General features: G+C 39.7%; 4 protein-coding genes and 1 pseudogene across 4 annotated transcripts; 3 read left to right on the top strand and 2 right to left on the bottom strand.

Annotated features, from left to right (window-relative positions):
• Positions 1–4,855: 4,855 nt before the first annotated feature.
• On the top strand, positions 4,856–5,893 carry Olfr108 (olfactory receptor 108). Its single transcript, NM_146465.2, has one exon. It carries the CDS (start codon positions 4,899–4,901, stop codon positions 5,859–5,861), a length of 963 nt encoding a protein of 320 aa, NP_666676.1. The 5' UTR covers positions 4,856–4,898; the 3' UTR covers positions 5,862–5,893.
• Olfr760-ps1 (olfactory receptor 760, pseudogene 1) lies at positions 10,737–11,374 on the bottom strand (annotated as a pseudogene).
• On the top strand, positions 25,584–26,528 carry Olfr109 (olfactory receptor 109). The gene has a single exon (NM_146835.1). It carries the CDS (start codon positions 25,584–25,586, stop codon positions 26,526–26,528), a length of 945 nt encoding a protein of 314 aa, NP_667046.1.
• A 13,698-nt stretch (positions 26,529–40,226) lies between these two features.
• On the bottom strand, positions 40,227–42,930 carry H2-M2 (histocompatibility 2, M region locus 2). Its single transcript, NM_001347387.1, has 5 exons — positions 42,821–42,930; positions 42,353–42,622; positions 41,859–42,134; positions 40,848–41,123; positions 40,227–40,726 (listed from the first exon to the last, which is right to left on the bottom strand). The coding sequence occupies exons 1-5, from the start codon at positions 42,903–42,905 to the stop codon at positions 40,602–40,604; spliced, it is 1,032 nt and encodes a 343-aa protein (NP_001334316.1). The 5' UTR covers positions 42,906–42,930; the 3' UTR covers positions 40,227–40,601.
• Positions 42,931–51,843: 8,913 nt separating this feature from the next.
• Olfr110 (olfactory receptor 110) lies at positions 51,844–59,050 on the top strand. The gene is made up of 2 exons (NM_146328.2): positions 51,844–51,873; positions 57,975–59,050. The coding sequence occupies exon 2, from the start codon at positions 58,029–58,031 to the stop codon at positions 58,980–58,982; it is 954 nt and encodes a 317-aa protein (NP_666440.2). The 5' UTR covers positions 51,844–51,873; positions 57,975–58,028; the 3' UTR covers positions 58,983–59,050.
• Positions 59,051–72,089: the final 13,039 nt, after the last annotated feature.

Consider the following 72,089-nt stretch of genomic DNA (forward strand, 5'->3'; position numbering starts at 1 on the left):
GTTGGCAGATCTGGCAATCAGCAGCAGCTGTAGCCAGGTCAGCCTTGGTGAGTGGAAGCCCATGTTGCTGAGCCCAAGCAAACAAACTGTAATACCATGTGTACTGCCCGAAGTTCTGCCCACTGTGAAGATTTCCCTTCACCTGTGTCTTTCAAGGTTGTCCCAGAAAGGGGTTGTAATGCTGCAGCTGTCCACTTCTGGGTGGTACCTGCATAACGTGCAGAGCCATCAGTAAACCAGGCTCTAGTCTTCTCCTCTTCGGTCAGTTGATCATAGGGAACACCCCATGAGGCTATAGGTGCATGCTTGGCAGCAGATGGCATTGTAACAGGAGTAGAAACCATAGGCATTTGAGCAACTTCTTCATGTAACTTGCTTGTGCCTTCAGGACCTGCTCTGGCCCGATCACGTATATACCACTTCCATTTGATAATAGACTGCTGCTGTGCGCGTCCCACTTTATGACTTGCAGGGTCTGATAGTACCCAGCTCATGATGGGTAGTTCAGGTCACATAGTAACTTGGTGTCCTATTGTCAAACGTTCAGTTTCCACTAAGGCCCAATAGCAGGCCAAGAGCTGTTTTTCAAAGGGAGAATAGTTGTCTGCAGATGATGGTAGAGCTTTGCTCCAAAATCCCAAAGGTCTTTTCTGTGATTCACCTACAGGGGCCTGCCAGAGGCTCCAAACAGCATCTCTATCAGCCACAGATACCTCAAGTACCATCGGGTCTGCTGGGTCATATGGTCCAAGTGGTAGAGCAGCCTGCACAGCAGCCTGGACCTGTTGAAGGGCCTTCTCCTGTTCCAGGCCCCACACAAAGCTAGCAGCTTTCCGAGTCACTTGGTAAATAGGCCTAAGTAACACACCCAAGTGAGGGATGTGTTGTCTCCAGAATCCAAATAGGCCCACTAAACGTTGTGCTTCTTTCTTGGTTGTAGGAGGGGCCAGGTGCAATAACTTATCTTTCACCTTAGAAGGAATATCTCTGCACGCCCCACACCACTGGACTCCTAAGAATTTCACTGAGGTAGATGGTCCTTGAATTTTGGTTGGATTTATTTCCCATCCTCTGATACGCATATGTGTTACCAATGAGTCCAAAGTGGTTGCTACTTCCTGCTCACTTGGTCCAATCAGCATAATGTCATCAATATAGTGCACCAATGTGATATTTTGTGGAAGATCCAAACGATCAAGATCCCTTCTAACTAAATTATGACACAGGGCAGGAGAGTTAATATATCCTTGAGGCAAAACTGTGAAGGTATACTGTTGGCCTTGCCAACTGAAAGCAAATTGCTTCTGGTGGTCCTTATGGACAGGTACTGAGAAGAAGGCATTTGCCAGATCAATAGCCGCATACCAGGTGCCAGGAGATGTGTTAATTTGCTCAAGTAAGGAAACTACATCTGGTACAGCAGCTGCAATTGGAGTTACTACCTGATTTAGTTTTCGGTAATCAACTGTCATTCTCCATGATCCATCTGTTTTCTGCACTGGCCAGATAGGAGAGTTAAATGGAGATGTGGTGGGAACCACCACCCCTGCATCTTTCAAGTCCTTGATAGTGGCAGTAATTTCTGCAATTCCTCCAGGAATACGATACTGTTTTTGATTCACTATTTTCTTTGGCAGAGGCAACTCTAAAGGCTTCCATTTGGCCTTTCCAACCATAATAGCCCTCACTCTACAGTTCAGGGAACCAATATGAGAATTCTGCCAATTTCTGAGTATATCTATCCCAATTATACATTCTGGAACTGGGGAAATCACCACAGGATGTGTCCGGGGACCTACTGGACCTACTGTGAGTCGGACATCAGTCAAAACTCCATTAATCACCTGCCCTCCATAAGCCCCTACTTTAACTGGAGGGCCACAATGTTTCTTGGGATCCCCTGGGATCAGTGTCAACTCAGAACCAGTATCCAGCAGACCCCGAAAAGTCTGATTATTTCCTTTTCCCCAGTGTACAGTTACCCTTGTAAAAGGCCGTAGGTCCCTCTGGGGAAGAACTGGAGAAAGGGTAACAGCAAAACCTTTGAGTGTCTTATCAAGATCCTTCCTCAGCGGAACCTGGCCACCCCTTCATTCAAGGGGTTCTGGATCTGCAAACTGTCTCAAGTCTGGAAATTGATTCACTGGCCGAGATTGCTGTTTACCACGATCTAATGTAGCCTTTCTTTCATTTGGCTGTTTACCACGATCTAATGTAGCCTTTCTTTCATTTGTTTGAGAATTTTTCTGCTTATACAGATCAAACAAATATGCAGTAGGCTTCCTATGTATTTCATTCCTGGAAACACCATGATTGGTTAGCCAGTACCAAAGGTCCAACCGAGTCATGCCATTATAAATTTCACCTCTCCTGTGCTGACCATTACTGGGTATGTTATTATAAACATTCTTTTGTCTACGCTGTCCATTATAATAACTAGAATCACCTTGTCTCGGGCGATTCAATGCTGCCACCTGGCCCTTGTTACCTCGGAATCCAACTAAACCCAGTGAATTTAATTCATCTAATTGAGCAGAAGCATCTCCAATGCTAAGATCTGGCACAAGGAAAAGGGAAAGAACAAAACCCTTCAAATGTGCTGGTGCCCCTCTCACCAATTTGCGTCTTATAGAGCTGGTGAAAGGCATATCTTCTGGACCTTCCCATTGTGGACAATTATGCTTTATACAATATATCCACTCTAGCATTGCAATTTCCCTAAGTCTTAAAATCCCTTCATCAACACTAAGCCATGGAATATCAGGCATCTCCAAGTCATTTCCAGTAGGCCATCTTTTGATAAACACCTCAGCCAACCATTCAAACAAACTTTTGACACCTTTTTTAACTATGCGAGCTTCCGTATTAAACCTAGAATCTCTACTCAGAGGACCCATGTCAATAAACTCAGCCTGCTCTAGTTTTATGTTCCTTCCACCCTTATCCCACACCCTTAAAATCCATTCCCACACATATTCACCAGGTTTCTGCTTGAATGAATTAGCAAACTCATTAAGCTCCTTAGTAGTGTAGCGAATTTCCTCATGGACTACACTTTCTACCTCCCCTCTAGGAGCCTGTTTTGCTTTGAGTCTGGTTACAGGTCTAGAAGAAACTATTGGTGGGCCTTGAGAAACATCAGTAGTGAAAGTCATTGCTGGTTTATCAGACTCTGCAAAATTAATTTCCTCATGTGGAAAAGGCATTATTTCAAGAGGTGGGGCTGAGGGTACTACTTCCTCAGGTGGGGCAAACCCTTGAGAATCTGAAGATTCAAAATTCTCAGCTTCAACATGGTCTTCCCACACATCCCCGTCCCATGTTGTAGGATCCCATTCTTTGCCAATTAGAGCCCTTACTTTAACTGTCGACACACTCTGAGGCTGAGACTTGAATTTTCGCTGTAGTTCAGCCAACCTTACAATGAGAGTTTCTGTTTGATTTTCTGCAACTTGAGCTCTATTGCTACAAGAGAGAAGATTCTCCTCAAGGACACACTTAGCAACTTTTAGATCGTTTACTTGTGTCTGGAGCCTTTCGATTTTATCACACAACTCCTTCCTTTCATTCATCATTTTTTCCACAGATACTAAGAGCAGCCAGCCAGTAAAATCATTTTTCGATTTTTTCCCCATCTTGTAGAAAGCTTTGTGCACTGAATCACCTAATTCATTAAGAAAATCAAGGGCATTAGCTTCTTTAAGTTCGGAATATAGTTTCAACCATGGGTCTTCAAAATTCTCTGAGCTCCCAGGAGGGAGAGAATCTGGAGAGGTTTCAATAGTTGAAAGTGCTGGTGGATCAACAAGCCAATTCCAGAATTTTAAAAGATTCATCCTTGTACTTCTGTTACTCTAGAACCACTCCTGGTACCAACTTCTGTATTAGTCAGGGTTCTCTAGAGTCACAGAACTTATGGATAGTCTCTAGATAATAAAGGAATTTATTGATGACTTACAGTCGGCAGCTCAATTCCCAACAATCGTTCAGTCACAGCTGTGAATGGAAGTCCAAGGATCTAGCAGTTACTCAGTCTCACGCAGCAAGCAGGCGAAGGAGCAGGAGCAAGAGCTAGACTCCCTTCTTCCAATGTCCTTATATTGTCTCCAGCAAAAGGTGTAGCCCAGATTAAAGGTGTGTTCCACCACACCTTTAAATCCCAGATGAAAGGCATAGCCCAGATTAAAGGTGTGTTCCTTAACTCGGAGATTCAATCTTCTGGAATCCATAGCCACTATGGCTCAAGATCTTCAAACCAAGATCCAGATAAGGATCTCCAAGCCTCCAGATAAGGGTCACTGGTGAGCCTTCCAATTCCGGATTGTAGTTCATTCCAAATATTGTCAAGTTGACAACCAGGAATAGCCACTACACCAGGTAACTTCTTTTAAACAAATAAGTAACATGATTTTATTTTTTTGAAGGAACTTCCTTGGCAGCATTGTGAACAATGAATCATTTGAGGCTAAGTGGTCACAGTAAGTCACTCAGGAAAATAGCAGTATTGTACTTTGATGAAGCTGCAACTAGAGTGGTGACACTATGGATGGACAGGAACATTGATTGAAAACCCACTGTCAGCAAAGCACTAAGCTATGTACTAAAATACAGCCTCTGCCTTTGAAGGGATCACAGTCAAACAGATACACAGGAAAAGTGGTTATTCAATCAAGTAAAACAATGGGTAAATAGCATAGCTTTCACCTAGAGAATTCCTGGAAGCCACTCAACAAATTGTCTTTATGTCTCCCTAGGGAGACATTTTTAATGAACTCCAAGTCTTGTTCCTCCCTTTGCGTTCTAGTTTCTATTACTCAACAGAGGCTTTGAGGTCCCATTGACAAGGGACCAGGTCTGGGTTGGTGCCAATTCTTGCCTGCAGTGAGAGAATTGTCTTTATGCAAATTTCATCTTCAATAATAAGCCCAAGGATGAACTGCAGTCAGGCTCCTGGCTTTATCCTCTTGGGACTACCCAGAGAACCAGAGAAGTGGCAGCACTTCTTTATCATCTTCCTAGGTCTTTACTTGCTGGGACTTTTAGGGAACCTGCTACTTCTGTTAGCTATTGGTTCTGATGTCCACCTCCACACCCCCATGTATTTCTTCCTCAGTCAGCTCTCACTTGTGGATCTTTGCTTCATCACCACCACAGCTCCTAAAACACTGGAGACTTGGTGGACTGGAGATGGATCAATCTCATTCTCTGGATGCCTGACTCAATTGTATTTCTTTGGTGTTTTTGCAGATATGGATAACCTGCTTCTGGCAGTCATGGCTATTGACCGCTATGCTGCTATCTGCCACCCACTCCTCTACCCACTTCTCATGACTCCTTGTAGATGTGAGGTTCTAGTCAGTGGGTCATGGGGAATAGCTCATTGTGTGTCTCTGATGTATACGTTATTGCTCTCTCAGTTATATTTTCATACCAATCAAGAGATTCCTCATTTTTTCTGTGATTGTAGGCCTCTCTTACTGCTTTCCTGTTCTGACACTCACCTCAATGAGGTCCTGATGATGGCTTTGGCTGGAGTTTTGGGAGTCAGTGCAGTTCTTTGCATTGTAAGTTCTTATGGTTGTATTTTTTATGCTGTGGCTAGAGTTCCATCAGCACAGGGGAAAAGAAAAGCCCTGACCACATGCAGTTCCCACCTCTCTGTAGTCCTCCTTTTCTACAGCACAGTCTTTGCTACCTACCTGAAGCCCCCATCTACTTCTCACTCCTCTGGGGAGGTGGTAGCTGCTGTTATGTATACCTTGGTCACTCCCACTCTAAACCCCTTCATTTATAGTCTGAGGAATAAGGATGTTAAGAGTTCATTGAGAAGAGTTCTGAACATTGAAAAGTCTCAGGACTAAGGATCATCATTCAGGAAGGATCACAACCCACATCACTACCACACATGCAAACTGTGTCAGTTAACACTGTTGCTCAGGGGAAAATTACATTATAGCTATGGTTAACCTTCATGGTTTTTTTTCTTTTTTTTATTAGATATTTTCTTCATTTACATTTCAAATGCTAACCCCAAAGACCCCTATACACTCCCCTCACCCTGCTCCCTAACCTACACAGTCCTGCTTCCTGGTCTTGGCATTCCCCTCTACGAGGGCATATTATCTTCGCAATACCAAGGGCCTCTCCTCCCATTGATGGCCTACTAGGCCACCCTCTGCTACATATGCAACTAGAGACACAGCTCTGGGGGGTACTGGTTAGTTCATATCGTTGTTTCTCCTATAGGGTTGTATACCCATTCAGCTCCTTGGGTACTTTCTCTAGCTCCTTCATTAGGGGCCCTGTGTTTCCATCCAAGAGATGACTGTGAGTATCCACTTCTGTATTTGCCAAGCATTGGCATAGACTCATAAGACAGAGCTATGCCAGGGTGCTGTCAGCAAAATCTTTTTGGTATATGCAATAGTGTCTGGGTTTTGTGGTTGTATATGGGAAGGATCCCAGGTGGGGCAGTTGCTGGATGGTCTTTCCTTCTGTCTTAGCTCCGAACTTTGTCTCTGTCACTCCTTCCATGGGCATTTTGTTCCCCATTCTAAGAAGGAGTGAAGTATCCACACTTTGTTCTTCCTTCTTCTTAACTTTCATGTGTTTGGCAAATTGTATCTCAGATATTCTAAGTTTCTAGGCTAATATCAACTTATCAGTGAGTGCATATCAAGTGACTTCTTTTGTGACAGGGTTACCTCACTCAGGATGATATCCTCCAGATGCATCCATTTGCCTAAGAATTTCATGCATTCATTGTTTTTAATTGCTGAGTAGTACTCCATTGTGTAAATGTAAAACATTTTCTGTGTCCATTCCTTTGTTGAGGGACATCTGGGTTCTTTCCAGCCTCTGGCTATTAAAAATGAGGCTGCTATGAACATAGTGGAGCATATGCCCATATTACAAGGTGGAATATCTTCTCGGTATATGCACAGGGGAGGAATTGCTGTATCTTCCAATAATACTATGTCCAATTTTCGGAGTAACCACCTGACTGATTTCCAGAGTGGTTGTACCAGCTTGCAATCTCACCAAAAGTGGAGGAGTGTTCCTCTTTCTCTACATCCTCACCAGTATCTGCTGTCACCTGATTTTTTTTTCAATTTTTATTAAATATCTTCTTCATTTACATTTTAAATGCTATCTCGAAAGTCCCCTATGCCACCCCACACCCCCTCCCCTACCCACCCACTCCCACTTCTTGGCTCTGGCATTCCCCTGTACTGGGACATATAAGATTGCAAGACCAAAGAGCCCCTATTACCAATGATGGCTGATAGGACATCTTCTGCTACATATGTAGCTAGAGACAGGAGTTCTGGGGGTACTGGTTAGTTCATATTGTTGTTCCACCTATAGGGTTGCAGACCCCTTCAGCTCCTTGGGTACTTTCTCTTGCTCTACCATTGGGGCCCTTGTTCCATCCAAAAGATTACTGTGAACATCCACTTTTGTATTTGCCAGGCACTGGCATAGCCTCACATGAGTTATCAGACAGCTATATCAGGGTCCTTTCAGCAAAATCTTGCTGGCGTATGCAATAGGGTCTGCATTTTGTAGCTGATTATAGGATGGATCGCTGGGTGGTGTAGTCTCTGGATGGTCCATCCTTTTGTCTTAGCTCCAAACTTTGTCTCTGTAACTCCTTCTATGGGTATTTTGTTCCCTATTCTAAGAAGGAATAAAGTATCCACACTTTGATCTTCATTCTTCTTGATTTTCTTGTGTTTTGCAAATTGTATCTTGTGTATTCTAAGTTTCTAGGCTAATATCCACTTATCAGTGAGTGCATATGAAGTGACTTCTTTTGTGACCGGGTTATCTCACTCAGGATAATATCTTCCAGATACATCCATTTGCTCAAGAATTTAATAAATTTATTGTTTTTAATAACTGAGTAGTACTCCATTGTGTAAATTTACAATTTCTTTATCCATTCCTATGTTGAGGGACATCTGGGTTCTTCCCAACTTCTGGCTATTATAAATAAGGCTGCTATGAGCATAGTGGAGCATGTGTCCTTATTACTAGTTACAACATCTTCTGGGTATATGCCCAGGAGAGGTATTGCTAGATCTTCTAGTAGTACTATGTCCAATTTTCTAAGGAGCTGCCAGACTGATTTCCATAGTGGTTGTACAAGCTTGCAATCCCACCAGCAATGGAGGAATGTTCATCTTTCTTCACATCCTTGCCAGCATCTGCTGTTACCTGAATTTTTGATCTTAGCCATTCTGACTGGTGTGAGGTAGAATCTCAGGACTGTTTTGATTTGCATTTCTCTGATGATTTAAGGATGTTGAACATTTTCTCAGGTGCTTCTCAGCCCTTCGGTATCCCTCAGTTGAGAATTCTTTGTTTAGCTCTATACCCCATGTTTTAATGGGGTTATTTGAATTTCTGGAATCTAGCTTCTTGAGCTCTTTGTATATATTAGATATTAGTCACCTATCAGATTTAGGATTGCTAAAAATACTTTCCTAATCTGTTGGTGGCATTTTTGTCTTATTGACAGTATCTTTTGCCTTACAGAAGATTTGCAATTTTATGAGGTCCTGTTTGTTGATTCTTGATCTTACAGCACAAGCCATTCCTGTTCTCTTCAGGAATTTTTCCCCTGTGCCCATATCTTTGAGGCTTTCCCCCACTTTCTCCTCTATAAATTTCAGTGACTCTGGTTTTATGTGGAGTTCTTTGATCCACTTAGACTTGAGCTTGCACAAGGAGATAAGAGTGGATCAATTCGCATTCTTCTACATGCTATCAGTTGTGCCAGCACCATTTGTTGAAAATGCTGTCTTTTTTCCACTGGATGGTTTTAGCTCCCTTGTCAAAGATCAAGTGACCATAGGTGTGTGGGTTCATTTCTGTGTCTTCAATTCTATTCCATTGATCCACCTGTCTGTGACTGTACCATTACCATCCAGCTTTTTTCACAATTGCTCTGTAGTATAGCTTGAGGTCAGGCATGGTGATTCCACCAGAGATTATTATATTGGTGAGAATAGGTTTTGCTATCCTATGTTTTTCCTTATTCTAGATGAATTTGCAAATTGTCCTTTATAACTCAGTGAAAAATTGAGTTGAAATTTTGATGAGGATTTCATTGAATCTGTAGATTGCTTTTGGCAAGATAGCCATTTTTACTATATTGACCCTGCCTATCCATGAGCATGGGGGTCTTTCCATCTTCTGAGATCTTTGATTTCTTTCTTCAGAGACTTGAAGTTCTTATCATAGAGATCTTTCACTTCCTTAGTTAGAGTCACACCAAGGTATTTTATATTATTTGCTGTTAATGTGAAGGGTGTTGTTTCCTTAATTTCTTTCTCAGCCTGTTTATCCTTTGTGTAGAGAAAGGCCATGGATATGTTTGTGTTAATTTTATATCCAGCTATGGCACTGAAACTGTTTATCACGTTTAGGAGTTCTGTGGTTGAATTTCTAGTTTTTACCTGACTAGTTTTGAAATTTCCCTGAACACAATATTTTGGGCTTTTCTATGAAGGTATCTCTGGAGAGATTTCACCAAGAAGGCAAGATCCATTTGAATATGCATGGCACCGTTTGTTCCATAGAATTATCCTAGGCTGACAAATGGAAAAATTATTCATCTGTTTTTGATTGTTGACCACTGGTGCAATGTAGCCCTCCACAGCACCCTCCTGCCTTGCTTTTCTCATCCTGATATATGGTATTCTTCAAACTATTAATAAAAATGAATCTTTCATTCTTAAATTGCTTGTCAGGTGTTTTGTCACAACAAGACAAGTAAGAAGTAAAATAATGTATTAAAAAGAATAGTATGTTGAGTTTGATATTCTTTAATTTGCCTTCTTATACTCATATTCCTGATGCATGAATATTCACTTCAATCACTACAATCATTGGGTGATTTTAAAGTATTTTTTCCAGTGGTTTTATAACAACAGCCCCCTGATATCCTTATAGGTTTTACTGAATCTCCTGTTCTGGAGAGCTAGTGAATTAAAGTATTTTTGTCTTTTTCTTATATCTTTCCTCCAGCTGAATATGGGTACCATTTACAAATCATGTTAAAGGTAGCTTTAGTGTTCACAGAACTTAAATGACAAGTAAGAAGTCAGGAAGCTGGTGAGTCTGACAATAACTCATATCAATAGGAGCAGGGTTAGAAAGAATATAATTTTATTTTATCTTTTAATGGAGAGTATATTACAACATTCTTTTAAAAATGATTTATTATTGCTGTTATTGTATGTGTATTTATACAATTACTTATGACATATCCTTATGTGGGAAATTAAATTGTAAGTTCCACCATTAAATTTTCATGCTCAAACCAAATAAACAGGATAGCAAAGAACTGTTCAAATGTCATACGGCAATAACATACATGACCATTGTTCTATATTTCCTTGTGCTGGTGTCTTGTTTCTATAATTTTATTTTCATTAACCATTTACAGCAGTGCTACATACAGCAATGTGCTACAGAGTGGCAAACCAGTACATGTCTTCACTGTGTGTTGATCAACAGGCTACAGAATGATAACCTATTACATATATTCACTATGTGATGATCAAACCAGAGCATTGTTTATGCTGTATGCAGTAAACAACTTGCCATAATTTACATAATCTTTTAAACTAACATCTAAAAATAGTTTAACTGTCATCTTCCACTGGGCATAGCTCTTAAGACCTAAAGAGGTCTTTTGAGAAAGAACATAATTACTCCATCTCCAACCTATAGATGGAGACTTTTCAATCAAGACACTGACAGTTAAATAGAAAATCTTTACTGCCCTCCATCTTAGGTCACATTTCAGTTGGTTTGCAATATAGATGCCTTCTTAGTGCCTATGGCACCTCCTGGTTCCTCAAGGTATAGATGACATGATTGAAGATAGGGATGACTACTTTGTAGAGCAGTGCAATGACCTTGGAGAGGAGCAAAGGGCACAGTGTACAAGACCATGAGTGATCTATAGAATGTGGAAACCACAGCCAGGTGAGAGGAGCATGTGGAGAAGTCCTTGGTTCTTCTGTCCCCAGAGAGAACTCTCAGCACAGTCACCACAATCTGAATGTAGGAGATCAGAACCAGCCCAAAGGGGACAGTCAGGAAGACAACAGAGAGAACAAATGTAATCACCTGGAAAACTTGGGTATCTGACTAAGCCAGGTCCATGATGGGTGAGAAATTGTATTAAAAGTAATCAATTAGGTTGGGGCCACAGAACCACATCTGGGCTACCAGAATAACAACTAGTCCATCCACCGTGATGCCAAACAGCTGGAGGGTGAGCACAAACCCCAGGCACCACTGATGCCCCATGAGAAGTGGGTAATGTAGGGGGTGACAGATTTAAAGGTAGTGATCAACTTGATAACCATTGTTTCTTTGAACATTATAATTGCATATATATATATGTGTGTGTGTGTGTGTGTGTGTGTGTGTGTGTGTGTGTGTAGGTATATATGTTTATAAATACACATATATAAAATCTACTGAGTCCATTTTTGTTGTTTATGCTTTAGGGCTGACTACCCTGCATTGGAAAACCAATGAGTGGATTTATTTCTGGGGGAGTCTAATTCTTCTTCCTCCAGAAGTTATCGGCTGCCCATAGTTCTTTGTCTAGGGATAGCACCCTACACAAATTTCTCCCTTGCATGTTAATATTGCTGCTGTTCCTATCTTTTTTATGAAGTCATTTCTAGCAGAAACCTTTTCATAATACACCACTTGGTATTCTGGCTCTTACAATCTTTTCACCTTCTTCTGAGATGTTTGCTGAACCATAGAGACAGAGACAGGAGCTGTGATGTAGATGTATCCATTGGAGCTTGAATCCTTGTGATTGGTTGATTTCTGTTCTATGTTTAGTTGTCATTTTCTGTGATGAACTCTGTGGTAGTATGAATATGCTTGGCTCAGAGAGTGGCCCTATTAGGACATGTGGTCTTGTTAGAGTGGGTGTGGCATTGTTGGAGTAGGTGAGGCCTTGCTGGAGGACCTGTATCACTGTGGGGCTGAGCTTTGAGATTCTTCTATCTTCCCATGTGTCAGCTCCAATTTGCCTTCAGAACAAGATGTAGAACTCTCAGCACTATATCTCTCTGTATGCTCTTATGCTTCCTACAATGACAAAGGACTGAATCTCTGAAACTGTAAGACAAACTCAGGTAAATGTTGTGCTTTATAAAATTCACCTTGGCCATGGTGTCTCTTAACAGCAATGGAAACACTCTTTTCCTGTTAAAAAATGCTTCTTTGATGAAGGCTTGTAGTCACACTTATCTGTGGATATAGGATAAGATTTAGAAAGTAGTAAGGAATTATGTTGGTTTACCAAAGGGCCACAGCAGATACTTTACTAAGGTCTATGACCTCTCTAGCCCTGGGAAGCTGGCTAGGTTTCCTGTTAAAGGTATGACTTTTCTGCTGATGAGTGGACTTTAAGTCCAATTAGACAGCAGTTGGTTGTCACCAACATGTGAGTACCACTTACTGCATTTTTGTATATATCTTTCCCTGTTGGCCATTTCAGTGCAACAATAAAAAGAGCTGGAGGCTGGAGCTGTGTGAACAGGAAGGCAGATTGAGAACTAAATATTTGGGAAAAGGAGGCAAGGGAGTAGGGTTGAGTTGGGATGAGGAGTCTGTCCCCAGATAAAGACTAACCCCTTATACTATGCATATGTCTCCATGTCTTTATTATTAAAAGAGCAGCACCCATATTCCCAAGTCCCCCACATTATTTCTCTTGTTCTTGTTCTACCTCTTCTTGTTCTTGTTCTTGTTCCTCTTCCTCTTCCTCTCCCTCTCCCCCTCCCTCTCCTCCTTCTCCTTCTCCTTCTCCTTCTCCTTCTCCTTCTCCTTCTCCTTCTCCTTCTCCTTCTCCTTCTCCTTCTCCTTCTCCTTCTCCTCTTCCTCCTCCTTCTCCTCCTCTTCTTGTTCTTCTTCTTCTTCCCTTTTCTCTGCCTCCTCCTTCTACTCCTCTTCCTGCTTCTGCTCCTTCTTCTTCTGCTGAAGACAGGGTTTCTCTGTGTAGCCCAGGCTATCATGGAACTTGCCCTGTAGATGAAGCTGACCTTGAAATTGGAGATCCTACCACCTCTGCTTCCCAAGTGTTGGGATTAAAGGTATGCAATGTGAACTCATGGCCAACTATGGGACTTCACTGAACTTCTGTGAAACTACTGAATCCATCTGACCTCCTCCTATGAATCCAGTGAACCAACCTGAGAGCTGCTCCCAGTAATCCTGCCTTTATACTTTAATTTGGCTCAATTCAATTTATTTAGGTGATGAAACCTATCAAGTTTTAACATCTAGGGATGAATATTCAAATAGTTCACCATTTGTGACCATTCTTATTCAAAACACCACATTCCATTCCATGGAGCCTGTAGCCTTGTAGCCATACATATAGTGTCAGGAGCCATGGCCTCAGCCATGGCCTTATGAAAAATTTCTGGCTTACATAAACAATCCTAAGAGAACATTTGTAGTCATAACAGTAAGAATGTTTGTGTATAAAGAGGACACTGTGACCATTGGTTCCAGTAGCTGAAGATTGCCAACTGACCTTCAGAGAGCCCCCAGACTCTTCCCACCTCCCTTGAAGCCTCTTATGCTTATATTGCTACTCCTGAATAAAGTTTTTCAGTGCTTGATCAGTATAATTGACTTGCTCTCATTCTTCGTGTCTCTTTTCCCTCCCACTCTCTCACTCCCTTGCCCTGGGTCCCCACTGATTATCCCTGAAAGTCGGGGTAATATAGCAAAATGCATTTAGTCTAATTTCAAGCCTCCTTAGTATATCAGTCTTCACACAGTTTAAAATTCCCACGCCCAAAATCTGTTCTGAGACTTGAAGCAATTGCTTATTAGTGACCCCCTATAAAATCAGAGGCACAAAGCAAATTACACACTTCCAATACACAGTAGCACAGAATTTATGTTACCATTCTAACAGAGGAAAAGGGACATAGTGCAATCCTGAAGCATTAAAATTGCTAAAGTAAAAAATCCATACAAAACAGAGTATAACCCATGACTGTATTTAGATAACTGCCAAAATAAATTATTAAAGCCCTAGGTCTCAGTTTTTGATTCCTTTTCATCTTAGTCATTCCCTAGGTAGTTTCATTAACATTCAGGACATTACATATAACTCACATGGCATCACATTCCAAATCTTTTTCATTCTACTGTAGATGCAATGTAGATGAGATGACTACATCCAAGCCCATAAAAGATGCATCACTGACAAATTCCAGCCACAATCTGCTCTCTAGCCTTCTCCTGACACACCCACAGTAGACTCAGTTCATTACTGAGGTTTATGGTGTTTGTGTTAGTTTTCATGTTTTATTTCCTTTGAAATTTACAAATCTTCCTCTTTAAATAATACAAACCAAATCTTATATTCAGAAGGTATTTTTTTAAAAAAAAGCTATAACTACACCCTTATTTTCAATAGAGAAGTAAAAAGCTGCTCGTAGCATTCTAAAGTTTCACAAGGGATGAAGTCCCAGATCCCCCTATGATACAGGGAAGAAGGGAAGATACACAGGTATGGGGAACAGACTCAGTCCTCAGGGTTGGCCTGGGATGCTCACTTCATCACATTGTACTGACAGGGGACAGTATGAGCTGCCAACTGCAGAAACTGGGGGACTTGAATTAATAGTAGAGAAGGATAGATCTAAACACATCCTGTAAAACTCAGGCCCAAACAAAGCAGTGCTTTCATACTAGGGAAGAAAATAAAAGAAATTCAGACTATTCTCTTGGAGTGGTGATACTCTAAAGAGCTCAACTCAAAATGTCCCAATGCATAGAGTCCCCATAACCCAGGAGTCAATCCTTTGTCCCACCACATGCCACACCCTGCAAGGTCTTATCTTTCTAGATGGTAAGAGAAGCATCAGCACCTTAATTAGTGTTCCTGCCTGTGGTAGGTCAAATAAGACTTGATCAGAGCCCCACATGAGGGGATAAAGTAGCCATTATGTGCTGACTGTATCACTCATGGGTTTCTGTCTACTCTATCCCTTACCAGGTACCATATCCCACCACAGTTACTGGCACTCTGAGAAAAACTGCTGATATTTTCCCCCTGTGGAAAGAATACAGTGGGTACAAGGCCATGAAGGCGAATGGCCATGATGGTCTAGTGAAATGCATTAATCCTAGCCTAAGTTAAGTGACTAGAACTAGGGCTTCAGGCACAAGGAAATATTTGAAAATCTGTTGAGATATGAAGGAAGTATAATAAAGCCTTCTGAAGTATCTGTTCTCAACAGGGAACTTCTACTCCTACTTTTGACTCTGGATAAAGAATTTGATCTTTATTTCCCATGTTCCCATTTATGTTGTCAGGGAAGAGACTCAGGCAAGGTAAGCATTTGTTTGAGATACTGCTTCCTAATTTGTGTTGCTCATGATGGTAGATCAGTGTGACTTTCATTATTGTTTCTGAGCGCTTGTGCATGCAAATGTGTATGCTATTTCCTATTTTATGGAATAAAGTGGGCTCTCTGATACTTTTATGTACCTTAATAAACATCTCTTTAAAATGTAAGTAAATGTCTTTACATGAATTAAAAAAAATGTTTTCCCAGAATAGGAATTTTGAAATTTTGATTTTTTTTTTTTTTTTTTTTTTTTGGTTTTTCGAGACAGGGTTTCTCTGTATAGCCCTGGCTGTCCTGGAACTCACTTTGTAGACCAGGCTGGCCTCGAACTCAGAAATCCACCTGCCTCTGCCTCCCAAGTGCTGGGATTAAAGGCGTGCGCCACCACGCCCGGCGAAATTTTGATTTTTTTAAATTTAATTATTTGGGATTCAGATGCAAAGTGTTTAAATTATGTGTTTTTAAAGGAAAGGCAACTGATATATTTGAGTTAACTTTATATCCATCCACTTTGCTGAAGTTGTTTATCAGCCGGAGAAGTTCTCTTGTAGAATTTTTGGGTTCTCTTATGTGTACTATCATATCATCTGCAAATAGTTGGAGAAGATGTAGAGAAAGAGGAACACTCCTTCATTGCTGGTGGGATTGCAAACTTGTGCAAACACTCTGGAAACTAACCTGAAGGCTCCTCAGAAAATTGGAAATAGATCTCTCTGAAGACCCAGCTATACCACTTTTGGGAATATACCCAAAAGGTTCCCCACCATGCCACATGGGCATGTGTTCCACTATGTTCATAGTGGCCTTATTTGTGATAGCCAGAAGCTGGAAACAACCCAGATGTCCCAAGCCTAAAGAATGGATACAGAAGATGTGGGTCATTTACACAATGGGATACTACACAGCTATTAAGAACAAGGACCTCCTGAATTTTGCAGGCAAATGGATGGAACTAGAAAATATAATCTTGAAGGAGGTAGCTAAGACCCAAAAGGACCTGCATGGTGTGTACTCACTAATAAGTTGATGTTAGCCAAAAAAATAATGTATAGAATACCCAAGATACAGTCTACAGAACTCTAAAAGGTCAACAACCTGAAGTGCCCAAGTGAAGACCCCTCAGTATCACTTGGGAGGGAGAAGAAAGCAGTCACAAATGGGGAGGGAGGGACATGGGAGGGAAAGTGGACAGGGGAGGGGGAGAGAGTAGGGGAGGAGAGCGGAACCTGATCTGATATTGGGTGAGGGAAAAGGACTGAAGCCCTGAGGGCCATCAGAAAGAATGGAAACAGCAACCCAGGGAAATAGGAGGTTGAGGGGACCCTCCAGAATGCACCAGAGACCTGGGAGGTAGGAGACTCTCAGAACTCGAAGGGAGGGACATTAGATGAAATGCCCTACAGTGGTGAGAGGGAACTTCTAGAGCTGACCACCAGCATAAAGACAGGGCATCAAGTGAGGGAGAGGGGGCCCATCCCACAGTTACAACTTTGACCCATAATTGTTCTTGTCTGAAAGAATTACAGGAATGGAAAAGAAGAAGAGTCTGAGGAAAAGAAGAACCAGGGACAGGTCCAAAGTTGGATCCATCTCAAGGAGTGGTCCCAAGGCCTGACACTATTACTGAGGTTATGGAGTGCTCATAAAAAGGGACCTAGCATGACCACACTATGGAAGACCCAACAAGCAGCTGAAAGAGTCAGATGCAGATATTTGCACCCAACCAATGGACAGAAGCAGCTGAGCCCTGTTATTGAAGGGAAGGCTGAAAGAAGCTGAGGAGAAGGGTACCACTGTCAAGAGTCTGTAAGCCCTAAAGTCCTCCCATCTGAGTGGGGATCCAAGCAAGAGTTCTTGGAGTCAGTGTAGGCACAGGAAACTGACTGAGATGAAGATTCATTAACACAGGTGGCAATTTGGCTGCACTGTAGGGAAAACAGTTCTGGAAGGTAGAACAAAAAGATAGCACGAAAACAAAAATATTGAGATAAAGTCTAATAAACCTAAAGTTAATATTGGTGATTTGGTGAATTGACATAAACAATATTGTTACTCAACTCCCACTCAGAAATATTAATAAATTAAAATGAATAACATATAAATATTATATGAACAATATATTATATTGTGTTACATGAATAGTATACATTTTATAAATATTATGTATTATATGCCAATAAATATTATATCTTACATAAATAATATATACAATTATATAATATATTTTAATTATACATATTATTAATGATATAAATATTATAGAAATATTGTTAAAATAAAATTAAGTAATAATAATTGTACTGTTTCAATAGGCTCACATTCCACTAATGTCAAATGTCTATATAAACACTAGTTCCCACAGGTATGTTAGTCAAATACTCACCCCCATTGCTCAGTCTCCATGTTGTTTTGTCTTGTTTTGTTTTTTGATACAGGGTTTCTCAACCTTAGGTGTCCTGGACTCAATTTGTAGATGGGGGTGGCCTTGAACTCACAGAGATACTCCTGCCTCTGCCTCCTGAGTGCTGGGATCAAAGGTGTTTGACACCATGCCTGGCTCTGTCTAGGAATTTGATCACAAATGATCCACAGCATCTGTAGAATTCAGCTTAAAGCTCATCATTTTATTTTGCAGTATATTACTCTAAGTTTCATGGATCTCTGCATTCACTATATGTTGGATTTCTCAAGAACTGCTGTGGCGCTGCCCCATCTTTGATATTATTGCCACCCTTTCCTCTTTTGTAACTGGCAAAAGGTTTTACCAAAATTTTATTATTTTTAACATCAAGGAAATTACTAGAACAAAAAGAAAATAAATGACTTGATACTTATGGGAAAAGAAATTTGGACAGAATGATTCCTTGGAGAGAAAACCCCAAGATGTTAATGCCCAGGATGCTGCTGGGAAAGTATGAGAGGGTTCATTCTGGTCTTCTGTCTGTCAGAACACAAAGGGAGATCTGCTGAGATTAAGTATTGTAAGTATAAGTAAGTTCATATATATGCATTCTAGAGTATTACAGCAGCTTAGAGTAATGGGCGAATGTAATATTAGCAAACATTTCTTTCATTTCCCCGTATTTCTATCTCTCTCTCTTTCCTTCCTTTCCTCTCTTCTCCCATCCTTCACTCCCTTCCTTCCTTAGACACGGTGTCTTATAGCCCAAACTAGTGTAAAATATCGATGTAACTCAGGGGAACTAACTTTTTAAACTCTTTATTTAAAAAGAAAACATTAATTCAGTTATTTGTTTACTTTACATCAATTCTTATCACAGTTTCCCTTCCCTCCTTCCCTCCCAGTCCCTCCCTCACCCTGCCCTTTCTTTTCTCTTCAAAGAAGGGGAGGTCTCTAATGGGTATCAACCTGCCTAGGTATTTCAAGTTGCAGTGAAGACTAAGCACATCTACTGAAGCTAGACAAGGCAGACCAGTAAGGTGAAAAGGAACCAAAGGCTGTCATCAGAGTCAGAGAGGGCCCCTGCTTCTACTGTTAGGGGTCCCACAGGAAGACCAAGCTGAGCGACTGTTACATATGTGCAGAGAGCCTAGTGATCCACCACCTCCTGAGAGCTTGGCATATGTGGAATGTGCCTTCACACGGACTTTAAGGATCTTTTCCTCCTCTCTGATAAAAGGAAGTTCAGACCAGAGCCACGGATGAGTGAGGGTAAGTGGGGGCCCTCTGTGACTGCAGTTTGTGAAAATAGACAGAGTAGCTTCACTGTACAAGACACCATCTGGAAATCTTATATTTTCCTAAGTTGTTTGTAGATAGTTTTTTTTTTTTTTGCATTCACTCTTGGTGTGTTTGGGATTTTCAGATCTCTGGATAGGCTGTGTATTCAAGCATATAATATGTTGTAAATATATGGCAGGGTGTATGTGCATGAGTTTGTTGAATCTGGTGGTGGAGTTGGGTGCTTATATTCATGTAAGAATGAGAGGAGATAATAAGAAGAGAAAGAGCAAAGAATTATAGGATTCACTCTTTTTTTTTTAAATTAGATTTACTCTTAGTATCTGTTTAAAGTCAATGATCATTGGAGAAGCAGGTTTTGTTCCAGTGCTAGTAACAAGTTAGGTTGTATTTGGCATTAAAGAAACACATGACTCTGTAGGAGTGTTTTTAGCAGAAGAGGGAGGATTCTATTATCAGAAAAATAAAACTAATTTGTGAACTATGGTATAATATGCTTCTTGCATCACTTCTTTTATATGACCCCAAATCCTTGACAATGTGTGTCAGTTAGTATGATTCATGATTCTTGGAATGCTCCACTGTCAACAGTTAAGAACATTTCCCTCATACATGTGTTCATGGCAGGCATCTTTTTGCTGTCTATGATGACTCCATGATAATGTAATGAAATTTCCATAGTGCTTCTGATGCTAACTAATCTGAATATGTCATGTAGGACAGCAAAATGCCAAAGCAACTGTCTCTCTATTGCTAAAGTCATTTACTTAGTCCAGGACATAGATTACTTGTGTTCTGGTGTGTTGTTTCTATGTACTCAGATAATCAAGTTTAGCATCACAGTCAGGGGAATTTTGTGGATAAAGTATAGATGCAAACTGTAATAATAGGTAAATGTGATCTCATGAGGTTTCTTATCAAATACTGAATAGGTAATATTAGGTTCTTAGTGAGCCCAATAAATGCACAGAGGGCAGTATTAGAAAAAAAACCTAGAAAGTATTTTTCTTCTTCCTAGAACTTGCATTCATGTGCAATAAAATCTAATACACCAAATTAAGATACAGTCTATTGATAACAACAGATCAGGGAAGGGCAACAATTGTGTGTATGTGTGTGTGTGTTCACAATGAGACAGTGTGAAAAGCACTGAGTCTAGGATAAAAACAAGGGAATAACCCATTAGATTTATCAAGTGAGTAATATTCACCCCAGTCAAAACAAGAACTGGTCCTGACTTGGTGTTCAGTGTGGTTAAGACAGGAAGTTGAACAGCAGAGATGTATGCACAAGTAAAGAGGGGGATGGTGGTACACGATTTTCTAGTTCACCACAGTGTGCTAGACCTTCAAATAATATGGGAGGCCCTGGAGAGCTCAGAGCATTAGACATAGGTAACAGTGATCTAAGATGTGTTTTCAAAGAGGAATGACTTGGAAATAAATGGAAATAATTATCATTCTAAGACTCCAGATGCATTTAGGAATACATTAGTATTATTAGTAAATGCATTAGGAATACTATTCATTCTACCAGTCACTTATGATAGCAGTGAGTGGCTAAAAATATTCACCATTTTAATTCCACCCAACTTTTTTTCTTTTTTTTTATTATTATGTATTTTCCTCAATTACATTTCCAATGCTATCCCAAAAGTCCCTCACACCCTTCCCCCCTACTCCCCTACCCACCCATTCCCATTTTTTTGGCCCTGGCGTTCCCCTGTACTGGGGCATATAAAGTTTGTGTGTCCAATGGGCCTCTCTTTCCAGTGATGGGCGACTAGGCCATCTTTTGATACATATGCAGCTAGAGTCAAGAGCTCTGGGGTACTGGTTAGTTCATAATGTTGTTCAACCTATAGGGTTGCAGATCTCTTTAGCTCCTTGGATACTTTCTCTAGCTCCTCCATTGGGAGCCCTGTGATCCATCCAATAGTTGACTGTGAGCATCCACTTCTGTGTTTGCTAGGCCCCGGCCTAGTCTCACAAGAGACTCCACCCAACTTTTGTATATTGTAGGAATTGCAAAGATTTGAAAGAATATACTGTAATTAAGAAAAATCTCCAATGATTGTATGCTGTGGCAAAGAAGACAAATGTGAATCTATACCTGGAATAACTGACTGTAGAATTGGTGAAATTTCTACTTTGTGCCTTTTCCTTTATTGTTTTTGAGTGAAAAGGGTGTGCAGAAATAATTTCTCTTTCCTAGACTGTATAGACCACAAGTCACTCCAAATCTCAATGATCTTGAATGTGACAAGTGAACTAAAGATTGTGTATGCCCAGCCCACTTCTCTATTTTAACACTCTAGTCTTGTACAATTCCCTTTTCCTATTTATAAACAAATGATTATATATACATATATATGTATATGTATAATATGTTATATGTTAATATTTTGTAAAATTTAAAATGTAAAAGGTGTGCATTCCTTAGTCCATCTGCCATTGCGGCCCTTTTCTCAGAGATCCCGACCATTAGTGGTTTCTTCTGGTGTGTTCAGAGAGTTTTTCTACCCACAAAAGAAGTTTGGTGAGAAATCTCAGCACACTGATCACCTTATACTGAGTCTTGATTTTGTCATTCAATAAATCATCCTGGAATTCTGAATGTATGCCCTACTTGTGCATCTATTTTATACATACCTAAAGTATGTATGATTGTTTGCATTTTTTTCTGAGTTTATCTGGTAGTTTTATTTTGAGTGTGTTTATATACATAAATACTTAAGTTCTGCATATATTTTCTTTTATAAATGTAATAATTTAGTCATAGTTTTGGGAGTTTTGATTATTTCTGTTCACTTGCATTTAAAATGATCAATGAACATAATGGTATGTAATATGTAATTTTCAACATGTTGAGGAACTTGGACAGGTAAGTTGTAATTATAATACACATGGCTAAAAACTTACAAAGCTGATAGAATTGAACATTTATCTTTGTATAAATAGTACAAAATCCTGTCCTGAAAAATTCCTCTTTTAATATCCTCACATCAATACAGGTTGTTTGTAAACATTTTGTTGTTGTCAAACACATGAACTACAATCCTAAGTATAGTCTTTGTAACACACAGTATGACCCTAAACAATGCAGACATGCTGTGTTCCTGTAGTCTGTTCTTCCAAAAGTAGCAAATTATAACAGAGAGAACAGGGAGGTTAATAAGCTGCTTCAATTCCTCACTCTAATGATTACCCAGCTTCCCTTGCACTCATCTGTTCTGTGTTTGTATTTATGTCTTTATAATTTCATCATGTGTCCTTACAGCCATCACTCCACTGAAATTGCAAAATAGTGTGTTCACAGGGATCAATCATTATTCTTTTTTGTCCATACATCTGCCTCTTCTTACCTCATTCCATGATGTTGGGAACTACTTATCTTTTCTCAGTTTCTGAATATTACCCACTTAAAAACATGCTACATAAGCACAAAACCTGAGCGTAAATCCTCTTGGGAGAAACTAAAATTAAACAGATTACAGAGGTATTTCACTGAATTGTCCATTCCTTCCTTGTAATGGTTTTTGCCTTTAAAGGACAGTTTCACAATATAGCTCATACTGGCCTGGAAGTCATAGCAACTTCCCATCTCTCCCTCAGCCTCTCAAATGCTGGGATTGCAAATGTGCAGCACCACATCCAGTTTGTTTGTTCCATATTGCAGAATTGTTTTCCCTGGCATATAATACAATTTGCTTTGCTATTTATTCATTGAAGGACTCCTGCTTTACTTTGAGTTTTTGGTTTTTATAAATGAGTATTCTATAAACATTAATGTGTAATATTTTGTGAATATATTATACATACATACATATATATAATGTGAATATATTATACATTTTCAGTTTATTCAGGAAAAGAATGAAGTTTTGAAAGAACTCAGTGCAACTGCAGCTGTAAATTCTAATTAACAAGCTCATGATAATGTGTTTGTTAATATCTGGTTGATTTTTTTTCTATATTTTTAACATTGATCATATATACAAAGAGACTGTCTTTTCGAATTGGTAGCATGCATCTGGTGTAGTTTACCATTTTTTAAAAATATTTTTTATTAGGTATTTTCCTCATTTACATTTCCAATGCTATCCTAAAAGTCCCCCATACCCTCCCCCCACACTCCCCTACCCACCCACTCCCACTTTTTGGCCCTGTCGTTTCCCTGTACTGGGGCATATAAAGTTTGCGTGTCCAATGGGCCTCTCTTTCCAGTGATGGCCGACTAGGCCATCTTTTGATACATATGCAGCTAGAGTCAAGAGCTCCGGGGTACTGGTTAGTTCATAGTAGTTTACCATCTTTATAATCTTTTTTAAATAACAGCTTTATCTTTGTTGAATTTTCTCTACTGTACATTTGTTTTTATTGTAAAATTCCTGTTATTTTTTTTTATTATTTTCATCTTATTTCTTCAGGCACTTGTTTCTAGGGTCCATTCACTTATTTACTTAGCTTGAGGCAGTGAAAATTTAGATATTTCCATTTATTTATTTCACTTTTTATTAACACATAATTGTACATATTAATGAATGTGATATGAGTTTTCTTTTTTTAGCTAGAGCCTTACTGTGCTGCTCTAGATGGTCTGGAACTTGCAATGTAAAGGAAGCTGGGCTTCACAGTAACCCACCTGCATCTACCTCCTAAATGCTGGACTTAAAGTCATACATACATCACTATTGTCTAGCCCCAATGTGAGATTTTGATATGCATGCTAATTTATAATGATCAAGACATGTTAGTTTGCATGCCTATTACTACAAAGGCTTATTATTTCTATGTGATTTTTCAATGTTTATCCTTTATTTACATATGAATTTAAGGCCAATGGTGTTTCTACTTATTGTTTTCACTACATAACAAAACTTTGATATGTCTTGTTTTCTTAGTTTCTATTTGGGTTTTCCTTTTTATCTATTTAAGTGATGTTTTTTAGTTTGAAGCGCTAAGATTTTTAGATCCCTTTCTTATAATTTTCTGACTCTGATGGAGCTTATCTTAGTTGAATTTTCTCTATTGTGTATTTATTTGTATTTTAAAATTCCTGTTGTTTTTAGCTTTTCCATCTTATTTTCTTCAGATTCATTTTTCAAAGAACAGTTTAAATCGTTCTATTTTCTAAAATAAAACCAACCAACCAACAAACCAAAACATAACAAAAAGACTCCTAGCTTTTTAAAAAAGACTCAGTCTTTGCTTGACTTAGGAAATGTTCAGTGTGCCCCAACAATATCATGAATTCTTTTATCTTTGTGTTCAGTGATTTACATATGTTAGCTAAACTGTGAAGTTATGCTGTTCAGGTTTTCATATTCTTACATACTCTTTGGCTCCTTACTTAATCAGTTGTATTGAGAGGTATATACAAATATGTCTTAATTGTAGATTTGACTACATAGTCTTCATTCTCTTAACTCTTAAGGCTGATTACTGGGAGTTTGTATTGGATCCTGATACTGTGGGTGGTAGGGGAAAATAGCCCATATCTTTTCCCAATGCCTCAACATAGTCAGAGGGCTCCTCCTTCTGTTGAGCTTGTGTGGCTGCTTTCTTTTTCAAATGGCAGTTTTCTTGGTTAATTTACTGTGTCCTTCTTCTCTTCACCCTCAGTGTTTGTTATGCTTTGTCTTCTTCCTACTAGCTCTTCTCCTTTCAAAGTAATATCACTGTGGGATAGTTTTTGGGGGGCTGAAAATGGGGTGTTGCCATAATTCTACAACCTCTCAGTATTTTAAGATTTTCAGAGCCACACTCATAGCCCCACAGCTGTGCTGTAATCCTGTCGTGCAAATTACCCTACATTTCCTTTACTTATATAAATTTTGAAGTTTGTGGGTTCTCCCTTCCACTCCCCCATCTCTCCCTACAATTTCTGTCACCTTGTCTTTTTCTATTTTTTCCCCTCTCTCCCTGTATTGAAACCAGGTCTTCCTAGGCTTGCCTTGAACTCATAATCTTTTTATTTCTTGAAAGATTTAGATCATCAAGGAGGATGTAGAGGTTCATCATTGACTGCTTGGACTCAGGAGAAGTGTAGAAATTTTTACTAGGCCAATCTGTATGATTCTCAGGAACTAAAACAGAAGGTAAATCATTATTCCCTTAGTCTGCGTACTTTCAACAGGTTCCCCCCTTGATTTGAATGCTTTGTGTGAGGTTATGGTAAGGTCCTGTCAAAAGTGCCCCTATGTATTTGGCTTAGTCCTAACATGCTTCACTTATTAGTCAAACACCATTTTACAGGTTCAGAATTTATCACAGGTATACTGATCTCTAACTCTGTTGTAAGTAAATGAGTCCATGACTTCTAAGTGTTATTTACATAGAAGCTCACCCTAAGTTCCTCCATAGAGTCATGTGTTTCACTTAATCCCTTCAGAGTAATGTTTTAAATTAAAAAAAAAAAAAAGAACACATTGTTTTTCTTATGTTTTCCCCTACCTAGTGATGGAGAACTCCACTTCAGTGGATGAGTTTCTCTTGCTTGGCCTGACCAGTGTTCAAAAGCTGCAGCCCATCATTTTTGTGATGTTTTTAACCATTTACTTACTGAATTTGGTTGGAAATGGAGTTATATTAATGATCGTCACTCTGGAAAGAAGACTCCACTCCCCTATGTACTTCTTCCTAGGAAACCTTTCTTGCCTGGATATTTGTTACTCATCGGTGACTCTTCCCAAGGTTCTCATCAACCTTCTCTCGAGGCGTAGGGCCATATCATTCCTAGGCTGCATCACTCAGCTCTACTTCTTTCACTTTCTGGGAAGTACGGAGGCCATCTTGCTGGCTGTGATGGCCTTTGACCGATTTGTGGCCATCTGCAGCCCACTTCGCTACACTGCTATCATGAATCCTCAGTTGTGCATCCTGTTGGCTGCTACGGCCTGGTTCACAAGCTTCTTCTATGCTCTGCTGCATTCTGTCATGACTGCTCACTTGAACTTTTGCCACTCTCACAAACTCAGTCATTTCTTCTGTGATGTCAAGCCCCTCTTAGAAGTGGCCTGTGGCAATACAGTTCTCAACCAATGGCTTCTTTCTGTTGTCACAGGCAGTATATCCATGGGGGCCTTCCTCCTCATACTCCTCTCCTATTTCTACATCATTGCCTTTCTTCTGTTCAAGAACAGGTCCTGCAGAATGCTTAAGAAGGCTCTGTCTACCTGCACCTCTCACTTTATGGTGGTTTGTCTTTTCTATGGTCCTGTTGGTTTCACATACATCCGCCCTGCCACAGCATCAGCCTCCTCCATGAGTGAGGATCGGGTGGTGGCCATCATCTACAGTGCAGTCACCCCAGTGCTGAACCCACTGATATATACTCTAAGGAACAAAGAGGTGATGTTGGCTCTGAAAAAGAACTTTGGGAAGAAGTTGTTTAAAGGCAACTAGCTACATGGAGGAGACCAATGACACTCATGTCTTAAGTACATGAAGGTACTTCATTCTAATAAATGATTAGTTACCTTGATTTTCCCCTCTTTCAGGATTTATGAATATTTCAGGCAAGACAGAAAGTTCAAGTTTCATGGGAATAGACAAACCAATTCTACAGTATTTTAAAATATAATTTTTAATGTGTCAAGGGTTTTCAAAATATCCACAGTAATATACCAAGATAATTAAATGCTATACAAATTTAAAAGAAGACAGGAAGGACAGAGAAATGGGACCAAGTTCTTGAAATATATATATATATATATATATATATATATATATATATATATACATTAGACAACTTGTTTGGCCTTTGCCCTTGATTCCTGTAATAGACCTTTGAAAATGTTAGGTAGCCTTAGTAACGCATGGGCCATTTGACTCACACCTGAGTCTATATTAACAACCGGTTTTATGGTAGGCTCCAAGCAAATCTCAGATGGAAGATTGGTTATGACAGAAAACTTTTATGATTAGATATTGAGACTTGGGACTTGCTGACACTAACTTGATTCTTTAGTGAGGAAGAATAGAGATTAAGTTCAGCTACAAGACCAAAACCCCAAAGTAATGAAATTATGTAAGGAAGTCTCAGTAGAAACTCAGCACTCAATATGAGGATCACATGTTTGAACATCTGTGTTTGGAAAGGTTGCACACCTTAAGGACCTCATAGAACTTTTTCTGTGTCCTTTCCACCACCAGCTCTAATATGTATTCTTGTCTATGATAAACTGCAATCATGAGTGCAGCATTTTTCTGAGTTCTGTGAGGCTTTCCTGAAACAAAGAAAAACTATTCAATTGTAAGAATGAATCTATAATTATATATGAATCTATAATCTATCATTATAACAACATAGAGATGGAGATTAATGTTAAATGACATATGGCAGGCATACAAAGACAGCAGGGTGGTACTGTAAAATTGTAATCTACTTGTGGGTAAAGACATGCCCTACTTTCCTCTCTTAAGGGTTAGTCTAGTAGACCTGGTTAAGAACCTGACTAGGGACTAACCCCAAGAAGGTGTTTTTTCTTAAGATAATATGCATTTCTTCCCCAGAATTCTTGCTCACTAGTGTAGTTCCTGAAGCCATGCCTAGCCCTCCATGATACTGGGTTGGGTTGGCCACCTTTGTGACTCTGGATTCAGAAAGGTGTAACTGTTAAATTTTCTTCTCCTTAGTCTTTTTCTTTTGGATGCTGGCCAGAGCCTCAGTATACTTTTAAACTCAGTAAGTAATTATGACATTTGAATTGCTTATCTCAAGCAGCATGGCTTTTGTTTATTCACATCTCCATTTCCTTCCTTCATTCCTTCCTCCCTCCCTTCCTTCCTTCCTTCCTTCCTTCCTTCCTTCCTTCCTTCCTTCCTTCCTTCCTTCTTCTTTCTTCTTTCTTCTTTCTTTCTTCCTTCCTTCTTCCTTCCTTCCTTCCTTCCTTCCTTCCTTCCTTCCTTCCTTCCTTCCTTTGTTCATTCCTTCTTGGCAGATGTGAACTTTGCAACTTGCTTGCCCTGGGATTTCCTTTTAAGCACTGACAAATTTTCTTCTAGCTTCCATTTGAGTTGTTTTTTTCCCTTCCAGCTTCAGTTTGTATCTGTTTTTAAATTTGCTTAGTAATGGGATTAAAAACCCCAAAGAGGGAACTCTGACTTTCCAGAATTTACATGATGGTTCTTCTGGGACTACCCAAGTTTTATGGTAACACTTTTGTCATGCCTTTTAGTTCTTCAATTGGAAGAGAAAATGAAACCATTCCTGTTCTTCTACATAGCAATAATACTTGGATATGGAACCTAAACGTTGAGCTATTAGAAGTGATAACTAAAATAGTGGATATCAAAGGCTGGAGAAAAGAACTGGTCAAAGTGGGATGGAAATAGGTTGACCAGTAGGCACTACGTAATCAGGAAGTTTTGGTGTGCTTTGTCTAGTTGGGTAATTGTAGAAAACAACTGTGTGCTGTACAGTTCATAAAACTAAGATGAAGGAATTCCTAGGATTGGCAAGAGCAAGAAGATGGACAAACACTGAAGATAGACACAAGAGCTCTTGGATCTCAGGCTCTTCTTGGGGTCACCCTTCTATACTCAGAAGAGGTAGGCAGAGAGCCATGAATGCAGGAGTTAGAGCATGAAGGAATATCCAAGCCTGGTAAAAAGCACTTGAGGATCTAAAGGCCTTCTCCCCACATGTTTTACCTACAGATAAAACTAACATCAGCTACCCAGTGGACACCTGGTACCATAGGCACTCTCTGTACTTAAGAATTGAGGCAAAGAGAAGGCAAAAATCTTTAGGCATCTGCCTCCAGATATTTTTTGTTATTGGTGTTATTATTATTATTATTTTTTTTTGTATGAGGTACTAGAGATGGGAAACAGGGTCATGCAAAACAAATGCCATCAAATCACAAGTCACAAGTAATTCAAGAGTTGTCTCTCAAGGCAGCATGTGAGTCTGTGCACTAGATCAAGAGGACTTGTCCTTCCCCAAGGATACATAAACTGGTACTGGTTGTTCAGGTAGAAGGAAATGCTTCAATGATGTAGCCACCCACACATTATTCACACTCTTGTAGGCAGTCTTCACACATGATCCTATAAGCAACACTAAGTTTCTTGGCTTACCAAGTTCAATTCTGGGGTAACAACTTTTTGGCCTGTTATTAGTATCCTATATGAAGAGAACAAATGTTTGTTTTTCCTCCTCTTCCCAGAAAGTTCATGCAGCATGCAAAGATGAGTTTAAGAAGAGCTTCTGTAATAGGATCGAGTAGTTTAAAGTATCTTACTATAATTTAATTAACATAAAAATTTATATATGTTTATTATGTATAGCATGGTGTTTTGTGTAAGTGCACAATAGAATGAATGAATAAAGCTAATTAACATGTACATGACTTTATGCATTAGCCATACCACCAAGTTACAAATAATTTTTGAGGAGTACATTTAATATCTATTCTTTTAGCAACTTTCAAGTATAAAATTAATTGTTGTAAAATTCGTTACTCTGTTGTACAAAATATTTCCAAGTCTCTCACCTAATAAAAACTCTTCTTACCAACATCTCTCCAATGTATTCCCCCTTCTCTGCCTAGGCCTCTGCCTATGTCCTGGGTTCTACTCACTGCATAATTTGGTCATGGTGGAAAAAGCTGTTAATCCCTTATTTAGCAAATGCTCTTATTGCAGATCCTACCCATATGAAGTGAAGGTAACTCCTTTTGTAATCATATTGTCATAATTTCAGTGCCTTTGAAAAAAGCTCTTCTACCTTCTGGATTTGGTCAAGTAATAGGTGGTATAAAATTCGTCTTCAAAATGTATAGAGCATGCATACAATCATTTTCATTATCTCAGGATCTCAACTTTTCATATGTAGCTCCAGGAATCAACATCACCAATTGTTATCTGAAAGACTGAGTAATATCCTATGCTGTTCCCAACATCTCCCCAGTCTTTCTGGTTTTTGTTTGTTTGGGTTTTTTTGTTTGTTTGTTTTGGTTTTAATGATTAATTTATTTTTATTTATGTGCATTGGTGTTTTGCTTGCATGCATGTCTGTGTAAAGGTGTTGGATCCCCTGGAACTGTTATTATAGATAATTGTGAGCTGTCATGTGGATGCTAGGAATTGAACCCGGGTTTTTTGTTTTTTTTGTTTTTTTGGAAGAGCAACTGGTGGTCTTAACCAATAAGCCAACTCTCCAAATCCCTTTTCTTTCTATTTTAGTCCTATTCTTATCTGTGAAGCTGAGTAATCCTTGAGAAATAGCCACATAGAATCTGTTTTCAATGATGAATTCTTAATATGGATCTGTGAGTGAAATAAACCATTTCTTCCTCAAGTTGTTTTTGGTCATAGTGTTTTATCATAGCAATAGAGACCATAATTAAAACAGAGGCTGTAAAAGAACATATGGAACAGTAGTGCTCCCTACTGCTAGGCTCATTATGCCGACTTGTGGCCTATACCTGAGTCCACACAGAATGGACTTCTACATATGAAGAAGCATGGTGCATCAGACTGGCAAATACAAAAGAGAATTCTTAGCTCAGGGTTTGTTAATCATGTAAGCACTTGAAACTAAGCAGTAAGCACCCATTGAAGTAAATGTCAACATATTCTTCAAGGATATCCAAATCAAGGAAGGAAAAGCTGTTTTTGTTGTTGTTGTTTATTTGCCCCATGGTCATTGAGGCTAATTCTCTGAGGATCAAAGGAAATTGAAGAGAGCTGTGTGAGGTGTTTCAGACATTGGCAAGAGTAGTGGGAAAATGTACTCCTCATATTTGTTGTTTTTAAAGCATTTTTATTAAATTATTTTATTTAGTTACATTCCAAAGGTTGCCCCATTTCTCAGTCCCCCTCCAAGAGTTCTTCACTCCATCCCTGTTACCACTGTCCAGCCTAGCAAGGCTGGCTGTGGCTTGAGTGGAGCCACCTGCTGTGCTGCTCTTTTGATGTGCCACTATCTGCCTGAGGCCTAACCTGCCAGAGGCCTAACCGGTTCTCTTCCAAGAATCTTCCGGAGTTAACACCTAACTGCGATCTTCTGTAAGTTCCCACTAAAAGGCTGAACCTATCTACTTCTAAGGAACTTGCTTGGCCAGGGACGGGCTTCCCCTTTTCTTTATAAAGCATGTTTGCTGACATTAAAATTGAACCTTGAACAGAAAGCTTGTCTTGGTTCCTTCCTTATCTCGCACAGCCCAGCCCAGCCCTTCTTCTCTTCCAGGTTTCCAAAATGCCTTTCCAGACTAGAACCCAGGTCTGTGATCTGCTGGCCGGACACAACACATCCCCCCTCCACTTTGTCTATGCAACGGTGCTCCTTCATCCACCCATTCACCCTCCCTCACCCAGCCACTGCCACCTCACACTGCCCCCTGTGCACTCCCCTTTCTTGGGGCATCATGTCTCTATAGGATTAGGTGCAACAAGTCCCTTCCAGTCCATGCCAGCACCGAGGCACCTTGGGCACGGAGTCTGCGGACACCCTCAAGGCCCCCACAGGACTCTCCACTGGATATTAGGACCTCTGGTGAGTGGATCACAACTTCTGCCAGGAAGCAGGTTCAAACACCTGATATCTGGGCACCTTCCCTGCAAGAGGAGAGCTGGCCTGCAGAGAGTACTCTGAACACTGAAACTCAGGAGAAAGCTAGTCTCCCAGGTCTGATGATAGAGGATAACATAATCACCTGAGGAACAAGCTCTAACCAGAGACAACTACAACAACTAACTCCAGAGATTACCAGATGGCGAAAGGCAAATGTAAGAATCTTACTAACAGAAACCAAGACCACTCACCATCATAAGAACGCAGCACTCCCACCCCACTGAGTCCTGGGCACCCCAACACACCCGAAAAGATAGTCCCAGATTTAAAAGCATAGCTCATGACGATGGTAGAGGATATCAAGAAGGACTTTAATAACTCATTAAGAGACAGCCGGCCACCTTCCTGGTGAGAGCACGGGGGTCTGCCAGGCCTGAGAGGTTTGTGGCACAGGCGCCGGCGGGAGCCTTCTTGGCTCCGGGACTCCGCGGAGGGCAGGCTGCACGGGTGACCGTGTGGAATACAGAGTGCCAGCCGTTTCTGGGACGGGCGAGAGTTGCAGAGCTTCTGGGCGGCGCCATCTTCAGCTCCAGACAACCAGCCACCTTCCCTGCAAGAGCCACAGAGCTTCTGAGGCAGCGCCATCCTCAGCTCCAGACGGCCGGCCTCCTTCCGGACAAGAGCCACAGAGCTTCTCAGGCGGCGACATCTTCAACTCCAGACAACTGGCCACCTTCCTGGCCAAAGCAACACAGCTTCTGGGAAAGATCCTGTTTTGGGCCTTCACCTTCAGCCAGGAGGAGGTCCAAACACCAGATAACTGTACACCTTCCCTGAAAGAGGAGAGCTTGCCTACAGAGACTGCTCTGACCACTGAAACTCAGAGAAGAGAGCTTGTCTCCCACGCCTGCTGATAGAGGGTAACAAAATCAACAGAGGAACAATCTCTTAACAAAGACAACTATAACAACTAACTCCAGAGATTGCCAGATGGCGAAAGGTAAACGTAAGAATCCTACTAACAGAAGCCAGGACCACTCACCATCATCAGAACCCAGAACGCCCACTTCGCCCAATCCAGGACACCCTAACACACCTGAAAAGGTAGACCTGGATTTAAAAGCATATCTCATGATGATGGTAGAGGACATAAAGAAGGAATTCAATAACTCACTTAAAGAAATACAGGAGAACACTGCTAAAGAGTTACAAGTCCTTAAAGAAAAACAGGAAAACACTGCTAAAGAGTTACAAGTCCTTAAAGAAAAACAGGAAAACACAACCAAACAGGTAGAAGTCCTTATAGAAAAACAGGAAAACACATCCAAACAGGTGATGGAAATGAACAAAACCATACTAGACCTAAAAAGGGAAGTAGACACAATAAAGAAAACCCAAAGTGAGGCGACGCTGGAGATAGAAACCCTAGGAAAGAAATCTGGAACCATAGATGCCAGCATCAGCAACAGGATACAAGAGATGGAAGAGAGAATCTCAGGTGCAGAAGACTCCATAGAGAACATCGGCACAACAATCAAAGAAAATGGAAAATGCAAAAAGATCCTAACTCAAAACATCCAGGAAATCCAGGACACAATGAGAAGACCAAACCTACGGATAATAGGAGTGGATGAGAATGAAGATTTTCAACTCAAAGGACCAGCAAACATCTTCAACAAAATTATTGAAGAAAACTTCCCAAATCTAAAGAAAGAGATGCCCATGAACATACAAGAAGCCTACAGAACTCCAAATAGACTGGACCAGAAAAGAAATTCCTCCCAACACATAATAATCAGAACACCAAATGCACTAAATAAAGATAGAATACTAAAAGCAGTAAGGGAAAAAGGTCAAGTAACATATAAAGGCAAGCCTATCAGAATTACACCAGATTTTTCACCAGAGACTATGAAAGCCAGAAGAGCCTGGACAGATGTTATACACACACTAAGAGAACACAAATGCCAGCCCAGGCTACTATACCCAGCCAAACTCTCAATTACCATAGATGGAAAAACCAAAGTATTCCACGACAAAACTAAATTCACCCATTATCTCTCCACGAATCCAGCCCTTCAAAGGATAATAACAGAAAAAAACCAATACAAGGACGGGAACCACGCCCTAGAAAAAACAAGAAGATAATCCCTCAACAAACCTAAAAGAAGACAGCCACAAGAACAGAATGCCAACTTTAACAACAAAAATAACAGGAAGCAACAATTACCTTTCCTTAATATCTCTTAATATCAATGGACTCAATTCCCCAATAAAAAGACAAAGACTAACAGACTGGCTACACAAACAGGACCCAACATTCTGCTGCTTACAGGAAACCCATCTCAGGGAAAAAGACAGACACTACCTCAGAGTGAAAGGCTGGAAAACAATTTTCCAAGCAAATGGTCTGAAGAAACAGGCTGGAGTAGCCATTCTAATATCGTATAAAATCGACTTCCAACCCAAAGTTATCAAAAAAGACAAGGAGGGACACTTCATACTCATCAAAGGTAAAATCCTCCAAGAGGAACTCTCAATTCTGAATATCTACGCTCCAAATGCAAGGGCAGCCACATTCATTAAAGACACTTTAGTAAAGCTCAAAGCACACATTGCACCTCACACAATAATAGTGGGAGACCTCAACACACCACTTTCATCAATGGACAGATCGTGGAAACAGAAACTAAACAGGGACACAGTGAAACTAACAGAAGTTATGAAACAAATGGACCTGACAGATATCTACAGAATATTTAATCCTAAAACAAAAGGATATACCTTCTTCTCAGCACCTCACGGGACCTTCTCCAAAATTGACCATATAATTGGTCACAAAATAGGCCTCAACAGATACAAAAATATTGAAATTGTCCCATGTATCCTATCAGACCACCATGGCCTAAGACTGATCCTCAATAACAACATTAAGAATGGAAAGCCAACATTCACGTGGAAACTGAACAACACTCTTCTCAATGATACCTTGGTCAAGGAAGGAATAAAGAAAGAAATTAAAGACTTTTTAGAGTTTAATGAAAATGAAGCCACAACGTACCCAAACCTTTGGGACACAATGAAAGCATTTCTAAGAGGGAAACTCATAGCTCTGAGTACCTCCAAGAAGAAACGGGAGAGAGCACATACTAGCAGCTTGACAACACATCTAAAAGCTCTAGAAAAAAAGGAAGCAAATTCACCCAAGAGGAGTAGACGGCAGGAAATAATCAAACTCAGGGGTGAAATTAACCAAGTGGAAACAAGAAGAACTATTCAAAGAATTAACCAAACGAGGAGTTGGTTCTTTGAGAAAATCAACAAGATAGATAAGCCCTTAGCTAGACTCACTAGAGGGCAAAGGGACAAAATCCTAATCAACAAAATCAGAAATGAAAAGGGAGACATAACAACAGATCCTGAAGAAATCCAAAACACCATCAGATCCTTCTACAAAAGCTTATACTCAACAAAACTGGAAAACCTGGACGAAATGGACAAATTTCAGGACAGATACCAGGTACCAAAGTTGAATCAGGATCAAGTTGACCTTCTAAACAGTCCCATATCCCCTAAAGAAATAGAAGCAGTTATTAATAGTCTCCCAGCCAAAAAAAGCCCAGGACCAGATGGGTTTAGTGCAGAGTTCTATCAGACCTTCAAAGAAGATCTAATTCCAGTTCTGCACAAACTATTTCACAAGATAGAAGTAGAAGGTACTCTACCCAACTCATTTTATGAAGCCACTATTACTCTGATACCTAAACCACAGAAAGATCCAACAAAGATAGAGAACTTCAGACCAATTTCTCTTATGAATATCAATGCAAAAATCCTCAATAAAATTCTCGCTAACCGAATCCAAAAACACATTAAAGCAATCATCCATTATGACCAAGTAGGTTTTATTCCAGGGATGCAGGGATGGTTTAATATACGAAAATCCATCAATGTAATCCATTATATAAACAAACTCAAAGACAAAAACCACATGATCATCTCGTTAGATGCAGGAAAAGCATTTGACAAGATCCAACACCCATTCATGATAAAAGTTTTGGAAAGATCAGGAATTCAAGGCCCATACCTAAACATAATAAAAGCAATCTACAGCAAACCAGTAGCCAACATCAAAGTAAATGGAGAGAAGCTGGAAGCAATCCCACTAAAATCAGGGACTAGACAAGGTTGCCCACTTTCTCCCTACCTTTTCAACATAGTACTTGAAGTATTAGCCAGAGCAATTCGACAACAAAAGGAGATCAAGGGGATACAAATTGGAAAAGAGGAAGTCAAAATATCACTTTTTGCAGATGATATGATAGTATATATAAGTGACCCTAAAAATTCCACCAGAGAACTCCTAAACCTGATAAACAGCTTTGGTGAAGTAGCTGGATATAAAATTAACTCAAACAAGTCAATGGCCTTTCTCTACACAAAGAATAAACAGGCTGAGAAAGAAATTAGGGAAACAACACCCTTCTCAATAGTCACAAATAATATAAAATATCTCGGCGTGACTCTAACTAAGGAAGTAAAAGATCTGTATGATAAAAACTTCAAGTCTCTGAAGAAAGAAATTAAAGAAGATCTCAGAAGATGGAAAGATCTCCCATGCTCATGGATTGGCAGGATCAACATTGTAAAAATGGCTATCTTGCCAAAAGCAATCTACAGATTCAATGCAATCCCCATCAAAATTCCAACTCAATTCTTCAACGAATTAGAAGGAGCAATTTGCAAATTCATCTGGAATAACAAAAAACCTAGGATAGCAAAAACTCTTCTCAAGGATAAAAGAACCTCTGGTGGAATCACCATGCCTGACCTAAAGCTTTACTACAGAGCAATTGTGGTAAAAACTGCATGGTACTGGTATAGAGACAGACAAGTAGACCAATGGAATAGAATTGAAGACCCAGAAATGAACCCACACACCTATGGTCACTTGATCTTCGACAAGGGAGCTAAAACCATCCAGTGGAAGAAAGACAGCATTTTCAACAATTGGTGCTGGCACAACTGGTTGTTATCATGTAGAAGAATGCGAATCGATCCATACTTATCTCCTTGTACTAAGGTCAAATCTAAGTGGATCAAGGAACTTCACATAAAACCAGAGACACTGAAACTTATAGAGGAGAAAGTGGGGAAAAGCCTTGAAGATATGGGTACAGGGGAAAAATTCCTGAACAGAACAGCAATGGCTTGCTCTGTAAGATCGAGAATTGACAAATGGGACCTAATGAAACTCCAAAGTTTCTGCAAGGCAAAAGACACCGTCAATAAGACAAAAAGACCACCAACAGATTGGGAAAGGATCTTTACCTATCCTAAATCAGATAGGGGACTAATATCCAACATATATAAAGAACTCAAGAAGGTGGACTTCAGAAAATCAAATAACCCCATTAAAAAATGGGGCTCAGAACTGAACAAAGAATTCTCACCTGAAGAATATCGAATGGCAGAGAAGCACCTGAAAAAATGCTCAACATCCTTAATCATCAGGGAAATGCAAATCAAAACAACCCTGAGATTCCACCTCACACCAGTCAGAATGGCTAAGATCAAAAATTCAGGTGACAGCAGATGCTGGCGTGGATGTGGAGAAAGAGGAACACTCCTCCATTGTTGGTGGGATTGCAGGCTTGTACAACCACTCTGGAAATCAGTCTGGCGGTTCCTCAGAAAACTGGATATAGTACTACCGGAGGATCCAGCAATACCTCTCCTGGTCATATATCCAGAAGATGCCCCAACTGGTAAGAAGGACACATGCTCCACTATGTTCATAGCAGCCTTATTTATAATAGCCAGAAGCTGGAAGGAACCCAGATGCCCCTCAACAGAGGAATGGATACAGAAAATGTGGTACATCTACACAATGGAGTACTACTCAGCTATTAAAAAGAATGAATTTATGAAATTCCTAGCCAAATGGATGGACCTGGAGGGCATCATCCTGAGTGAGGTAACACATTCACAAAGGAACTCACACAATATGTACTCACTGATAAGTGGATATTAGCCCAAAACCTAAGATACCCAAGATATAAGATACAATTTCCTAAACACATGAAACTCAAGAAAAATGAAGACTGAAGTGTGAACACTATGCCCCTCCTTAGAAGTGGGAACAAAACACCCTTGGAAGGAGTTACAGAGACAAAGTTTGGAGCTGAGATAAAAGGATGGACCATGTAGACACTAGCATATCCGGGGATCCATCCCATAATCAGCTTCCAAATGCTGACACCATTGCATACACTAGCAAGATTATGCTGAAAGGACCCTGATATAGCTGTCTCTTGTCAGAGTATGCCTGGGCCTAGCAAACATAGAAGTGGATGCTCACAGTCGGCTATTGGATGGATCACATGGCCCCCAATGAAGGAGCTAGAGAAAGTACCAAAGAAGCTAAAGGGATCTGCAACCCTATAGGTGGAACAACATTATGAACTAACCAGTACCCCGGAGCTCTTGACTCTAGCTGCATATGCATCAAAAGATGGCCTAGTCGGCCATCACTGGAAAGAGAGGCCCATTGGACACGCAAACTTTATATGCCCCAGTACAGGGGAACGCCAGGGCCATAAAAGGGGAGTGGGTGGGTAGGGGAGAGGGGGTGGGTGGCTATGGGGGACTTTTGGTATAGCATTGCAAATGTAAATGAGCGAAATACCTAATAAAAAATGGAAAAAAAATAACTCATTAACTTATTAGGGAAATACCTAATAAAAATATTAAAAAAAAAAAAGGATTAGGTGCATCCTCTCTCACTGAGACCAGACAAGGCAGTCCTCTACTGTTTATGTTCTGGGGTCCATGAATCAGCCCATGCATGCATTTTGGTTGATGGTTTAGTCTTTGGGAGCTTCCAAGGGTCTTGATTAGTTGATACAGTTGTTTTTCCTATGGGGCTGCAATCAATCCCCTTCAGAGCCTATAAACCTTCCCCTAACTCTTCCACAGGGGTCCCTGACCACAGTCTAATGATTGGCTGTGAGTAACTTCATCTGTCTCAGTCAGCTGCTGGTAGAGCCTCTCAGAAAACAGCTGTGCAAAGTTCCTGTCTGCAAGTACAGTATGGCATCAATAATAGTGTCAGGGTTTGGTGCCTGCCCATTGGATGGACCCTATGTTGAGCTGGTCACTAGATGGCCTTTCCTTCGGTCTGTGCTCCATTTTTGTCCCTGTATTTCTTTTAGATGTGAACAATTCTGGGTCAAAACTTTTGAAGGTTGGCCCCATCTGTTCTCTGGGGGCCCTGTCTATCTATTGAAGGTGATTTCTTAAGGTTCTGTCTCCTCACTGTTGGGCATTTCAATTAAGTTCATCCCTTTGTTGTTTTTATTTTTAAAGCAAGCACAACATGATGTGGTGTTTACCATTAGCCTAAGCAAACACAAGTACAATGAGGGAGTACACCTAGTGTTATGTTGTATCATCTTTGACCGTGTGAAAAGAGCCAAGAATATTCCTCCTAGGCCTTTGACTTTCCCACAAAGATAATGTACACATGCCTTCGCATATTCTTCATGCCCTTGCTTTGAAGTATATTCAATAATTATAGTTTATGCAATTATTTTTAGATAACCACTTTGTAGAAAGAATATTCTGCATTCTGTCTGTCCCATCCATTCTTCACAGCTTTCTTACATGAACTCCCACCAATAATAATGTAATCCTTCAAAGTAAAACAGGCAATCACTAAATCCCACCAGCTCTATGGACTGAATTCATGAATCATCCTTGATCTAACCCTGCAATACTCCTCTCTCACATAAAGTTTAGTAGTTTTAGTTTTAACTGTCTCTTACTCTGTTACCTGCCATGGATCCCCTTCCTCTAATTGGAATGTCTGGTTGGGTCTACTGGGAGAGGGTGCATTTAGTCCTACTGTGACTGGATGTCTCAGGGTTGGGTTCCCAATGAAAATTTCCCTTTCTCTGAGAAGAAGGAGAGGGAGTTTATGGGGGAGAGATTTGCAAGGGTTGGACTGGGAGAGAAGAGAAACTAGGGGTGTTCGATTGGCATATAAAGTGAATAAATAAATTAATAAAAAGAAAGCAAGGATAAACAAAACAATCTTCAGCATCATATAAAAAGTATGATTTATTTCATTCTTACATCATTTCTAACAATGGAGGCTCGAATTGTGTAAAAGTTTTTCTGAGGGTTCTAACAGTTTACATATTTGGCAAAATTGAGTTAGTGAAGATGCGTTACAGTGTGGACTTTGTGAGCATGGCACAGTATGAAAGACTAAAATGTTCTTAACTACTGGAGATGTACTTTTGGTGTGTTTCCATGTGTGTAGATAAAATTTATCAAGATCTTGGGTCTTTTGATGACTGGGTATTGGTAGCACTCCACTATGGAATTTTATTAATATTCCCAGAAGACTTATATTGTCTGTACTACTATTTCAGACAAATGCCAGTATGATGCTCCCTGCACATAACTGACAACCATAGGGATATACATTTACACATTTTGTTTCCCCATCTAGGCCTTTGTGAATATGGTTTCCTCCTTACAATGCTATATCAGTGTCTTTTGTTAGTGTATCTGAGTTCATACAGAGACCCCTCTTCTATCGTGATTTCTCTTCCTTCCTTCCTTCCTTCCTTCCTTCCTTCCTTCCTTCCTTCCTTCCTTCTTTCCTTTTTCTTTTTCTTCGTTTCCTTTTTCTTCTTTTTCTTTTTCCTTTTCTTGTGTGTGTGTATAAATATCCCTTTAAATCTATCTTATGGTTTGGATACTTTTTTCCCTTTTTTTTGTATTTCTTTTTTAAATGTATTTTGGGGATTTTGATTTTTTGAGATTAAAATGTTTCAGTTATGACATTCAGAATTGTGTCTTTGGGAATAATGGGCCACACTCCTTCCCAACAAGGAGGCAGAGAAAACTTATCTGGGGCTTAGAGTCTCTCAGTTGGAAAAAAAAAATCAGAGGCTGCCCCTTTCCCCACCCGAGCTCTTCTTCCACATGACAAGAGTAGCCACTGAAGCTCCCAGGAGAACCAGGCCAACAGCAACTATTATGATGAAAATGAAAGACTGAGGAGGTCTACCTGAAAAGAAATGTAAAATTGTAGGACCCTGACCCCAGATCTCAACCTTGACCCTGCTCAGGATCTCCAGAAAGGCTTTTGCCTTCTCTAACCACAGGCTATGTGCCTACATCCTACTTACTCCATCTCAGGGTGAGGGGCTCAGGCAGTCCCTCATGAGCCACATGGCATGTGTAATTCTGCTCCTTCCCAGAAGGCACCACCACAGCTACCCACTTCTGGAAGGTTCCATCCCCTGCAGGTCTGGTCTCAATAACATCCATGTCCTGGGTCTGGTCCTCCCCATCTCTTTGCCAGATCATGATGATGTCAGAAGGGTAGAAACCCAGGGCCCAGCACCTCAGGGTGACATCACCTTCAGGTCTGGGGTGATGGGTCACATATGCCTTTGGGGGCTCTGAGGAGGAAGAGTAGGATAAGTAGTACATTTACTTTTTTTCCCCCTTTGGATTTGGTGTTATTGTGATCATTTTGGGACTAGACAGGGGAATAGGGTGGGGATATGTGCAGACCTACATAGCAACTGTACTCAAGCATCTGGGATAATAAACTGCTTGAAAAGTTCTAGAATCAAGGTGACCTAGCCTAGGGTAGGAGACGCTGGGTTACCAGGAAAAGAGCAACTTTTGTCCTGACTGAGTGAAGCCAAGAAACTACATCACTGCAGCCGTATCATACCATTGAGTGTGGTCAGAGAATCTAACCTCAGAGAGGGTACAGGCTGCAGATTGAAGGGAATAGCAAGTTTAGGGATCTTTTCTCCTATTCTGAGATAGATTCTGAACTGAGACTTGGAGAGAAGAGTGAGTCCTCTGGAGAGACGTCCTATGATGTTGAACCAGGAAACTCAGGATCATTCTTCCTTCTCAAGGTGTGTGTGTGTGTGTGTGTGTGTGTGTGTGTGTGTGTGTGTGTGTAAGAGAGGGAGGAGGAGGGCACAGAGAGAGGTGAGAGGTGAGACAGAGAGACAGAAACACAGAGAGGCAGAGCTAGGGAGACAGAAACAAAGAGACACATAGAGACAGAGTCAGAGAGACAGATACACAGAGAATTCTAGCTGATCCCATTTCTCCCTTCTCAGGAGACATGAGCTCCAGTTCATTAAGAGGAGTTACTTCTTTGCCCCTCGTACCTGTGCGCAGTAGAGTCTCATTTCCCACTGTCAGGTATTTAAAGAGCCACACCATGCAAGGGCCCTCCAAGTAGACCCTCCAGAACTCAGCCACATTAGTTGCCTCCCACTCTCTACGGGTGATCTCAGCTGCCGCATCTGCTGCAGTCCAGGTGCTCAGATCTTCATTCAGAGTGAGGTAATCTTGCCCATCATAACCAAACTGACGGTATGCGTGAAGTAGGTGCCCGTCTGGTCCAATGTAGCAGCCAGTCATCCTTTGGATGGTGTGAGAACCTGGTTCCGTATCACAAGTTAGTCCCTCCCGCTTAGCCCTTTCATCCTCCCTACCCACCCAACCAGATTTGAACCTAAACTGACAACCATAAAACAGCTCATAGGCACCTCAACCCTTCTGGGTCAATACTTTCTGTGGTCTCATAGCCTTAGGCTGAACTTGGTGATATGGGGACATGGAAGAGGTTTGGCAACCACTTGGCCTCAGGGTTACTCACTGTTCTGGCTCTGGTTGTAGTAGTCTCGCAGTTTCTGAAAGTACACTCTAATCTGCTGTTCTGCAGCTTTCGCAATGCGTGTCTGGTCATCCCAGTACTTCTGTCCCATCTGTTCCATCCAAGGCACTCGGGGCTCAAACCTCGGATTCTCAGCCTCATTGTCAAAATGCACAAACTCTGTGTCATCCACATAGCCAACAGTCATGTAGTGGGTCTCCTCTAGGCCAGGTCTTGACACTGCGATGTCGAAGTACCGCAAGGAGTGGGATCCTGGAGGAAGCAAAAGGCTGATGTTTGGCTTGAACCTTCTTCCCTCATGGGGATCCAGGGCAGGTGGTAGAAGGGAAGCAGGAGGTGCAGGGTTTAAGGGAGTGGGGGATGTGGGTAGCCCTGCTGGAAAGGTCTGGCTGGGTGGGATTCCCAGGTGCTCTTCTTGTAAAAGACCTGTTTTTCAAGACCTGCACTCACCTTTAAAGGTCTGTGCCAGGGCAAGGGAAGCCCCAAGCAGCAGGTAGAGAGTGAAGAGGAGAGTGAAGAATGCTGAAGTCTCCATTCTCTGGATTTGGAGCGAGTCTGTCTCTGTTGGTCCTTGGTGACTATATAATGAGGAACTTCAACAGCAGTTCTCTAGGAACATCATAGCCAGTAGGAATGAGAATTGGAGCATAGTCATCAGTGTCCATGCAGAAGATCTTTATTTGGCTTACAAAAGAAGGGAAACTCCAGGATTGTGAGGAATTCCCTTGCTGGAATTCCCCTAAGGAGACTCTAGGAGCCTCTCCTTGTGCCTTGGCCTTTGCCCAGACACCTGACGAGATATCATTCTTACATTTCCTACCAGGTCTTGCTAAGGTTTTTGTCTCTGTATGGCTTTAAGAATTAGGGTAAATCCTAATTATAGTTTGTCTCTATCAGTATTTATTAGATTATTTTTTTTACTAGAAATAGAATCTTAAAAAATTCACTTGAGAGATTTTAGTAACCTATAAGAAAGAATACTGTTTTAGGAAAGATGACTAATTCTTAAAATATACTGAGAAGAGTTTTTTTTTTGTTTGTTTGTTTGCTTGTTTTTACTACATGCTACTATTTTACATGTCTTTTGCTGCTGGATTTTTATATATACTTCTGCCTTTAATCTGTTATGTTACAGGTTGAAGTATATGAGACAAATCAGTGAAAATAGTATGTGTGGGAAATTGTTTTCAATAATGGGGATGTCCATTTTTGTTGTGACAACCGAAAGGATACCAGTGTTAGCTTCTTAAGGGCTCTTTGCAATGGAGAGTGTTAAGCACAGCCACGTGAATTCATCCAGGAAAGATAGTGGCTCACAGACACCTAGAATCTGAAAGAGAAGGGAAAATGTGCATGAATTATGTGTAAAATGCACGTGAGGGAGGCAGTGAAAAGCAGACAGAGAGGACATGAAATCCACACACACTGATCCTTAGATTTGTAAAAGAGAGCAATATACCCTGACAACAGGCCCTAGGCAAAAGCAGCAGAGGAGGGGAAGGGCACACCTTGGAAGGGCTTTAGATCAAATAGAATGGGAAAGTGTCTCTAAATGTCACAGGAACAATATCTGGGTCTCTGCAAAAAAATGTGGTTTAAGATATGGGCAGCAAATACACAAAGGCAAGGGACCCTCTGCACCTCCTAGCAAATACACAGCTAGTTTGGTGGGAATCGTCTTCAGAGATTATAAAGTCAATCCTCTTGGCCATCAAGAGCAGAAGCCCATGATTTTTTTTTTTTTTTTATGTCTTGAAATTATAAATGACTCCCCTCTCCAGTCAATAAGCAAGTGAACAGTCTCCAAGAAGCATTGTGTCCACTAACTTGGACACAAATCCACAGACACATGTCACGAGTACAGGGAGGCAGTGCTGCAAGAGAAGCTAAGGATGCATCCATATGGAAAAAAGAATTATTAGCTATATTTGAAGAGTGACAGTGGCAGCATCAGACAGGTAAGTTCAGTGCCTCTGCCTTGTGAACCAGGAGAGATTACTATAGTTATATTGTTTTCTGTTCTCTCACAGTCCTAGAAAATATTTAGTAGAAACTCACCACTGCTGGGTATTTTCCAATGCCCATATTCTTAATGGCATTTTTCTGTTAGAGTGTCTGGGAGTGGAGAGTGGGCAATTCATGAGGGAAGGTAGAAGTTGTCTTATGAAGTTGTAGCATTGCTGAAGGAATTCAACCTAGTAATAATCTGTCACCTGCATCAGGCAACACACCCTGGCAGGAAAGTGGGAGTAATCTCCCCAAAGCCCTTTCTGATCCAACCTGTTAAGTCTTCAGAGGAAACATAACTTTCTGTTTCCCCTTTTGCTTTTACAAAAGTAAGCTATAATGAAGGCCAAGGACATCATTATACTAAATGTGGGAAAAAGTATTATTTCCAAAATCAAGGTCAAGATGAAGTGTGCTCCCACCCACTTATTTAACATAAAACCTGGGATTATTGCTATAACAACAAGGCAACAGAAAAAAAAAAAAAGGAACCACAAATAGCAAAAGAAGACAAATCCTAACTTGTAGATAACGTCACCCTATGCTGGAAGTCCCTATTCACTTTGCCAGACTACTCATTAAGGCCTTAGGCAAGGTACCAACATGAAATCAACATATAAAAAATGTTTTCTATATACCAATAATGAACTTGCTGATAAATAAATCATGAAAAATCTCTCTCTCTCTCTCTCTCTCTTTACTGGTTTTCTAAAACCTGAAACATGTAGGAATGAACCTAATAAAGGAAGGGAAAGACCTCTACAAAGAAAAATTTAATAATACTGATGCAAGGAACTGAAGGAGACAGTAGGATGAAGAATCTTTATAGGTTGGCAGAATTAATGTAGTAAAATGGATATACTACCAAAATAACTACACTTGATTTCAAGTTATATTTCAGAAACATCATTACAGACATAGCATAGCACTACCAAAACCAGATTAGAACACTGAAATAGATTTGAGGACACAGAAATATACTCACGAAGTTAGGGTCATATAATTTTGACAAAGGTATAAAAAACACATATTGAAGAATGATGTTTAACACATAAAGGGTGGGAAATAGAATTTCTTCACATCATACTACTAAGTCTATATCTCATACTCTTGATGGAAATCATTTCAGAACAAAACAATGATCTTAATGTAAGATATGATACTTTGAAACAGAAAGACATCAGGAAAGAATGTTTCAAGTTGTCTGAAAATGTGTGAGCTATTATATATTTTTTACAATCCCAATTGGGAATACATGAAATAAGAGAGCTTCAGTATAGCAATAGCAACTGGCACAAGCCATGTAGGAATGGTTATGGCAAGCAAATGAATGTTCTGGAGATGGTCTACCTGTTTCCACAGCTGTGATGAGTGGGCTCTGAGACACACGGACCCCAGAGACTTCATCCCAGGATTGCTACTTACTGTTGATTGCCTTTCCTGCCCCTGTCCCATAGCCTAATGATTCCTGGGCATCAGTCCAACCTATTGGGAAATCTCCTGCAGGTCAAGATGAGGATAAGCTCTCATGAATTAATGCTGTTTAGAAGTATTAAATGACTTTATAGAATTCCTGATTTGACTCAAATAATTTTAGGAAGAAAGTTTAAGGAAATGGTTTTAGTTGTTTTGCCAGAATGATGTAATAACGTTAAAATCAAGAATGGAATGTGCCCCCTCCCCATACAATAGTAAATAAAGGATGTATAATAAGGAATACAATGAGCTTTCATAAAATGCATTAAGAAGAAAAATAGGCTTGGGACAGATTTGTGATCAAGGAAAATCATACATTCTAGGTCAGGTCCAAGAGTTAGGCCACAGGTGTGCACTATAATAGAGCAAGGTTATGGGAAACAGTTGCTTTGCACTTATAATGAGCTTATGGAATGAAACACTGCTTTGAGCTTACTATAGACATTCTTCTGTAATGGCTTTTTCTGTAATTTTATCTGTGAGGTAATGTTATAAAGAACTTTTTGTCTAAGAAGCTATAAAAAGGCTGAGAGAAAAAAAATAAAAGTGTGGCAGTGGGGCTCTGTTACATCCACAAAATGTATATATTTGTACATATGTATGTACAGCTTTATGTATGTACATACATACATAATATACATGCATGTGTGTTGTGTCCGGCCAGCAGACCACAACCTGGGTTCTAGCCTGGAAAGGCATTTTGGAAACCTGGAAGAGAAGAGGGGCTAGGTGGCGAGAGAAAGGAATGTAGCCAAGACAGTTATTCTGATCAAAGCTCAAATTTTATTGTTGCGACACTAGTTATGAAGGAAGTGGGAGGGGACCCGATTCCCGCCGAATAATCTCTGGTCCAGTAGAAAGGTGCATGTGTGTGGCTCCGCAGGTTCTAGCAGTGGGCGTGGCAGAACGAATGAGCAGGAAGCTCCACCCCTGAGCAAGCAGGTTTCAGGCTGGGGGAGGGGAGACTACACATGTGCATAAGTATACATGTGTACTTGTGAAATTGATTAAACCAATGGCCAGGTCTGGCTGAGTGTTTGTGTGTGTGTATGCATGACTTTCTCTTTATCCTTTTTCTTTCTCTCTGGCTCAAGAAGAGTAAAAGGCCTCCTTGGCCATTTCTTTTAACTTTATTAGTACCTTTTAATATTAGATATTTTGTTTATTTACATGTCAAAGGTTATCCCCTTTCCTAGTTTCCCCTCCAAAAATCCCCTATACCCTCCCCCCTTGCCCAGCTCCCCAACCCACTCACTCCCATTTCTGGTCCTGGCATTCACCTATACTGGGGCATAGAACCTTCACAGGACCAAGGTCCTCTCTTCCCATTGATGACTAACTAGGTCATCCTCTGCTACACATATAACTAAAGCCATATAAGTTCCACCCTGTGTTTTCTTTGATTGGTGGTATAGTTCCAAGGAGCTCTGGTGGTACTGGTTAGTTCATATTGATGGTCCTCCTATGAGGCTTCAGACCCCTTCAGTTCCCTGGGTACTTTCTCTAGTTGTTCACTGGGGACCTTGTGCTCCATCAAATGGATGACTGAGAGCATCCACTTCTGTATTTGCCAGGCACTGGCAGAGCCTCACAGGAGAAAGCTATATCATGCTCCTGTCAGCAGGTTCTTGTTGGCATATGCCTAGTGTCTGGGTTTGGTGGTTGTTTATGGGATGGATCCCCAAGTGGGGCAGTCTCTAGATGGTCATTCCTTCAGTCTCTGCTCCAAACTTTGTCCCTGTAACTCCTTCCATGGGTATTTTGACCCCCCCTTCTAAAAAGGATTCTGAGTATATGGTCTAATATCCACTTATCAGTGAGTGCTTCATTTTCATTAAACACTAAAAAGTCTTTATTTCTTTCTTTATTTCTTCCTTGACCAAGTTATCATTGAGTAGAGTGTGGTTTAGCTTCCATATGTAAATGTGCTTTCTATTATTTATGTTGTTGTTGCAGATCAGCCTTAGCCTGTGGTGATCTGATAGGATGCATGGGATTATTTCAATATTTTTGTATCTGTTGAGTCTTGTTTTGTGACCTGTTATGTGATCAATTTAGAGAAGGTACCATGAAGTTCTGAGAAGAAGGTATATCCTTTGGTTTTAGGATAAAATTTTTATAGATATCTGTTAAATCCATTTGTTTCATAACTTCTGTTAGTTTCACTGTGTCTCTGCTTAGATTCTGTTTCCAGGATCTGTCCATTGATGAGAGTATGGTATTGAAATTTCCCACTATTATTCTGTGTGGTGCATTGTGTCCTTTGAGCTTTAGTAAAGTTTATTGTATGAGTGTCGATGCCCTTGCATTTGGAGCATAGATATTCATAATTGAAAGATCATCTTGGTAAATTTTACCTTTGATGAGTAAGAATTGTCTCTCCTTATCGTTTTTGAGAACTTTAATTTGAAAGTCAATTTCATGAGTTATTAGAATGACTACTCTAGCTTGTTTCTTAGGACCATTTGCTTGGAAAATTGTTTTCTAGCCTTTTACTCTAAGGTAGTGTCTGTCTTTGTCCCTGAGGTGGGTTTCCTATACACAGCAAAATGTTGGGTCTTCTTTATGTAACCAGTCTGTTAGTCTATGTCTTTTTATTGGGGAATTGAGTCTATTGATACTAAGAGATATTATGGAAAGATCGTTGTTGCTTCCTGTTATTTTTGTTGTTAGAGTTAGAATTCTGTTCATGTGACTATCTTCTTTAGTTTGTTTTCTTGCTTTTTCTAGAATTTAGCTTCGTTCATTGTTTTGAAGTTTTCCCTTTATTATCCTTTGGAGTCCTGGATTTGTGGAAAGATATTGTGTAAATTTGGTTTTGTCATGGAATACCTTAGTTTCTTCATCTATACTAATTGAGAGTTTTGCTGGCCTGGGCTGGCATTTGTGTTCTCTTAGGGTCTGTATGACATCTGCCCTGGGTCTTCTGTCTTTCATAGTCTCTGGGGAGAAGTCACGTGTAATTCTGATAGATCTGCCTTTATATGTTATTTGACCTTTTCCCTTACTGCTTTTAATATTCTCTCTTTCTTTTATGCATTTGGTGTTTTGAATATTATGTGACAGGAGGAATTTCTTTTCTGAGCCAAAGTATTTTTAGTTCTATAGGCTTCTTGTATGATCATGGGCATCTCTTTCTTTAGGTTAGGGAATTTTTCTTCTGTAATTTGTTGAAGATATTTACTCGCCCTTTAAGTTGGAAATCTTCCTTCTTGTCTATACCAATTATCCTTAGGTTTGGTCTTCTCATTTTGTCCTGGATTTCTTGGATGTTTTGTCTTAGGATCATTTTGCATTTTGCATTTTCTTTGACTGTTGTGTCAATGTTTTCTATGGTATCTTCTGCACCTGACATTCTCTTCTATCGCTTGTATTCTGTTGGTTATGCTTGTATCATTGGCTCCTGACTTCTTTTCTAGGTTCTCTATTTTCAGAGTGGTCTCCCTTTGTGATTTCTTTATTGTTTCTACTTCCATTTTTAGATCCTGGATGGTTTTGTTCAATTCTTTCACCTGATTAGATTTGTTCTCCTGTATTTCTTTAAGGGAGTTATTTATTTCCTTCTTAAAATCCTCCATCATCATCATGAGAAGTGACTTTAGATCCATATATTGCTTTTCTGGTGTGATTATGTATCCAGGACTTGCTATGGTGATAGAGTTTGGTTCTGATGATGCCAAGTAAACTTAGTTTCTGTTGCTTCTGTTTCTATGCTTCCCTCCTGCCACCTGATTATCTCAAGTGTTTCCTGCCCTCAATATATCTGATTGGAACCTATTCTTTCTATAATCCTAGTTGATTCAGGACTCCTTAGAGTCCAGGTTTCTCTGTGATCCTTTGATTCTGGGATCCTGTGAACCTGAAATTCTGGGTGTTTCAGAGTTCCTGGCACTCAGACTTCCACTGAGACCCTGAGATCCTGGTGTGACCAAGCTCCTGGTATCCTGGTATTCGGAAATCCTAAGATTCTGGGTGTGTTACGGTGCCTGAAAGTGGTGTCTCCTCTGGGGATTGTAGGGCTGTCTGCTGTGTTTGAAACCACGGTATACCAGCACCGACCAGAAGGAGCCTGTTGGGTTATGCAGGGCTCCTGTGTCTTTGCTACTGCTGTTACATGCCTGTCACGATTGGTTTGGAACAGATGTTGCCTTACACTCACCAATGATCCTAAGATCTTGGGAGTGCTCTGGCACCTGCAGCGTGGAGAATCCTCTGGGGACCGTAGGACCATTTGCCATGTTCCTGTCCAAGGTGTCCTGGACCTGGCCAGCCATTTTTATTATGTTAATTTTGACAATCCATGATCGTGGGAGATCTCTCCATTTTTAGAGGGTTTTTGTTGTTGTTGTTGTTGTTTGTTTGTTTTATTTTGTATTTTTTGGAGACACTTGAAGTTATTGTCATACAGATCTTTCACTTGTTTAGTTAAAGTTACCCAAAGATAATTTATAGTATTTTTGCTACTGTGAAGGGAGTTGGGAGTTATTTTCCGAATTTCTTTCTCAGCCTATTTATCATTTGTTTAAAGAAAGGCTATTGATTTATTTGAGTTAATTTTATATCCAGCCACTTTGTTGGAGTTATTTATCAGCTACAGAAGTTCTCTGGTAGAATTTTTGGGAACAATCCAGAAGATACCTTAGACCTGGGAGATAAGAGACACTCAGGACTCAAGGGGAGGGACCTTAGATGAAATGGCCTACAGTGGGGAGAGGGAACTTGTAGAGCTGATCACCAGCAGAAAGACAGGGTATCAAGTGAGAGATGGGGTTGCGATCTCATAGTCAAAACTCTGGCCCATACTTCTTTCTGTCTGAAAGTACTGCGAGGATAGAAATGTCGAGACATCTGAGAAAAAAAAAATGGTCCAGCTACAAGCCTAAAGTGCGATCCAGCTCAAGGGGAGGCTCCAAGGTCTGACTCTATTCCTGAGGCTATGGAGCACTCACAAAAGTGATCTATCATGATTGCCCTCTGAAAGGCCCAAAAAGTAGCTGAAAAAGTCGGATGCAGATATTTTCACCCAGGACAGAAGCTGCTGATCCCTGTGGTTGAATTAAGGAAGAGCCAGAAGATTCTGAGGAGGAGGGTGACCCTGTAGAACAAAGAACAGTCTCGATTAACCTGGGCCCCCAAGACCTCTCAAAGAGTGAATGCTGTTTGAGGACAGATAGTCATAGTATGTTAGTGTCAGGGCTCCATTTTCTTAGGAAATTTTACTCATTTTGTATATCAGAACTACTGCTTGGTATCAGTGAACTTTGCAGCCCATGGGTTAGACAAATTTTCACCTGCTCTTTGGTGTCCCAGTTTACATACCCAGTAGGATCAAATGTCCAAAACAAGAGAGGATAAAATAGGAAATATTTTATCTTCCTGTATCAGAGGAATAAAATAGGAACATTGAGCTCAGCATTAGATGGGGAGACATAAAGGGTCTAGGCACTATGTTAAATTTTTATATGTCTTCTTTGTAAAGGAATACCTTAGTCACAATTTAAATGTAAAACAAACCCACAGCTTTATTTTCAAGAAGAAATTTGCAGCTCAGAGAATCCTAAAATTTCCTCAGAGTGGCAGTTGAGGAAGAGAAAAGGGGAAGTGTGGGGAGGTGGTTCAGTGTTCTGTGCTGGCATGGTTTTCTCACTTTCTCACAGTGTGAGACAAGAGACAGACACTTGAGCACAGTCGTGATACCAGTTTCAGAAAGCAAAGTCAGGAGACCTTGAAGTCACAGTAGGGAAGAAGGAAATCTGAAATAACTTTGGTCAGCTCAGTTCCACATAAAGCCACAGTCTCATCTTTGGACAAAAATAGGAAAAACCAAACCAAACTAAGATGTGGGACTTGCTATGTCTGGAGGGTATTGTCCTATGAATTTGCCTGCAGAGACTAAGGTAGCTCTTGGCACTCTTAGATTCTCCAGGGATATTATTCTGCATCTCTTAAGAGCAGTCCTATGGCAGCAGCTCTTAGAGTCTGTATGGTGATTTCTGTTGAATATTTTTGATAGCAGCTAAGTAAGTAGTTTTTCTTTGTATAGCTATAACTCCAATACTTTTAGAGATTAACTTTTCTGTCTTGACCTTTTGATGCTGGGAAAGGAAGGCATAAGGGCCAGAGGACTGCCAAGCTAAAGTATCCAAACTTTCTGTCCCAAAATGTGAGAGGCAGGAATGGGATGTTTGTGCAAACTGGGGGACAGGGGGAGAGATGTATTTAATTTGGTTAATTTCTATATAATAGGTCTTTGTTAGCCTGCTGATTCCTTATTCAATAAAGGAATTAATGGGTGGAATGCAGAAAACAGTCAGGAGGATACTTTGTGTTTCTCACAATAATTGTCTGATACTGTTGCATCTATCACTTATTATTAAACTCTTGTGTTAAGATTTTACATGGTATTTTTAATGTGTTTTCAGTGACAGGTAATTGATAATACACTTTTCACCAGTGCTTTACAAAAGATATAGTTTAGATGACCTGGACTATATAAAGATTCTGTATTTCTAAGGCTGTTGTCTTGAGTACATTCTTTAAAGAGAGATATTAGATTCCTTAAACATGAAAGTTCCTCAAAAGAGAGGAAACTTTTTGCTTAAACGTTTTTGAAAAATATTCCCTGTGGGTGCTTAAAAACTGTTCTTGAGTTCTCACCATGCAGGATTCCTAAAAATAAAATTAAAAAAATAAATCTGTTTTCTTTCTTCTTGTGTTATATGGTCTAGTTTTTCAAGAGGATAAAAAAGGTCACTTTCTCTGTACTTCTGAGTGAGCATTTGTTTTTTGACTTATTGTGCTCAAGCTGTTTGGTGCCGACTTAGCCTACTTCATTTAGGAAATACTTATAAAATTCTGTTCTAGTTTTGGAAAGAGAAATGTTTGTGATTTTAGTGTGGACTTGTTAACTGTGTGACCTTAATAATTCTTTATTTAGATAAATTTTTTAACTCCTCTGGTTTCTATGAGAATAATGATATGATTTTTAGGAACTTTCAGCATTCTGACCATGTAAAAGACAAGAACTTTTCTATCCTTTTCTTTTCTTCCTTCCTTCCTTCCTTCCTTCCTTCCTTCCTTCCTTCCTTCCTTCCTTCCTTCCTTCCTTCCTTCCCTCCTCCTTCTTCTTCTTCTTCTTCTTCTTCTTCTTCTTCTTCTTCTTCTTCTTCTTCTTCTTCTTCTCTCTCTCTCTCTCTCTCTCTCTCTCTCTCTCTTTCTTTCTTTCTTTCTTTCTTTCTTGGAAATATTTACTAGTGTCTGTCATTCCAAAAGGGTTGGGTTATTGCTGAATGTTTTAACACAAATGTTCATTACTTTACTAGAAACTGCATAAGAAGGGGTATGTACTCTGAAAAGATTTATCACCAGAATAGGCAATGAAAGTCAGAAAAATAAACAGATTATACTTAGGTTTCATAGTTGATCTTGAACCAAAGGCCCCAGAGTCCTCAAGATGGGAGAAACATCATTTTGTAATTGAATCTAAAGGTGTCATGTAAATTAAGGTTTGAACAAATAGAGATTGACATACAGAAATAGGGTTAGGAAGACACATACAGGTTGTGTGTCTATAAATACTAGACTTATGAAGCCTGTCTTGGGAAAACTGTCAAGGCTGTAACCCTAGTGGAGAAATATTCATGGTTTCAGTTATTCTACGTATCTGCTTTACCATGTGAGAGCTTGCTGATGGACTAGAACAAAGGAGAGAAGTTCTCAGAGCACAGTATTCTTGGTGTGAGACAAGGTGTCAAAACCTATGTGCCTCAGGGCCTTAATTTGCTCTGAGTGTGAAACTGAAGAGGGAAGAGAACTGTCACCCTGTAGCTCCCTATGTCACTAGGCTCTAGATTGCTGATATCATAAGGCCTTTTCATGAAGAAACAGTCATCCACAGGAAAAGTTTCTCATGAAATCATCTGAGTGGGTAACTAGGGTTTTTCTTAGATTTACTAACAACATCCTTGCATGAGGTTTTATACTTCAACTCTGATTTCAAGCTTCCCTGGGTTTCTTTATTCTATTTTTTTTCCTTATCAGTCTTTTTTGTTTAGTTAACCAGTGTGGTAAATTAACTAAGGCCTTAAAATGTTCATCTCCATTTTTCTTCCTTTCTTTCATCTGCTTACATTCACATGTATGTTAATATATCACAATTTATCTCTATAGTACATACATTTCTTCTAATGTTCAATTACTAATTCTCTTAATATTTACTTGGGTATCTAAAAGATGACTCCAGTTGCATATGGCCTCAACTGAACCATGATCCACCCTAGCTATATTCTGTTTACTGCTGTCTTTGTTTCAGTGATAAACTCCACAGACCATTTGTTAAATTAGAAGCACAGGACACAGATTATGGCTTCAAATGGACTGAAATGTGGCTCTCAATATTGCCATTTTTAATCAGTATCATTTCAAGGAAATTATTTAACCCCTGTAACATTTCTAACATAAAGGAGATGCCCTGAGAATTTTCCCATGGCTCATATATAAAGAATTTAACATATGTCTGTTATCATCCTAAACTTGTATTCCTTGCTCATTTTGAATTTTACAGATGGCATTCCCTAATGTCACCTAGCTCCTCTGTGTCTTTCCAACCCAGTTCTCTAGTGTGAAGTTCCATGACCCCTTTCTGAATGACTGAAAGAGCAAATCCGGTGGGCTCATTTCATCAGCTTCTTCTCCCCACCCACACCCTGATTTCATTGTCTGCCTTATTTTGACAAATATTTATGTTTTATTTTGGGAACACTTGTCTATCTCAGAACACAGACATCTCATGACCTTGTATTTTTTCCTATTGTTCTTATATCTTAATGATTTCATCTTTCCCGAAGAAGTCTCTTGCCTTTGCTCCCTGAAGTGCAGCATCTTTCCTCAATAAAGTTCCCCTACACCTGGCTCCTTTTCATGTGCCCTTGTTTTTATGTGAAGAGATTTCTACTTTTAGCTTTCCTGATCTATTCAACTCATGTTCATTTATGAGGCTCAAATAAATTTTTTTCTGTGAAGTTTTTATTAGCTAGTATCCAAACTAGGCCATCTTTATTGGTTTTCTTTACAGCAGTAATGATGATTATTAGACTTTATGAAATTATTTTTTGCAAGATAACCTTCAGTATATCCTTCTGGGTCATGGTTAAATTCTCTCTTGTCGTTTGTAGTTAACATGCCCATATGTAGCAGGCAGAGAGTTATGAAAATATGTTTGCTAAATAAAATGAACAAAAAACAGGAGACTACAGATTTGGCTTAATTTTTTTTCACAGAAACACAAATTAAAAAAAAAAACTTAAAAACCGAGGCAGATATAAGAAGTGGATACAATGTGGATCTGAGAATAGAATTTGGAGTTTCTTCTTAGTGGAATGGATGCTGTGCTACAAAATTCATTTATTCTGGTGATGAGAGATATTACATTATAAAAATGAAAATCTTTTTCCAATTTTCCTTTCCCACCACTGAAAATCTTCACAGTAGTTCATGAGAAGTGAAGGGATATGTTAAAAATACAGATAAATTGCTTTGCAAACTTGTAATTAAAATATATAAAACAGTGTATAATTCAGGGAAATCAATGAAATACATAATTTGAATAAATACAGAATATTTTTCATTTAAAATTACATTAAAAAGGAAAATATTTTATTGAACTCAACTTTTTTATTTGTGTAATAAATAGCACACACATATATGGTGTAATTTTGTAATTAAACTGTTATGTAGTAATTCTCCTTGCAATTAAAATACTTTAACTAATTGACTTAGCCTAGGCTCTGGAAGAACATCTTTTAGTAACACAGACATACGTTTTTAAATAATATTCAGCTTGGGTAAGAAATGCAAAAACACACCAGCATTTTTTAAAAATATATGTTCAAGTAGAATATTAAATGTTTGGTAACAATTAGGTTTAATTATTGATCCTGTGAGGGTGAGCAAAGTACATTGATAGTTACAGAAACAAACTACAAAAGTTTATGATGGTATAGTTAAAATATCCAACTGCATGAACTTTCATTGCCTTAAAAACAAGAAAAATATTTTAAAACAGCATTCTGCTGTCAGTAGGTAAAATAAATTACAACTTCGTCCACCAAATATATGTACATTCTCTTGTGATAGAAGTTGCCCTTTTATCTGCCATGTTTCTTCTGACAGATTTATCTTGCTGAGACTGTGACTTATTCTAGAATATGGGAGAGATAATGCCGTGCATCCCACTTGATTCGTGTAATGAATGGCTGAAGCCTACTGTGGTAGCTCATGCCTCTAATTCCAAAGCTTGGGAGCCATAGGCAGGCAAGTCTCTGTGAATGCAAAGCCAGCCTGGTCTCTAGAGTGAGTCTTGGGGCCAGCCAGGAATACAGGGTGAGACCTTGTCTCAAACACAAAACAAACAGTAACAAAAACAAACAACAAACAAACAAAAGTAGATGAGATACTATGTTGAATGTTCTTCAAAATGATCAGAAAAATCCCTATAGTACTTTCAATGGTTCATCAGAAAGGGAATCTTGAATCAGTCAATGGCTCCTGAATGTCCCTTATTGGTATTGTCTTGCTTAAAACCTGCCCAATACTGCTGTCTTGACACAGGTTAGAATCATTTGGGAAAAAGGTGAAGAGGAAATCTTAATTTGGAAAATAATCCCACCAGATTGTGAGAAATTTCATAAAACATTTTTTCAATCAGTTACTAGTTACTGTTGTTGTAAGGCCCAGCTCACTATAGGTGGTGCCACCTCTGGGCAGGTTCTGTGTTGTAAAAGAAAGCAAGCGGAACAAGTCCTGGGGAGGAAGCCAGTAAAAAACAATTCTTCATGATTTCTACCTCATTTCCTATTTCCAGGTTCATGCCTAGAGTTCTGGATTGCTCTCAGTGATGGACTATAATCTAAAATAAGCTATTTCCTCACCAAGTTGGTTTTGGTTATGGTGTTTATGACAGCAATAAAAACCTAACTAAAACAGGCATCAATCCTTGAAAAAGTTATAAAAGTACACATGAAAAGATCCCAAACTCATGCAATCTAATGTAATATGCTCAGTATTGAAATTTAGGAGTCCTAAGTAAATGAAACAATTTTATTCATTAATAAAGATGGGAAACATGAAAAGTTTGCTAAATTTTTAAATAACTTCTAATAGCAAACAATGATGTTCCATAGATCAGAAATATGGATAACAATGGGAAAATAATCTATATGTTTTACTCTTTATTTAATTACTTGTTTGTTTATTAACATTTTGTGGCATGCACGTGTGGAGGTCATAGGAGAACTTGAGTTTTCTCTTTTCTTCTATCTCATGGGTTCTTGGGAGTTTACTCAAGTCATCAACCTTTACTGAAAGCTTCTTTACTTCCTGAGCCATCTCTCTAGCCCTGTAGTTACTTTATGAAACTTTAAATGACTGAAGCTATTTGTTGTACCTACCTACTGTCAAACCAGGATTCTTGACTAATGTCTAAGTCAGGGTTAATGCATTTACATGAAATGCCATTAACTGATTATTTATCACAAAATTCCATTGCATATATGCATCATATTTTAAAAGATCCAATCATGTATTGGTGGATATATAGGCTGGTTTCATTTATATTTATTGTAACAAGTACAAAAACAAATATGGATGCTCAAATATCTATGTGATATATGGACTTGAATCATTCTGAAAACAAATTAATTTTAACAAGAAAAAGGAAGAGGCATGTGTTGAATGTTCTTCTCCAAAGATGGAAAGGAGGAACAGAGATCACTGTACAGTAGCATCTGAAGCCCAGGCATTCTATCAATTATGGTCAACTATTCTATCTACAATGCATCATGTCTACATCTCACCAAGAAAATGCAGAAGAGCATGACCTAACCATTATCAAAAGAGAGGCCTTAAAAGATAGAATCCCAGTGTGATCTTTCTCAGTTTAAAATGGTAGTATTGTAGATCCACAGGGACTTGATTCCTGGGAGCAACAATGAGAGTATGCACGTATATCTTGAGAGACAGGTATGGGTTGTGTTTTGCAAAGAAGTGCTTCATTTGTGGTTCGGTATCCAATGTAGTTGGTGGTGACATTATTGGTACTAGCACTTGCTTTCTTGTTTTGCAGACTATTATCAATGCACCTGTTTGTCAAATCCACAAAGGCAAACCAGCTGACATCATGGAAGGAAAGAATCAAACAGCTCCATCTGAATTCATCATCTTGGGGTTCGACCACCTGAATGAATTGCAGTATTTACTCTTCACCATCTTCTTTCTGACCTACATATGCACTTTAGGAGGCAATGTTTTTATCATTGTGGTGACCATAGCTGATTCCCACCTACACACACCCATGTATTATTTCCTAGGAAATCTTGCCCTTATTGACATCTGCTACACTACTACTAATGTCCCCCAGATGATGGTGCATCTTCTGTCAGAGAAGAAAATCATTTCCTATGGAGGCTGTGTGACCCAGCTCTTTGCATTCATTTTCTTTGTTGGCTCAGAGTGTCTCCTCCTGGCAGCAATGGCATATGATCGATATATTGCTATCTGTAAGCCGTTAAGGTACTCATTTATTATGAACAAGGCTCTGTGCAGCTGGTTAGCAGCTTCATGCTGGACAGGTGGGTTTCTCAACTCAGTGTTGCACACGGTTTTGACCTTCCACCTGCCCTTTTGTGGTAACAATCAGATCAATTATTTCTTCTGTGACATACCTCCCTTGCTCATCTTGTCTTGTGGTGATACTTCCCTCAATGAACTGGCTTTGCTGTCCATTGGGATCCTCATAGGCTGGACTCCTTTCCTGTGCGTCATCCTTTCCTACCTTTACATCATCTCCACCATCCTGAGGATCCGTTCCTCTGAGGGGAGGCACAAAGCCTTTTCCACCTGTGCCTCCCACCTGCTCATTGTTATTCTCTATTATGGCAGTGCTATCTTCACGTATGTGAGGCCCATCTCATCTTACTCTCTAGAGAAAGATAGATTGATCTCAGTGCTGTATAGTGTTGTCACACCCATGCTGAATCCTGTAATTTATACGCTAAGGAATAAGGACATCAAAGAGGCTGTGAAGGCCATAGGGAGAAAGTGGCAGCCACCAGTTTTCTCTTCTGATATATAACCTCTCTTATGTGTGATCAACAATCTTACATTAGAAAGTTAAATTTTCTACCACTCAGTTGTTGCTGGTTATATTTGACTTAAAATCTGCTTGTTATATTTGGCAACAGAATGAAGGGTTGGCACACTGAACCCTAATTGTACATATCTGTTTTGTTAGTCTCTAATGGAGTTACTTATTATAGTTCTGTCCTTTTTATTCGACTTCTCCATTTTGGAATCCTCATCTAAAGTTGGTTCATCGCTCATGCTGAATTTGCTTGATGTAGCTTTCTCAGCTTTGAGTCTGCCTTTTCCAGCCTTGAAAAGGCTGAGCAGTTTCCCCTACCTTGAGCAGGCTAAGCAGACCTTGAACATTCGCCATGACAGGTTTTATCAACCTGAACTGAGACATCTGTCTTGGTTACCATTGCGGGTTCCCATGAAAACTTTGATGTTTTTAGCTGCTTGTGCTGACCTTGCTGTTACAACATACTTCACCTGAAGAAGGAGATGGGTTTTGTGGGTTTTTCCTTTATATATGCAAAGCTTATTATTAAACTTTGAGCCTTGATCAGAACTTTGTCTTGACTTCTTGCTTCTCTCACACCCTTATCTTATTTCTAGCCCCTTTTCAGGTAAACTTAGTTTGCCTGTGTCTGCTGGGCAGCTACAGGTGGCAGCACCTAACAAGGGTACCTGAAACTGGGGGTGGAGTGGCACACTACTGAGAAGTGCTGTCTTGGGTGGAGCTTTACCGAAAACAGAAGAAAAGTAAAAGTATCCAAGAAGCATGGTAAGCAACATACAAAATTAATGCTAGTGCTAGCCATAAATTTTATATTTTGAAACTGTTGCTGTAAAAAGGTGCATTCAGAGGGATACAGGCTAGGCTGAAGAGGTGTTGGCTAGACATCGACTTCACCTAGGTGTGGTAGCATAATGGGCCAGGGAAATTATAAACATGAATTTTTTCACAGCCAAGAGCTGCTTCAGGTGAGAGGTATACCATCACTGCAAAGAGAGGCCCATTGGACTTGCAGACTTTATATGCCCCAGTACAGGGGAACACCAGGGCCAAGAAGGGGGAGTGGGTGGGTAGGGGATTGGGGGGGTGGGTGTGGGGGACCTTTGCGATAGCATTGAAAATGTAAACGAGGAAAATACCTAATAATAATAATAAAAAAGATTTAAAATAAAATAAAATAAAATAAAACAAGGAAGGAAAAAAGAAAACAACAACCACACCACAAAAAATAAAAACAGATATTAGAAAAATTCTTAGCTCAAGTATATTTATATTGCCCTTAATTCCCAGAAGTAGGAACGTTGAATATAGAAATGAAAGAATTTGACAAGTTGAGGAGGAATTGGGGAAGTTACAAAAGCAGGGCTCTGGGGAGTAACTATCAGTAGCTACCACTGTGCCTCCTTTCCCTTCTCTGGCAGAATTCCCAAAAGAAGGAGATATATAGGTTTCAGAAATGGAGTTGTCCTCTTCCTGGGACATTTTAGCAAAAGAGAAGGAAAAATGGATATCAGCTATTTCAGAGGTCTCCTAGGGACAGGAGGAAATTGGGAAACATCCTGCTTCCTCTCTGGCTCCTATGGAGATATTCTTCATTCTGGTTAGAATATCTGGGTTCCTTTGAGACATCAAATTCTCTTTCCTCTCTGTCTATTGTCTGTCCTTGGTACACCAATCTGTCCATACGTCTATCAATATATGTTTGTTTTTGTTTTGTTGTTCAAATGATTGTTCTGTATTTCATTTTGAAAAAAAGAAATGGTTAAAACTTTATCTGCTGGCTGTCTATCCTTTGATTTAGTTTAACTTGTTTAAAAGGTAGACTCAATTTGCACAGCAGAAACTGAGAAGTTACACTGCACTGTGGCCGGGAGTCCAGAACATCTGGAAAAGCCCTGCTAGAATAATTATTTTCTGAGGAAAAACAGCTTGATTGTAAGCCTAAAATCTAAATAATTATAAGGATCTTGAGATTACACTTTTTCTGGAGCTATTTGTGATCCTTTATCAGCTAATGATAGCTTGTGATTATCTACACAAGCAGCTATTAAAGGGGCCAACAGATTTTTGCTTGTAACAAAAAGTTAGCTTAAAATTGGTAATTCAAGGTTGGAGTCATTCTTGGCATGAACCAACCCAGGAAAACAGTTCCTTAAAGGTACTTCTAAATTGGGATAATATTTTATGTAATTATTATTCTAGAAACTAGACTTATAAAGGATAGAATTTAAAACAATTCTCTTTAATGAGGTATTAAAGGCTACTCTGTCATACATTCATATACAAGAACTGGCAGCAAAACTTTGTAACGTGAAATTAATGCTCATGGTATTGATTTTTAAAGAGAATGGATTGTTGAAAACTAAGTTTTATTTTTCAAAATTATGGACATGCTCTAATATTGCAAAAGAAACTTAAAAATATAGTTAAACTGCCAATATTCCATTATCTGCCGTTTACAATTCAATCACAAGCTCAATATTTTAACTCATCCATATTTGCAATTAAGAAAAAAAGTCAAGCAAGTGGAGGCATTCATAAAAGATATTATAAAAAGTAGTAGATTTGAAAGATTGTTTCTTTACTATTCCTATGCATCCTCAGGATTGTGAAAGATTTGCTTTCAGTGTTCTTTCTATTCATTTTAAAGAGCCAATGAAAAGGTATCAATGGATAGTTCTTTCTCAAGGAATGGCTAACAGTCCTACAGTATGTCAAAAATTTGTGACACAAGCCATTGAGCCCATAAAACAGCAATGGCCAATAATATACATTATACATTATGTGGATGCTATCTTATTAGCAGGAAAAGGTCCGCAGGACTTGCTTCTATGTTATAGAGATTTACAACAGGCATTAGCTGATAAAGGATCACAAATAGCTCCAGAAAAAGGGCAATCTCAAGATCCTTATAATTATTTAGATTTTAGGCTTACAATCAAGCTGTTTTTCCTCAGAAAATAATTATTCATAGGGACAATTTAAAAACGTTAAATGATTTTCAAAAGATGATAGGTGATATTACATGGCTTCATTATTATTTAAAGCTTACTACAGGAGAATTGAAACCCTTATTTGATATTCTTAGGGAGAGTGCTGATTCTACCTCTCTTCAAGTTTTAATTTCAGAAGAATTGTGGGCCTTACAACAAGTATAAAGAGCTACTGAAAAACAAATTTTTACTTCTATAGATTATTCTTTGCCTTTACATTTGTTGATTTTTAACATGACTCATACACCTACAGGAATATTAAGGCAAAAAGCTCCTCTTATGTGGATATACTCAAGGATATCTCCTCAACATAATATATTGCCATATTATGAAGCAGTGGCTCATATGATGGTGCTTGGAAGAAAGCAGGCACTGATTTGTTTTGACAAAGAACTATATATCATTATTCAGCTTTTTAATGTGGATCAAAATAACAGCATAGTACAGATTAAAACAGCATAGTACAGATTGGTTACTTGCTCAAATAGGATTTGAAGTCTTTATAGATAATCATTATCCTCAAGATAGGATGATGGTAAAATATTTAAATGTACATAAGGTTATTTTTCCTCATATAACATCTTTATAACTTCTACATAATGCTCTTTTAATATTTACTGATGGCCCCTCTAAAGGACACACAGGATATCTTATAAATAATCAACAAGTAGTCATAGAGACTCCTAGGCTTTCTGCTTAGCTTGCAGAACTCACAGCAGTACTAAATGTTTTTCAGTCTGTAAATGATGATTTTAATCTTTTTACTGATAGTTTATATATGGTTCAATCAGTTCCTTTGTTGGTAACTTGTGCTACATTTCATTTCAATACACCAGCTAGATCTCTGTTTTCACAATTGGAAACATCATTCTTGCTCAAAAAATTCCTTTTTAAATTGGTCATATAAGACCTCATTCTGATCTTCCCAGACCTTTAGCTGCAGGCAATAATTGTATTGACAGAGCTTTAATAGGAGAAACTTTAGTTTCAGATACTATTTTTTGGCTAAATGTGATCATAATAAATTCCATCTTTCTAGTCGTACCTTAAAACTCTGACATAAGATCGCTAAGGAACAAGCTAGAATGATTGTAAAACAATGTCCTGTCTTACATTGTCTCCAGTTCTTTGTTTAGGGATTAATTCACAGGCCTTATGCCCAATCATATTTGGCAAATGGATATAACTAGTTATTCAGAATTTGGAAAATTGAAATATATACGTTTGTAGTGATACTTGTTTAGGACTCATTTTTGCTTCTCTACATACAGGAGAAGCTTCAGAAATGTAATTGATATTGCTTACAGACTTTTACTGATATGGGATTGCCTAAAATCATCAAGACAGATAATAGCTCTGCTTATACTAGAAACAACTTTATACAATTTTGTAAGGAATTTGGAATTGAACATAAAACTGGAATTCCTTATAATCCATGGGACAAGGAACTGTTGAACATGTGTATTGCATTCTGAAAAATTGGCTTTTGAAAACAAAAAAGGGGGAATCATATCCCCACACACCACAAAAAATTTAAAATTTCTGTGCCAAGGAATTCTCTGAGTGTGGGGAAGAGAGCATGCTTGTATTTTTTCTGCAGGATGCTGAAGGAGCATGCTAGCTACCAGAGTGGTTAATGAGACATGCTGATGCCGGGACAAAGAATGATGCTGGTCATGAGTTTGTAGAGTGTCCTGACAATGATGATAGAGAAGCTGTATTGGGCCTACATCCCTGATCCACCCTTTTTTACATCTAACAGCATGGAAAGGCCTAGAAGTTGTGGTAATGGTAAACAACACTAAGTTGATGGAAATGCCTGCTAGAGGAAATTTCACTATCAATAGAGAAATTAATTACTAAAGATTTAGTACTAAAGTCTCCATATGCTTTCATGGGAGGTACAGCTACAGGCATTTCTGCCCTAGTTTTGCAAGGAAAAAATATGAGTTTCTTAGAACAGCAATAGCTACAGATAAAGAAAAAAATGGAAACTTCTATTTCTTATTTGCAAGAACTCTAACTTCTTTGTCTGAGATAGTTTTTCATAACAGGAAGGGACTTGATCTTTTATTCCTTCAACAGGGAGGACTGTGTGCAAAGAATGTTGTTTTTTACATCTATCATTCAGAAATAGTAAAAAAAAAAAAATCTATGGCTAAATTTTGAGAATGACTGGCAAAAAGGAAAAGAAAAAGAGAACAAAATCAGGGATGGTTTGAATCCTGTTTTTCTACTTTTTCATGGCCTACAACTTTAATTTCTACATTGCTTGGATCATTAATTATAATTTTGTTGCTTTTAATTTTTGGACCTTGTATTTTAAACAGGTTGCTCGCTTTCATAAAAGATCGTTTTCAGCAAGCTCAGCTATGGCAGTTATTCATTGTTATGGAGAGATGCATTAAATGTATATGCAGCATACAGCTTTGATATGTGGCTTTGGTCTGTATGGGAAGAGCATGCTATAGAAGGCCAGTTAGTAAGAGACAGGTAAGAGTGTTCTTGAGCTCCTGTTGGCCTAAGACAGAGACAAATACCAAAAAGCTGTGTTTGTTTTCCAGGACAGATAAGAAGGAATAATATAGACACCAACCTAAGACAGACAGGGTTGCCTGGCTACTCTATACCCTAGATGGGATTATGGAAAACAAGTAAATCTTGTGCCCCTATCCAACAATTGGTACTTATCATCTTAAAAAAAAAGAGGAATTGTAGTCTTCTCAGCTTTGAGTAGGCCTTTCCCAGCCTTGAAAAAACTGAGCAGGTTTCCCAGCCTTGAGCAGGTTAAGCAGAGCTTGAACATTCATCATGATACATCTTATCAACCTGGACAGAGACATTTGTCTTGGCTGCAGTTGCAGGTTCCCATGGGAACTTTGATGTTTTGGCTGCTTGTGCTGACCTTGCTGCTACAACATAATTTATCTGAAGAAGGAGATGGGTTTTTTGAGTTTCTTTCCTTTATATATGCAAAGCTTATTATTAATCTTTGAGCCTTGATCAGAACTTTGTCTTGGCTTTATGTGCCTCTCTTCCCTTTACCTTATTTCTAGCCTCCCTTTCAAGTAAAGCAAGTTTGCCTGTGGCTGATGCATGACTACAATTTGATAGACTTCATGAATTATTATTTGCCATGAAAGTCTGTCCTCTGAGCCAAGCAAATGCCATCTGTGACATTCAGCTGCACACCCTTGTAAAATATCATCCTATCTGGGATTGTTTACTGTTTACACTTTCTCATGGAGGAGTGCAAGGGCCACAAGACCCTACTTGAGTATCCAGATGCTCCTTGCCACCTGCTGTATGCAACATGGACTCAGGGAGGGATTAGAATATATAGGCCAGAAGACTAGGGGAGAAGTCTTCATCCATGGGGCTATGGGCATGTATTAGTCAGGGTTCTTTATAGTCACAGAACTTATGGATTGTCTCTATATTATTAAGGGAATTTATTGTAATGACTTAGAGTATGTAGTCCAACTAGCCCAACAATGTACAGCTGTGAATGGGAAGTCCAAAAGCCTAGCAGTTGCTTGGTCCATGAGGCCAGCTATTCCATCTCATATGCTGGATAAGCTGGAATCCAGAAGAGGTAAGTTCCAACAGATGTGCTGTCAAGTAAGTACAAGCAGGTAAAGAAGAGTAAGCCTTCCTTCTACCAATGCCCTTATATAGGTCTCCACAAGAAGGTGTAGCCTAGATTAAATGTGTGTACCACCACACCTGGATCAGGAACTTGCTTGTCCCAGACTGACATTAAACTCTTGCCTCAGTCTCCTGGGATTAAAGACATGTAACACATTTGTTGGACCTAAGCTTTTCATGGCCACTATTGCCAGCGTGAGGTCTTCATGAAGCAGTGGATGGTGAAGAACATTAGTGGAGGGTAAGACTTTTTCTTAGGAGATATGGGGGTAAGACTTTGTCTTACAAAGTTTACTTATCTAAGTCTAAGTTACTTTGCTACTGTATTTGACCTGCCTTCTCTGTTCCCGTGAGGCCCAAAACTGCAATCTCTGGCCTTGTAAAACAGCAGGTGAGCCTTTTCCGTTTTGTCCAGGTGCTTCTTGCTCTTCCAGCTAGGGGGAAGTTTGTAGCAATAAACTTCTATTGAACCAGAAGAGATAATGTTAGCAGAAGAAAAAGCGTTTATATAAGCAAATATTTATAAACTACATAAATCATAAACAGATTAACACATGCATATTTATACACTCCATTCAAACCAGTTGGGTCCAACTTGAATACGTTCTCACAACTGTATACTTGAACACACACATCCATACTTACATATGCATTTGGAGCAAAATGCCAAGCACTGATACAGAAATAACTCACTCATTCTGGATGAAAAATGAGCTCCAATATTTATTGCATAGAGAAAGAAAAATCTTCTACCCTTTTAATGCTAAATGAATTAAACCCAAGTTTGTAAGGACAAAGCTTTGCTCCGTTAATAAGACTAATCCTGCTTTGTTGTTAAGAAAAGATCTGTTCTGTCCCATGGAAAGGAGAAGCCTGTTTGCCTTTTCTGCTCTCTTTGCAGCTTTTTTTCCCCCACTTTCCCTTAGCATTTTGTACATTGTTCTCTTAGATTTTATGTTACCTATGATGTGTTAGAACTGCAGCTCATGTCTGAAGATAGCACACCAGGCAAAAAAGTGCCACATTTAAGAGGTTTATTGGGGGGGGCAAGGTGGCAGCAGAAAGAGAAGGGGGAAAGAGAGAGAGAGAAAGAGATCAGGAGCTTTTCCTTATATATATATATATATATATGGGTAATGATGTAGCATAGGTAAAGGTGGGACATAAACCAAGAGGATTCTGGGACTATGGTGGCTGTTGTCTTGGCAACGGATCTGCGCGTCTCACCTATGTGATATCACAGGTTTCAGAGGTCATGATGCCAAAATATCTCCCTTATTGTTATCATAAAGAAAAGAAAAAAAGGGAGGGGAAAGCCAATGGTGAAAAGGGAATGAGGGCATCTTGTCTCTTAAGCTGCTTCCTATTGTCTGGAGGCATCATCAATTTTGGGGTATAGCTGGCTTTCACCATCAGGATCCACTTGGTAAATGTTTGCATCAGGTTTCTCTGTGGGCAGCAGCTCTTCTGTGGCAGCGGTTGGTAATTCTGTAATAGGAGCTGATTAATAGTTTGGTTAGAAATTTTTTTTTGTGTTTGTCATTGAAGGAATATAGAAACAATATTAATGAGGAAGGGAACAAATAACACCAGGAAGATGACTAGAACAGGCATTACAAAAGGGAATAACCACTTCTATATAGGATTTTCGAAAATTCCAGAACTAGAGGTCTCACGGTCCCTGAAATTTTTATATCTGACTGTAGGTCCTGGATTTTATTTCATACTATACAGGACTGGTTGACAGAGAAACAGCATTCTTCATGGAGGAACAGGCAAAGACTACATTCTTTAGCTGTCAGGACATCTAGCTCCCATCCCATCACTTCTGAAGTACCACGGCTGCCAAAGAATTGATCTGTTTGTGGATGGTAAGCACAGTTTCAGTCATATCTTGATGATCACTTTTAAATTGGGAAGTGAGAGTATTATACTGGGTCATGAAAGTCATTATCCCTGCAATTCCAGTACCAGTACCTACGACTATTCCCATAGTGACCAAGAGTGGCATGACCTGAACTGCCTCTTATGTTGAGCAGCTATCATATCTACAACTGGGATTGACAGGGGCTTATTTCCCTAGTTTACTCCCAGTTCAGGGAAAAGGAGTATCAATGTGCAAACTCCTGACCAGCTCGTGGATAGGTGATGATATGCCTGAGTACCACAAAGAATTGATGTGTTCTGGACTGCAGGGTATTGTGGCAGAGATGATATATCAAGAGTTATGGTTCCATTGCAGTCTAGGGAACTTAGTTTTTCTATAGAACAAGTCCTGGAGGTCTTAAAACAGTTTGTTATGCCAAAGAGGTTAGGTATGGAGTCATGACAATATTGGAATCAGGCCAACTGACAAATGGTGAGGTAAGGTTGCTTGGCAGTATCACCAGAGACACTGTCAGTGATATTGTGAGTTATTTCCAGGGGGTACACATAACCAGCAATCTTTAAAGTATCCAGGCCTGGTGACATTATGGAGTTGGTATGCCGAGGTCAAAGTCTGAAGCAAAAGGTGAAATGACAAGTTAGTGCCATTTATGAGGGGTGATGTCAAAGACCTCGAAGGAGTGTTGGATTATCTCCCATACTTTCCCAAAATCAAGGGGTTGGGCAATTGAGATGTATTTTCTATGGATCTGGATGGTACTTACTGGGGACCCAGGTTGATTTTTATGGTAGAGCTTACCAACAACTCCTGTCTTCCACCTGGAATCCCATGGGTCTTGTATGTAGAAAAAGAGTGTCTTGCAGTGTTGATAGAAGAAATGATCCTTGCATATGTATGTTACAAGACTAATATGGGCAGCCCCCATATTCATCTGGCCATTTTCTACAATAATCTTTTGTCTGGTCAAAGAGAAAGCAAATATAGAGATCATAATATTTAGGTGGAATAACAGATACAGGGATGATAGCAATTTAGATTGGTTCCTGACATTTGGCTATGGAGCAGTTTCCTGACCCTATTTGGAAAGACTGTTATCTGTGGGTGTTTCTTGAACCTGGACTCTCCAGATGTAAGGGCTACCTTGGATAGAAATGAACAGCAGGTGGAGGACACGAAACCAATGTCTAATCTACTGAGGTCGAGCTCAGCTGCTGGAGTGGAGTCTCATTTTCTGGGATTGGCAACAAGATAGGTAGTCTTGACGTCCTCCAGAACTTAATAGAGCATGGGCCTGTTAGGGTTGATGTGTATGAAGAAAAGTCAGTTTTAGGTGGAGGAATGAAAGGCTTGTGGTGAGACAGATGGACTCAATGAGAAAGTCCCTTGAGTTTAGCAGCTGTAGGGGTCACACGGATTACTTTAAAAGGGCCCTGGCATTTAGGAAAAGGGGGTGAGGGCCAATGATCTGGAAGGGATAGAAGGAGTTGGTCTCCAATATTGACAGGCAGTGGACAGGAGACAGTATGTAGCCATGGTAGATGGTGGTCAGCAAAGTTCCATAGGAGAGAACAGAGGTGACAAAGTAATGGGGTGAGTAGGTGGTCTGGGAGGAGAGATCATTTAGGTGAAAGATCAGGAGTTAGGACTAGACGCCCATACATGAGTTCAAAGGGTGAGACGAGAAGAGGTCACTTAGGGAGAACTCACAGCTTGAAAAAAGCCAGAAGTAGGAATTTTACCCATTCAAGGCAAAGTCCCTGTGACAGCTTAACAAGACTGATTTTTTTTAATTAGGTATTTTCCTCGTTTACATTTTCAATGCTATCCCAAAGGTACCCCATATCCACCCCCCCCAATCCCCTACCCACCCACTCCCCCTTTTTGGCCCTGGCGTTCCCCTGTACTGGGGCATATAAAGTTTGCAAGTCCAATGGGCCTCTCTTTGTAGTGATGGCTGACTAGGCCATCTTTTGATGCCTATGCAGCTAGAGACAAGAGCTCCGGGGTACTGGTTAGTTCATATTGTTGTTCCACCTATAGAGTTGCAGTTCCCTTTAGCTCCTTGGGTAATATCTCTAGCTCCTGCATTGGGGGCTGTGTGACCCATCCAATAGCTGACTGTGATCATCCACTTCTGTATTTGCTAGGCCCCGGCATAGTCTCACAAAAGAGAGCTATATCTGGGTCCTTTCAGCAAAATTTTGCTAGTGTGTGCAATGGTGTCAGCGTTTGGAAGCTGATTATGGGATGGATCCCTGCATATGGCAATCACTAGATGGTCCATCTTTTTGTCACAGCTCCAAATTTTTGTCTCTGTAACTCCTTCCATGGGTGTTTTGTTCTCATTTCTAGGAAGGGGTAAAGTGTCCACACTTTGGTCTTCCTTCTTCTTGAATTTCATGCATTTAGCAAGTTGTATCTTATATCTTGGGTATCCTAAGTTTCTGGGCTAATATCCACTTATCAGTGAGTACATATTGTGTGAGTTCCTTTGTGATTGGGTTATCTCACTCAGGATGATGCCCTCCTGGTCCATCCATTTGCCTAGGAATTTCATAAGTTCATTTTTTTTAATAGCTGAGTAGTATTCCATTGTGTAAATGTACCACATTTTCTGTATCCATTCCTCTGTTGAGGGGTATCTGGGTTCTTTCCAGCTTCTGGCTATTATAAATAAGGCTGCTATGAACATAGTGGAGCATGTGTCCTTCTTACCGGTTGGGACATCTTCTGGATATATGCCCAGGAGAGGTATTGCGGGATCCTCCGGTAAAGCAGTTAGTTATTTCTACCTTACCTGAAGATTGAGGGTGGTAGGGAATGTGAAAATGCCAGGGAATTTTTAGGGAGTACAATGGAGTACTACTTAGCTATTAAAAACAATGAATTTATGAAATTCTCAGGAAAATGGAAGGATCTGGAGGATATCATCCTTAGTGAGGTAACCCAATCACAAAAGAACACTCATGATATGCACTCACTGATAAGTGGATATTAGCCCAGAAACTTAGAATACCCAAGATACAATTTACAAAATATGAAACTCAAGAAGAAAGAAGACCAAAGTGTGGATACTTCATTCTTTCTTAGAATGTGGAACAAAATACCCATGGAAGGAGTTACAGAGACAAAGTTTGGAGCTGAAATGGAAGGAAGGACCATCCAGAGACTGCCCAACCCAGGAATCCATCCCATAAACAACCACCAAACCCAGACACTATTGAATATGCCAGCAAGATTTTGCTGACAGGACCCTGATATAGCTATCTCTTGTGAGGCTATGCTGATGCCTGGCAAATACAGAAGTAGATGCTCACAGTCATCTATCTATTGGATGGAACACAGGGCCCCCAATGAATGAGCTAGAGAAAGTACCCAAAGAGCTAAAGGGATCTGCAACCTTATAGCAGGAACAACAATATGAACTAATCAGTACCCCCATAGCTTGTGTCTCTAGTGACATATGTAGCAGAGGATGGCCTAGTCGGCCATCAGTGGGAGGAGAGGCCCTTGGTCTTGTGAAGATTTTATGCCCTAGTACAGGGAAATGCCAGGGTCAGGAAGTGGGAGTGGGTGGGTTGGGGAGTAGGGCTGGGGGAGGGTATAGGGGACTTTTGGGATAGCATTTGAAATGTAAATGAAGAAAATATCTAATTAAAAAATTGAAAAAAAAATTAAAAAGAATGTCCTGGGGAGGATGAAACAAGTCTAGGCCCCTAAGGGCTGCAGCTCTAGCTGCCTCATCAGCTCAGTTGTTTCCCTTGGAGACAATAGAGTCATCCATCTGGTGGGATCTACAGTGGACAATCCCAATAGCTGTGGGGGGATGGGAGGCCTTTAGCATGGCCATAATTTGGTTTGCATTAGTTACTGATCCTCCTTTTGTGGTAAGTAACTGGCACTCTTTCCAGAATGCAGTATGGTACAGGAGGCTATGGAAAGCATATTTTGAATCTGTGTAGATGTTGAGGGATTTTCCCTGTGCCAGTTGAAAGGCATTGGTAAGGGCTATTACTTCAGCCTGTTGATTGGTGGCATGAGCAGGAAAGGCCTGTGCCTCCACCACTTCAGTGTCTGACACTATGGCATAGCCAACTCTTCTAGCCCCTTCATGTAAAAAGAAGATGCCACTGTATACCAGGTATAGATGGCCTGAGGCAATGTCCCCTCCTGTATGTGAAGGATGAAACTTTATTTCCTCTAAAGTTTCAGTGTAGGAATGATTTAGGGAGAGGTTAGTATTTGGTCAAGGAAGAAGATTGGAAATATTAAGAGGTGGGCATGATTGAAAGATAAGTGAAGGGTCTTCTATTAGAGCTACCCGAAGAGAAAGAACCCTGGAGGAAGGTGGAGTCTATAAGCCTTTATAAGTTAGGAGCTGAGACAAGTTATGAGAAGAGAAGACAATTATAGATGACCGAAAGTCTAGTTTTTTTTGACTCTTGAATAAGGAGTTCAGTGGCTGCTAAGGTACAGATACAAGGTGCCCAACACTGGATGGATAGATCTAGTTTCTTTGACAAGTATGCTACAAGTGCAAAAGAGGATCCCAGTTGATGACCTAAGACTCCA

Source organism: Mus musculus, chromosome 17 (genome assembly GCF_000001635.26).
Source record: "Mus musculus strain C57BL/6J chromosome 17, GRCm38.p6 C57BL/6J".
Lineage (NCBI taxonomy): Eukaryota > Metazoa > Chordata > Mammalia > Rodentia > Muridae > Mus > Mus musculus.

What these genes read in the sequence shown, in the direction of transcription:
- H2-M2 (NM_001347387.1), bottom strand. Translation starts at nt 42,905, where the DNA reads ATGGAGACTTCAGCATTCTTCACTCTCCTCTTCACTCTCTACCTGCTG. An exon ending in CCTGGCACAGACCTTTAAAG is followed by an intron (nt 42,623 to 42,820) that starts GTGAGTGCAGGT and finishes TGCTTCCTCCAG; the next exon opens with GATCCCACTCCTTGCGGTAC. An exon ending in TGAGACTCTACTGCGCACAG is followed by an intron (nt 41,124 to 41,858) that starts GTACGAGGGGCA and finishes CTTCCTCCTCAG; the next exon opens with AGCCCCCAAAGGCATATGTG.
- Olfr108 (NM_146465.2), top strand. Translation starts at nt 4,899, where the DNA reads ATGCAAATTTCATCTTCAATAATAAGCCCAAGGATGAACTGCAGTCAG.
- Olfr109 (NM_146835.1), top strand. Translation starts at nt 25,584, where the DNA reads ATGGAGAACTCCACTTCAGTGGATGAGTTTCTCTTGCTTGGCCTGACC.
- Olfr110 (NM_146328.2), top strand. Translation starts at nt 58,029, where the DNA reads ATGGAAGGAAAGAATCAAACAGCTCCATCTGAATTCATCATCTTGGGG.